The sequence below is a fragment of the Solanum dulcamara genome, chromosome 5, assembly GCF_947179165.1.
Source record: "Solanum dulcamara chromosome 5, daSolDulc1.2, whole genome shotgun sequence".
NCBI lineage: Eukaryota > Viridiplantae > Streptophyta > Magnoliopsida > Solanales > Solanaceae > Solanum > Solanum dulcamara.
The window spans coordinates 76,269,635-76,330,582 of NC_077241.1; the positions used below are offsets into that span (position 1 = coordinate 76,269,635).

At 31.9% G+C, this 60,948-nt stretch overlaps 4 protein-coding genes and 1 long non-coding RNA gene across 5 annotated transcripts; 2 read left to right on the forward strand and 3 right to left on the reverse strand.

Annotated features, from left to right (window-relative positions):
- Positions 1–16,529: 16,529 nt before the first annotated feature.
- On the reverse strand, positions 16,530–21,608 carry LOC129889928 (ATP-dependent Clp protease ATP-binding subunit CLPT2, chloroplastic-like). The gene is made up of 5 exons (XM_055965404.1): positions 21,286–21,608; positions 21,050–21,088; positions 20,789–20,898; positions 19,592–19,771; positions 16,530–16,767 (listed from the first exon to the last, which is right to left on the reverse strand). Exons 1-5 carry the CDS (start codon positions 21,516–21,518, stop codon positions 16,610–16,612), a joined length of 720 nt encoding a protein of 239 aa, XP_055821379.1. The 5' UTR covers positions 21,519–21,608; the 3' UTR covers positions 16,530–16,609.
- Positions 21,609–22,609: 1,001 nt separating this feature from the next.
- Positions 22,610–27,084, reverse strand: LOC129889929 (uncharacterized). Its single transcript, XM_055965406.1, has 4 exons — positions 26,436–27,084; positions 25,565–25,801; positions 25,253–25,470; positions 22,610–23,260 (listed from the first exon to the last, which is right to left on the reverse strand). The coding sequence occupies exons 1-4, from the start codon at positions 26,733–26,735 to the stop codon at positions 23,080–23,082; spliced, it is 936 nt and encodes a 311-aa protein (XP_055821381.1). The 5' UTR covers positions 26,736–27,084; the 3' UTR covers positions 22,610–23,079.
- A 6,405-nt stretch (positions 27,085–33,489) lies between these two features.
- LOC129889930 (uncharacterized) lies at positions 33,490–39,512 on the forward strand. The gene is made up of 5 exons (XM_055965407.1): positions 33,490–33,882; positions 34,745–34,823; positions 38,007–38,075; positions 38,942–39,106; positions 39,193–39,512. The coding sequence occupies exons 1-4, from the start codon at positions 33,569–33,571 to the stop codon at positions 39,032–39,034; spliced, it is 555 nt and encodes a 184-aa protein (XP_055821382.1). The 5' UTR covers positions 33,490–33,568; the 3' UTR covers positions 39,035–39,106; positions 39,193–39,512.
- Positions 39,513–42,052: 2,540 nt separating this feature from the next.
- LOC129888553 (uncharacterized) lies at positions 42,053–43,115 on the reverse strand. Its single transcript, XR_008766680.1, has 2 exons — positions 42,813–43,115; positions 42,053–42,452 (listed from the first exon to the last, which is right to left on the reverse strand). It is a non-coding gene; the product is annotated as an uncharacterized LOC129888553 (long non-coding RNA).
- Positions 43,116–59,993: 16,878 nt separating this feature from the next.
- On the forward strand, positions 59,994–60,735 carry LOC129889931 (zinc finger A20 and AN1 domain-containing stress-associated protein 1). The gene has a single exon (XM_055965408.1). It carries the CDS (start codon positions 60,061–60,063, stop codon positions 60,547–60,549), a length of 489 nt encoding a protein of 162 aa, XP_055821383.1. The 5' UTR covers positions 59,994–60,060; the 3' UTR covers positions 60,550–60,735.
- Positions 60,736–60,948: the final 213 nt, after the last annotated feature.

Consider the following 60,948-nt stretch of genomic DNA (forward strand, 5'->3'; position numbering starts at 1 on the left):
TTGATGAACTTAAATGTTTTTTTCTTTTCAAATTATCTGAACTCTTATTGATTCAACCAACACATAACATTGTTGTTTACCCTTAAACTGGTATAGTTAATTATATAGACGTTGCTTAAGGACATGCGATTGAGATGAACAAAACACGCAATTTGCATATTGGAACTTGTTTAATCAGTATAAACAAGACAAAAGAAATACTCACAACTATGAAATTGAATTTAAATAATAAAGCAAATGAATAGAATGAGCTTGAGACCTGAAGCTAATAGCTAAATTACAGGATAAGGTTGATCCTATTGATGTTTGTACGAACTTTGAATAACAGAGTTTAAGAACAAGAAACAAGAGTGTATTGCTAGTTTACTTCACTTACATAACGACTGATCTAGGAAGGCTTCGATAACATGATTTTGGCTTGACTGTCTTTGACTACGGAACCTTTGTGAACATGATTTCACTCATCGATCATGCTTCAAAGACAATATTTGGTGTATCCCTACGGTATCGTGTATGACCTATTCTTTATGACACATATCGCTTCCTGATACGTCCACGTGTCATGCTTAATTTTCAACTCTTACAGTTATATTAAAAAATTATCATCATAGTTATACTGTGATTGCACAGTTTATATATTTTATGAGTCACCATAAATAAACTTTGGTATATAACGTGCGCCTCACCGCTCCACATTCTATAAATAGCTATATAAAGTTAGGTTTTGCATATTGTGTCCATGACACCCAATACCTAACTACGAAAATAGCAGTGACAGTATTTATTCAATAAAATAAAGAATAAACAGCTCCCATTTACTTCTTCTCTTTGTATAGTTGAAATAGTACCAAGGTCTCAATTCATTTCACTGCATAAATCACGTGATATGAAGATTTTCATGTCCTTCAAGATATCCAAAATTTTTATGTATAATATATATTTAATTTAAAATTTAATTATTATGATGTACTCTGCTATTTTCTTATATTATGAGATTTCAAGAGTGAATTTAGATGTCAATCCTAATTAACCAATTCAATAAAAGAATGAATAGATGAATTCAACGAAAGACAAAAATTGAATGAAGAAACATTTTTCTAAATGGGAATTGTGCCTATCTTTTTATTTAGCAATATTTGCGTTGCTTAACGGGAATAAAATGAGTCAAGAAAACACGCAAATTCTAAAATGTATATATCTAACTCTATCAACACATACTTTTTGCACACCAATATAAAGTTTGATCTGCAAAGTATTGAATTATGTCGAACTCGTTGATATTATGTTGGATCTTTATTTAAAAATATTTGAAATGGAAATTGCAAGCTGTTTATTTACTAGCAATATTCAATTGGACATGGCGTACAACATCACGAGCATTACTTGACATATGTTCGTGGAAGCACACTCTTTAATTTACTCAAGTTGTAGGAATTAATGTATAATATTATGATTTTTTTTTTCTCAGTCATGTATTGTAGCACGACGTCTTTAATTAAAATTACACAATTCACTGATTAATCACTATTAAAAACCCTGTTATCCAAGTAGTTGGTGGGATACGTTCAATAATACTAGTGGATATACTAGCATAAACTATATATAGTCTAATTTTTTTAAATACACGTTATTTCATGACCAAATGGATATAGTTTGACTAGTACAATTTTCATTTGAGAGAATAAAATAATTATATTGAAATTTAAAATTAAAAAACGTTGGTGGAATGTATCAATTGAAGCGGGAGATAATATATCTTGATATTCTCGATTTTATTTTATTCAAATCATTATTTCAGATCAATTGAAAAGGCAAGAAATTCTAATTCTGCTTTTATTTTTCTTTCCTTTAGGAAGATACATGAGTAAAACAATCAATCTATTTATATTAGATGACCTAACGGAATTGTATATTGTTGAGTCTAATGAAATTCATAGATTTAGGAAGAAGACTATCAATAATTGATTTTTTGAAATTATATTTTGATTTTAAATATAATATATAAGAACCGGTTCTACAAAGAGTATAAACTCCCTTTTTTTAATCGATATGGATTTAATGCAGCTCAAATTTCAATTCAAAAAATAGAGAAGTTATTAATAAGAAGTATTTTGTTTTTGATGGACACTAAGCAGCACGACACATAATCGAATTATTCACTATACTCTTCTATCTTTCTTTACTTATTTATGTTTCACTTAACACACCTGAAAAAATAATAAACAAAAGGTGATTTTACTATATAATTCTATTAATTATAAGTCATTTGAATATAAGAAAAATAATAATATTTAATAATAAAGGTAAAATAGATTTAAAATGATAAATTATTTTTTAATTTTTTAAAAATTAAATAACTATTTTTAGTATATTAGATAAGTAAAAATGTAGAGAGTAACTAATAACAACTCTATAACATCCCTATTCATGTCAATGAAATCTTTGTGGGTTTGAGTAAAGAAATTAAAAGTCTCCAACTAAATCTATCAAATCTTATCGATTGAGTTAGCTTTAAGTGATGGAAAAATATTTAAAATGGGACATTTTCCCACTATTGCTCTTAATGGAAATAAATAAAGGGAAAAAGAAAAACAAGAAAACACCAGTCTAAAAAAATATTAAACAACTAATTGATGGGTCCCACTTTGTTCCGACAATCACGTGCATGCTCATACAGAAAACACGTTCCCTAATTGGCGCCATTTACTCGGACGTGCCACGTTAACGCCGTTAATAATTTAATCCGACAGACAAAAATCAAATTTTTTTTTTTTCCTTTTCATCTTGTAGTTCTTTGAATTCCAAATAAATACATTAACAAGAAATATTGATCTCTAACTAATAAAAATAGCAAGATCCTAGTTGGTTCAAATGGTTTAATTTAAAAAGTCTTAATTAAACATGATGTTTAGTTTGAATACTTACCTAATCCTAAAAAAGATTTTACCTAATTTGATACTCCTATTAATTAAAATTAATAGAGAAAGAATGTTCAAATGATTGTGATTAGCGATGGAGAAAGAATTTTCACTAAGATTTTTTTTTATTATATATACATATAATATTTTGATGAAGAGGATTTCCTAAACTCTTTTCCGCTCATCTATCTCCACCTCTGACTAAAAATATACATAAATCATCATATTTCAACTTGCATTATAGTTTGCATGTTGATTTTTTCATTAATGAGAATATATTATGAAGATCTTCTCTTCAGGTGCTTCATCCATTTAATTTTATATATAATGATGTTCGATTTCACACAATTTCATAAATAAATAAAAAACTTTTATACGTTGTGAAATAACACAAAGTCTCTCCTTACCTGTAATATCAGCATATCTCAGGTAAATAACAATTTTACTTTACAACTAAAAAATAACATAAAGAATTTGTGGTCCTAAAAATAGAGAAGTGTAAGTGGTTAATATGAGAAGACTAATCTAATTAGACAGCGGTGATCACGAGATTATTATTATAGGTATTCAAATCATATGGTTAAATTTGTTATAATAATATTTTATTATAACGTTTCAATTTTTAATATTAACAATAATTATATATTATAGCGATATGTTCTTTATAAAATTATCTTCTCTATAATAGTTATACTTAGATATCGTGTAATAATATTTTAAAATATCAGCAATCAAATTACTAGACAAATATTGTCACTAATAACAAAGTTTTATCTTAATTTTGTTTGGGCCATTGATTATTGCTAATTATATCTAATCATATCAATATGAATTGTGGTGCAGTAATGGACTATTTCATTCTTAATCAAATATCTCGAGTTTGAATTCTGAGTATGAGAAAATTATGTTAAAAGCATCAATATTAAATGGATCCTGCAATACACGATTTTGATTTAATCGAGATTCATTGAGATATCATGATATAGAGTGGGAAAAAAAATTAAATTGTTATATCGAATCATGATGTTGCCACCTCATCGGCAGTTTTACTTTGAACTCATCGACGTGGACAACAACCACTGGGAGCTTTATTAGTAACGGCGCAGCAACGGAAGTTACAAAGACAATTGCGGCAGTTAACTATTTATTTTGCCGGCTTTAATTCCAAGTATGGCGGGAAAGAGGTGGCATAATGTTCCCGCCAAATAGGACGGTGGGGACAAAGTATGTGGAATTGGGACCCACTAAGATTTTGACGTGGATATCACGTTTTGGACGGCAAAAAAGATGGAATTTTACCAGAGTGTAAAAAGAGGCCAAAGAATAAATTCTATTGGAATAAAGATGCAAAATATATGTTAGGTAGCTTAATTTAATAATAATATATTTTGTATAATTCTATAAGTAGAATTAGAACAGGATTGTATGCGCAAAGTTTATTACTAACTTTGTAAATAGAAAAACTTTTTTTGATAAATTTTTAGATTAAAAAATAAATTAAAATACAATTGTAAAAAAAAAAATAATACTAAAATAGCAAGACATAAAAGAAATGAAGCAACATATAAAGTGAATACTAAATAATACTTAGAAGCAGAGGAGGAGAGGAGGCTACCTCTACCTCTCCCACATGAAGTGACATAATATTCGGCTACTTATTTATTAATTTTTTATTTAGGATTGGCCTTGATAAATTAAAATTGTGTTATATCATATTTAAACAATAAGTTGATTTACATATTATTTTTTTGGATAAGCACTTTTATTTTAATTTGTTTGTTTTATTATTTGTATTATATTAAAAAAAATTAGATAATTATTTAATTTTAATTTTTTATATTACAATTTTTAATTTTTTAAATTTTTAAATCAAATTCAGATAATTAAATTAAAAGGAAGAAAGTAACTTAAATCTCATACACTAGTGAAAAAAGCAGGCCCATAATGATGACAAGTGGCTTTTGGTAAAGATGAAAGGGTAAGGTACGAGGTGGATATGTGGGGGAAGTAGAACAGTCGACACGTGGATTCCAGCTCACACTCTGGATTTTTTTGGTTGCCTTTTTTCTGGATATTTTGAGAACCCCGCATTTCTCTATCTTTTTTCCTTTTTTTTTTCTTTTTCTTTTTGACTGTTTAAACTCCTGGCGCCAAACTTTAATTTGGAGCTGTTTCTCATCTTAAAAATAAAAATAAAAATGTCGTAATTAAGTTTAAACTTTAAATTTTACTAAACTGTTTAAAAACAAAAGAGTGGATCATTTATATGTAAATATTAAGCGTGGATAAATTTTTGCCCGCCCTATATCTTGATCTAGAGGTCGTAGATCACAAATACTTTTTTATTTAATTTATTTGTCTTATTTTTTTTATTTGTCTAAAAAAATATTTATTTTTTTAATTTTAACTCTATATAACGTTATCACAAAATTAGGAAGCATTTTAATATATTTTACATATTTATTTCAAATAAAAATCAGACAAACATATTGAAACACAGGGGCGGAGCCATATTGAGGCTAGGGGGTTTCATCCGAACTCTCTTTGGCAAAAAATTATACTATTTATATATGATTAAAATATTTTTTATGTATAAATAATAGATGTCGAACCTCCTTCGATCAGTTTATCTGTCTACTTCTTCAAATTTTAAATCTCTTTATTAGAAATTCTGGCTCCGATACTATTGGAACGGAAACAAATTATAAATTTGAAAAGAAACTACAGGGTCAAAATGTAGAAATGGGGTTCTTTTTGGGAGTTGGAGGGGCAAAATAGAAAACAGCGGCGCCGTGCATTTCACTTGAACATGTCTCCATTTATCGTGACTCAAAAACATGCTTAGCATAATTAATCTCACTTCATTTGACTTAATCCAATCTCTCTTACCCTATTCTTCAGATAATATTGCATTATTCGTCATGCAACCATGGTCCCACACTCCCACTATAGTCCTAAGCTATCTGTGACAATTTAAAATAATCACATTTGTGAGTGTTTTGATATTCGTATTGGGATTGATTTGATTTACAGATTGTAGGATTCAATTTTGAAAGAGATATTCTTCACAAGATTTTTCATAAATAATTTTCTTTTATAAATATTGATAATACTTCATTCGTTCATTTTTACTTACGCACTTTAAATTTTATATGCTATTTCAAAAATAATGATTAATATAAGTATTATACTCATATTAATTGATGTATAGTTTTACATTTTGGAAAATGATTCGGAGAATAAGTAATTAATGTTAAAGATAAAACATGAAAAAAGTGAAAAATTTATTTTTGAAATACTAGACAAATAAAAATGAACGAAAAGAGTATAAAATTATTTACATAACTAGTATATCAACAAGATACCCTTCACCTTCAACCTTAAAATTGATGAGTTCGAGTTACCAACACCTACGGAGGGATTTAATTATTATTTTTACTGTTTTACCAATTCCTTAATAAAATTTATTTTAAAATTTATCTATAATTACTTTATAAGTTTCTGTATATAATATTTTACATCATCGTCTGTAGAATTTAAATTCTTACGTATAAAAGAAGGTTCCACTTGGAAGATTTCCAAATCATAGAAAGTAATAGAAAATACTTTCCCTAATCGTACACGATTAAGTTTCTTTTGTTTATTAGGTTAGTTAATCACCCCTATAGTCAAAAGTATTAGCACGTGAAGGTGTTAGTCCACTAATTAATTTATTATTATCAGTATGAAAAGAACCAAAATACACCATCAGAATATTCTATTTGAGTCTCTTGAAGGACTCATTAAAATTATGGGTTCCAGTTGTATCGAATTGCAAAGTGGCAACCATTATATGTACCATATCATAAAGCCTTACTATAAAGTTTTTTTTTTTTTTTACGTGGGATTATATAAGTGGCTAAGAAAACGTACTAAATTAGCAAAAGGTACAAAATATGGTTGTTTTTTTAAAACTTTGACTTGGCTTTCAAGAATAGAAGAGAGGTGGCATACGAACTTACTTGTTGGTGATCTAATTGGGTAAATATTGGTGACACAATTAAAGTCACTCTTTCGTTAACAAGTTCTATTTGACCATTGTGAGCTATGATGATATGGTTGGTATTCCTCAATCTGTAATTAAAGATTTTATGTTCGAGCGCTAAGAATGAAAGAAATTTTATTGAGAATATCGCCCTCATAAGTGAGCCATACGAATTTCGATTTATCAGGCGTCAATATGAGTACTAGACAAACTGACAATAAACAGAGAAAACAAATGAATATTCTATTTGTGAATCTGAATTCGTGTCAGAAAATTTCATATTGGAGGATAAATGTTCCCTAACAAAGACAAATTTGTACCTAGAGAAACTCGAATAACCTATGGATTATGGGTACTTGCAAAAAATGTACTATAATTTGGAGCATGTTGCATGGAGGTGGAACTACATTAATACATGAAGGGGTTAGATTGAATTTCTTTTGTTAATCGATAGGTAAAAAAAAATTTAAAATTAATAAATATTAAAATTATTGAGTCTACTCAGCGTCAATAAAATTTCTAGTATAGAGGTACAAGTTATTTGAAAATTTGCTTCAAGTTCACAAATTTGAATGTTAGGTGTAGCAATTTTAGCATCTTTTTAAAATTCCTGACTAGCTCCCATCATTTATAGTTTGGTTGGTAGTGTTAATTGTCACTAACTCGTTATTGTGAAGATTGGTTAAATTTTTAAAAAATAATATTTATTATACGTTGATTTTTCTTGTCTTTTGTGGCTTTATTTTTAAAAAATATTTTTCTGACAATTTCATAGATAACGCACTTAAACAAGTGAAAAATTCATCATATTTTAATGATTTTGGAAATTCATGACATGTCATGAATTCAAAAAATGGGTACTTTTAATTATAAGTCTAAAAGATGATAATTTTTGAATTACCCAAAAGATAGCCGATCTGTATTAGTCGTTATAATATTTTTTACAATATAATACTCGAGTCAACTTAAGCAGACGGCCGTCAACTAGTAGTTAGTTATAGTTGCAGGTAGGCTAAGCTCATTCTAATTGCTCAGAGGCTATTATGTTAACAGCCTTGGAAATTAATGACTAATTAAACAACTAACGTCTAAATAAACTCTATGAAAAAACAATTTAAATCACGCGGCTATAAATCATACTAATAAATATGACGTTAAGCATTGCATTTCAATTTGCTACTCTAGGAATTGATGGGGGAAAAATATTGGGCAATAGCTCAATTAATAATTAATTCATTCCTTACTCCATCGATCTCAAAATAAGTGTTATTTTAATTAATTTATTTCACATTCATTAAAAAAGTTGTAAGATATAATTTACTAAATTATATCTATTTATAACTCCATAGATGTTTCTTGAGAATTGATGAATATAAAAATATAATGGGCAACAATTATTTTTTTTGTCTTGAGTTTCTGAAAGGACACTTATTTGAGACAATTACTTCCTTTGTTTCATTTTACTTGTCCTATATATTAAAAATAGAGTTTTATTTTACTTGTTTATTTAGAAAATTAATAAAGTTTTTTTTTCATACTACCACTACAACAAAAACAACAATAAATATGCACATTAATAATAGTGCTAATACCTTTTGTCAACATTACTTAATTATTATTAGATCTAATATCGTTATAGGCTTTAGCGACATTCACAAAGTGCTAAAATGTAATTGTCATTAGTAATCATCTCTAAAAATAAATATTTAGCGGCAATAACTATATAAAGTAATAATAGCCAAATTTAGAAATTCAAAATATTACTAATAAGGTTAATTTATTAAAATACATTTCTAATCAATTTTTTTTAAGAGATGTGTCAGCTCAACGTGGACCATGTAATATGAAATATAGCGAGTATAATGCATGAGTAATTCGTGGTGAAATCAATACCTTTCGTTTCAGGGAAGTCCAATTTAAGACCAACATAACTTTTGCATTACTTAACAATTCATAAATGACGAAATCAATATTTTGTTATATATAAGTTGTCCAATTTTTTCCTGCTTTCAAAGGAGGAATTAAAAGCTCAATAGATTAAACTTCAATGCATATGAGTAAGTTTGTTGTTAGTTAGTGTTGGTAGCACTGAAAATTTTCAGTAGAGAAGTTACCCTTATATAATTAATCAAATGTCTATACTAAAACAAGTAGTAGCTGAGTATTAATATGGATTCAGTCGATCTCAATATTATTGATACGTAACATATATATATATATGTAAGAACCTTAACGGCCAAAATTAACTCTTCCTTATAATATATTCATTTTCTTCAAATTCTAAATCCACCTACGTATCGAGTTGTTCGTGTGGTGTGTTCAATGCCAAGTAGTGTTCTCTTTTGCCATTCAAAACAATACATTTACAGAGAAATTTATAGCCAATTTGCGTCAGTATATACAGATTGTAGCTGAATCCTTCATGAATAGTGATGAATATTTATTACTAATCAATGATATGATGCTCTGAATTAATTCTTTGAGCAAGTTAATTCACGTGGAAGGAAAGCCACAAGTAATAATTATTAATGGAAAAATTAATAGGGCTGGAACGAAGTTTTTTTTTTTTTGGATGGGTTGGTTAATTTATTATGGCTCATTAATTCGTGGAAAAAATAAAGCCTTTAATTTCTTTTTAGAGAAATTGTCGCCTTCCAATTACTATTAAACTAGGAATTTGGCCGCGCTTCGCGCGAGCATTATAATGTTATTTGATCGGTAAAAATGATCTTATTTCAATATCTTAGTGAGTTTTATCAAGTATAGTGGATTTATGTTTCAAATTCATTTTAGCGATCACAAGGCATGTAATCCACATTGTAAAAGTTGTAAGGTCTGCCATCAATTAAGCATCCATAAACATATATAATATCGTTGGATGCAACAATTCAAAACTTGGTTACTATAATATGCAGGGCATTCTGAGCTAGTCTAAATGACAGATAAGGCATGATCATCACAAGAATTACATGGATGATTGTTTATGTAGAGCTCACTCGTTTGGCAGAAGCAAACATAAAATTAATAAATGGAATAAATATTGTCTTCTCTTCCACTCCGTATTCTCTGGTAGGGCCATATATTTTAAATCTTATCCTTGTGTTCATCCAGGCTGTAGAATTGGGTTTCTATGAAACACTTGTTTTGAACAATTAGTCGCGATTATCCTCTTGACTACAGCTTGAGAGGATCAAGCGCTAATGATCGATCAAGCAACTTGAAGATGGAGTATATCATAAATATATTGGAAGCTTAGCTAATATATGCAGCTGATCATGATTTGTTGTAAAGAACGGCTTATTGGACAGTGATACGTAGGCAGTCTCTGACCAAGATAGTAATAAATATGATTAGGTCCAACTAACTCTTTTAGTTCAATTTTTTTTATACATGTAGTGTTAATATTTTCTATATCTTAATAAAGATCATTCTAATGCAAGTATGTTATGCTTATTCTTGAGCTATAAAAAGGAATATGTTTTGTCTCCAATAGTGTATGGCTTAATTTCTTAAAACTGTTTCTCTGTTTATAATTGGGTAGTACTTAATTATTTTTCCAGTCATTTGGTATGAAGATATGCATTTAGGAATTAAGTTTGCATTTTGGTTTTCAATTCTCTGATCTTGAGCTCGCTGCTAGCACTCTTCCTGTTATTTTCTCAGACTCAAAGATGCATGTATATATATATCATTGGCGCTCTATCTTGAATATTTTCTACTAACATGCTGTCTATTTAAGTTTGGACGGCAAAGCTGATGTACTTATTTCAATATCCCAGTGAGTCTTATCAAGTATAGAGGACTTATCTTCCAAATTCATTAGCGATGAAGAAGCACATAATCCATATTGTAAAAGATGTAACAGCGTCAGAATCAGTTACTCTTTCACTATAAAGTCGCATATTTTGTTTCAGCTCATAAATTGTTAAAAATTTCCACAAATATGAGGAGTTGAGCGATGCATCTACAATATCAGCTCGTGTCCCTTTTGGAATTACAGGTAGGATCTGATGAAAATTACCACCAAATACGATTGTTAGACCTCCAAATAGTTTGTCACATATTTCACATGGAGGATATCTCTGAAGGTCCTGTCTAAGGCTTCAAAACAAAATTTATTTGCCATTGGTGCTTCATCCCAAATGGTTAAAGAAGTTTTTAGGAGTAGTTCAGCTAACTGACTGCCCTGTCTTATTTCACTAGTTGATTTTACACTGACGTCCAAAGGAATATGAAATCGTGAATGTGCTGTCCTACCATTTGGTAATAACAAAGCTTCTATTCCAGAAGTAGAAACCGTAAGAACTATTTTTGATTGTGATCTCAACTTGGAAATTATTGTATTCCCTAGAAATGTCTTTCCGGTACCACCATGTCCATTTATAAAAAATAAACAGCCTTCTTCATTTACAACTAATGCTATTATTGCATCATAAGCTATTTTTTGGCAATCATTTAAGAGTTCGAATGATTTATCATGCACTTTCTTTAAAGATTCTTTGTCATATTCTAGTTTCTCATTGATTAGACGATTCCCTGTGTCATTCATCAAAGTCGAATCTGGAAGTGGCATTCCCTATATGTCTTTCAAACTTTTTTCCATATTTAGAAGTATGCTTTCAATCTCTAATAATGTATATGATTGAAGTTGTTTTTTACTTAACTGTAAATCTTTCAATTGAAACCTCTTTCATTGTAATGATGTTATATCTTCTGATAAAATTTCATAGTTGGTCCTCCAAAATTTGGTTTAATCAGACACTTGACAGTGAATTAGTACGTCACAAAGAGATTTCTCAGCTTATTTCCTGATGCCCAACATGCAGCTTCAACCAAGCAGTCATTCCACTCTTTATCATCCCCCAATAATCCTAATGCTTAGCATGCCTCCTTATAAGTATTGTACCGGACTCTATTAATTGTTCTTATGCTTTCAAAGAAAGTACTATCTTTGAGAAAATTAAATAGCATTCTCATGTAAAATCATTCTCCACTTGCTGGGTGTGTGAAGGGACTTTTCCCTTTTTCGTTTGGTCCATCTTTTGCCAGTTGCATCTCAGACCCAACGCGTTGGAAAATCTGAATATGCCAGTTCTCGCGCATCATTGTATTTTTTGTTTGCCTCAAACCATTCCGTGAATTTTGTTTTTACTATATTGAGTCTGCCTAGTATGTTTTCAGGACGGCTTTCTTCTTCGAATACTATGGTGTTTTCTCCCAATAAATGAAATTGCAAACGCTCAATTGATGGCTCTCTATAATGTATGTCAAATTTAAAGATCATCCAACAAGCTTCTGTAGCTGATATGTATCTGCAATCTAGATATCTTTTGATCTCATCACGTTCTTCAACAATATCTGTACATTCTATATTGACGGTTGCTTTATCAGATTCCTTATTGACGTATTTAAATAGGTACTTCACTGATCTTGAGTAATTGCGTAACTTGACATTTATATGTGCATCAAATTTCTGTTATAAGGGACGACATATCTGTTGTCTAAAAAGACATTATTTTTATTGACTTTGGTACCGTGTTTCTTCTCTTATAAATAGAAAATTCATCTGCATCAAAAGTTGTTTGATTGTTGAACTTCTTTGGAAAATGTTTGCTGCACTTTCCTTGCTTCATACATAGACATTCCGGATTGAGGTCTCCACAAGGTCCATGCATCATGTGGTTCTTGACCGCATTATAACTATCAGGATCGACTTCCCTATCAGATATTTCAGCTATTATAATTGTGTCGATATGATCTATGGATGGACTTTTTAATGTGGGATGCAGGAACAGTAGTATATCTGCATGAGGCAGTCCTCTTTTCTGAAACTCAATAGTGTATAAACCTACAAAAATGATGGTATAATGTGCTGGTTAGGACGCAGAAGGAATAATCATTTATTAATTATTTTACTAAAATGTAAAGGCTTGAATTACTAAGTGCTGCATTCCGTTAGTATGTATAAGTTTGAACTTACATGCGATTATTTTTCTAAAGGGTTGTTGCTTTTTCAGATCTTGCATTAGTTGAAATAATTTAATCTGTAAGACTTTGCACGATGTCTAGCCGGTTATCATCGCCACATTGGCCTATTAAGTGGATCATTTCATTTATTTCTTGCCACTTTGGATTGCATGTGAAAGTGAGGAACAAATTTGGATATCCAGCCCACCTACAAATTGTCATTGCATCTTGATAATTTTGTGCCCTATATTGAGGTCCCCCGATGTGAGATGAAGGCAAGATAACAGTTTTTCCTATCAGTGAGCAATCTGAATCACCACGGAGAATGGCATCCATTAATCCAGAGTAAAGATTAGCTCTGAGCCTTTTTTGATTATTTTGAACATAACGAAATCTTTCTTCCTCTATTGCCATGTAACCGTCAATAATGTATTGTTGTAATAGTCTACCATCTAGTAAAAGAGTGTGCCCCTCGTTAAGTCTTTGTTGTATTCTGAAGAAATACAACTCTCTCATTGATAACTTTGCTGCTTGTAAGTTTTGTTCATCACATCTGCCAAATTAATTTCAAGTCTGTATCCATCTTCACCAAATGGGTGTATTAGTGGATATGTCGTAGACATGAAACTGGGGTGTAGATCTGTTCTTCTTTGAAGTCCATTTTTTCGATGTTCTACAACAACATCTCACTGGAAGTTTTCCTCTGTAAGATCACCAACGATTAATCCCGCTACTTCAGAAGTTGTGGGTATATTATATTGTCGACCATCTCTTGTCCTGTTAGAGAGAAGGCGTAGGCAAAATGCAGATTCAGGATGCTCTTTATATCTATCCCCAGCCATTAGTAATGATTTTACAAAAATATTATGTTCGTCTAACATTTCAGATAATCCATGTACAATTTTGGGATCAAGGTCTCCTTGCAGTAGGCAATTCATTCTGTTATTTATCTCATATTCAGTATCATATACATATAGCTGAGCAAATTGAGGGTTTTTTCTATTTTCAGGTAATAAAAATCCTATGCGATGATAATTCTGACCGCTCATCCTGAAAACGTATGGCCTCTTTGAGCGATTGATAGATCCATCAACTCGACCTCCCATGGATGTAAATGCAAATATTGAGTTATAAGTCCTGATATTTTTTTTGGAAATTTATACCTAGATGTCCAAATTCGGTACCCAAAAGATACTTGAGATAAGGTGGTGGTTATCTCAATAACAATAGTTGTACACGGCCTCCTTCCATATAAAAAAAGAGAATATCGATTTTGTTGATTGTACTATTTTTGTTGTCCGTTCTTCATACCATAAAAGGGCACCACAATATTCGTATGTGTACTTAAGGGGCCGAAATTTCAAGTTATTGTGTAATGGCCTGTCAAATTCAAAGATTTAAATATAAACATAAGCATATTATAGGTTGTTAATGATCTATTTGTTTGGTTTGACATATCTATAATAAGGCGAAGTTTAGAATTTAGTTAAGAGATAAATCGAAATGCATATTAACATACCATTTTGATGAGTCTGAAGATGCCTGGCTGATAAGTTTGACATTTTCGTCAACTTTGTGAATTTATTCACAAAACGTATAAGCTGTTTTATTTTTTTTAAGGATGATTCTTGTATTGTTTTTCTATTAAAGCAACCTTTCTCTTCAATCTGGAATACTTGCATCTAGTATTTTTGAGCGAACCTATTTCCCCTCCCAATCTTATTCATTTACACTTTCCCCACAAATCAATAACACCTCATTCCTATTAAGTGCCTAGGCAAACCCCATATCTTTCTCCAACTCATATTTAAATTCATGATACAAATTTGATAATTTAGGTAGCTTAAGGGCAACATCAAATTCACACATCACACTCAATTCAATTTGTTTGTATATTTATTCCTACTCCACTTCAATTATCCATGGTATACTGTATCAACAATTGTATTTGGATGTAGCCAAAAAGATCTAACTTTAATATATTCTATTCATTCAAAACAAATCTAACAGGTTCAATGGAATTGCTATCAGCTATTGTTAAATAATACAGTGGGTCAGTGAATGTTTGGTTGGAAATTAACTTCCTACAGCAACTTCTACCAGAATTAGCTCGGCAGGAATGGATGCTAAAAATAAACTTCCACAGAAATGCATCAACAGGCCAGTGTAGTTGAAATCCATCACAATGTCACTCATCAAACTGAATTCTGAATGTCAGCATATATTTTAATTTATTAAAATATTCTTCTCCTTGGTGATCTGGATATTATCCTCCATGGCTGATAATATTTTAGACATTTATGGATAACAGGAAAAAGGTTTTGTAGCAGCTCTTGTGGCTCAAGAGAAATTCTCAGAACCAAGAAAAGTCATTTTTATTTGTCCATTATTTTTAAAAAAAATCGCTTTTATTTGTTACTTTTAACATATCAAAAAAATTATTTTTTTTTTATATTTTACCCTTATTAATAATTATTTATTCCTCAAGTCATTGTTGACCTTATACTAAACACCACCAATTACTATGGTATTATGGTAAGTTGAGGACATCCAATAAAATTGAAACTTATACAAGTATAACAGAAAGCAAAGTAAAAAAAATTATGAACTAAACTTAGAACTAAAAAATAAACAAAAGGGGACATGTGATTGTTACAACAATATGGTACTGTAAGATCTACCAACAAAATTGTTTTGTCATGGGGCAAAGAAATTAGACATGGTAGGTGGTAGCACATGTCAAGATTTATATGTCCCCAAATTCTAGAAATGAGTCCTCACCCTTCTTGGTCTGAATAGAAGTAAACATTTAGAATAAGAAAAAAAAGAAGCAAATCAGTATGGTTAGATTTATATGTTGATTTTAATTTATTTAGTAGAATAAATAACTTCCAAAGATGTGATGGTCCAAACTTTAGTGGGGTACAATATTTTCTTACTAAGTGAAATTCTCACCAAAAATTCTTTGATCTCAAGATTCCATTTTAGAGACTTAAGTATTTCAAGAACAATTAATAGGGAAGTGGATCTTGTTGCTACAACAATAAATTGGAACAGTAAATGCTACTAACAAAAATTGTTGGGTATTTTGCAGTTAACTATCTTCCTTAGTTTGCAGTGAGTTGGGAGTAGTAGAGCAACATTGAATTTGTTAGTTATTTTTAGGTGAAATTAGGCAGGCTCATTTATTCCCATTATTCAATTTTCATTCTCATTTTGACTTTGTAGAAATAGCCACATTTTGGATCTTTCTTTTTTGAAAAATTAACCTTTTTTTTTTTTGAAAATGATACATAACAGAATTTAGCCTGTAAAAGGATTGAATTGTATCCAAACAACAGGAGCTTCAAAAAAGTAATAAGAGAGCGCCCCCTATTTTATCTCCCTTAAAGTCCTTTATGAATTTCGAATCGAGAGACTAGTAGTACTAGTGGAATGACCCAACTTGACCTACTCGGCCCAATTTTTAGCAATTAGGATTGAAGGACTTGAATCTTAATAAAGATATCATTAACCCCATTAAACAAGCAACATATAGGTGTTGATCATACTCAAAGCCCTCTGAGTAGGATGCATCCTCCAAAAATGAAAGAAATCAAGTACGAAAAGAAAGAACAAAATCGCGACAAATGACCAATCTGATTGCAAATTTGGAACCTCAGTTTAGGTTTAAGGAATACATTAAAGCAAAATCATCCTCTTAATCATCCACAAATCCAGGATCTGAAATTACATTCTCCAATTCTTTAGCTTTTTCGTCATTGAAGCCCATTGCAGCCAATACCTTATAACCTGGTGATCCTTGTTGAGACCACACTCCAAGGAGCACATGAGTAGTTGTAATCTCCCCATTGTCACCTGCATTTCCATTAATACCGGTAATCAAGAACATTTTCGTTCTCTTCTCCCCAAACAAATAAACCAGGTGATCTTGAAGTGAAAATGCTTTTCATCACATGGTTACATTTGACCATATGAATAACAAATTTTCTCTCTTTGCTATTCCAGGGAGAGACACTAGGTGTTTTGAAGATAAAAGGAACGTTATTCAAAAGATCAAGATGAGTAGCATATAAGAAGTGCTTAATTACAAGAAACAATTATTGGACAGAGATTCAGATGTTATAAAACTTTTAATCATGAGCTAGCTTTTGAATTGAGTTACGCTCACGGGTCATATCTTCACAAAACTAATCCGTTTATTAAAAGAAAATCCATTTATTTTATGTGAAACAACAACATACCTAGCGAAATCCCACAAGTGAGGTCTGGGGAATATACGCAGACGTTACCATTTCCTTGTGGAGGTAGAGAGATAATGAAAATATGAAGTAACAGCAGAAAACTAAGTTGATAGATCTAAATTTTGAGTAGCTATATGAATTTGAAGAATTGAAACTTTGAAAGTTGCATTAGAAAATATCAATTGAATTCTTTAAGACTATGTTGCTTGGACTCTTCAAATATGTTGACAGGTGCGTGTCGGATCCTTCAAAAGTAGTGCATTTTTAAAGGATTTGACATGAGTGAGGCATCATTTTTGGAGAATCTAAGCAAACATAGGTTTGAGATATCTCTAAACAGAAAGTGATAAACTATGATGGCGATTTTTCCTCTCATGAGCTAGCTTTTAAAACCATGCTAGATTTTAACTTTGATTGTAGACTAAGAAAGTTCTGTTTTGGATTTGGACCAAGTTAGCCACAACATAAGTAGATGGTTCAGAGGAACCATCCAAGCCTAGGAAGTAACAACAACATACCCAGTGAAATCCTACAAGTGAGGTCTGAAAAGGATAAGATGTACACAGACTTTACCACTACCTCATGGAGATAGAGAGGCAATTTCAGAAAGATTCTCGGCTCAAAAGTCACAGCCTCAAGTAAGAGAGAAAAACAATATATATAGCATAATGGCAAAAAACGAAAAGCGATGCAAATTTTACAAGACAAGAACAATAACGATAACAAAGTAATGTGATAATCAAAGACAATAACAACACAACTATAATGGCACGCCTAGACCTACGACCAACCCTAAACTAACACAAGGCAAGACACCATTCCATTCCTACTAGTCTTCCACTCTAATCCGCGACCTCCAGTCCTTTCGATCTAAGGTCATGTCCTTGGTGATATGAAGTAGCGCCATATCTTGTATCATCACCTCTCCCCAATATTTTTTCGGTCTACCCCTACCCCTCTGCATAACCCCAAATCCAACCGCTCGCACCTCTTAACTGGGGCTTCGACACCCCTCCTCTACACATGCCCAAACCATCTCAGTCTCGCTTTTCTCATCTTATCTGCCACAGAGGCCACTTCCACCTTCTCCTGGATAACCTCATTTCTGATCTTATCACTCCTAGTGTGTCTACACATTCATCTCAGCATACTCATCTTCTGAACATCAGAGTTCTTTACTGGCCAGCACTCCACTCCATATTACAACGTCAGTCTAACCACCATTCTGTAGAACTTACCTTTAAGTTTACGTGGTACCTTTTTATCACATAGGACTCCAGAGTCAAGCCTCTATTTCATCCATGTTGCCCCAATGCGATGCGTGATATCATCGTCGATGTCCCCACTACTCTAAATGATGGAACCAAGATATTTAAAGATTTCTGTCTTGGAGGTAGGTTGAGTGGCAAGCCTCACTTCCATACCCTCTTCATCCATCGCAACACTGAATTCGCACTCCACGTATTCTGTTATAATTTTGCTCAATCTGAATCCTTTGGACTCCAGAGTTTGTCTCCAAACCTCTAACCTATCATTAACTCTGTTCCCAATCTCATCAATCAAAACTATGTCATCCGCAAATAACATACACCGTAGAACCTCCTCCTGAATAGACCGTGTCAGCTCATCTATCACCAAGGCAAAAAGAAAAAGACTCAGCACAGATCTCTGATGTAGTCCCATCTCAATTGAAAAATGCTCTGAGTCACCTCCCACCGTCCTAATTCGAATCTTGGCTCCAGCATACATGTCCTTTATCGCCCTAATATACAACATCAGAACACCTTTAGCCTCCAGACACCTCCAGAGAACATCTCTCGGAACTTTGTCATAAGCCTTTTCAAGACAATGAACACCATATGAAGATCCCTTTTTCTTTCTCTAAATTTCTCCACCAATCTCCGCATAAGATGGATTGCTTCAGTAGTCGACCACTCCGACATGAATCCGAACTGATTCTCTGAGATTGACACTCCTCTTCTCACCCTCATCTCCACCAATCTCTCCCATATCTTCATAGTGTGGCTTAGCAATTTGATACCCCTGTAATTATTACAATTCTGGATATCACTCTTGTTCTTGTACAATGGAACCATAGCCCAGGAAGTAGCCATCTGAATTTAATTGGCTGATGCAATTCATGACCATGTATGACCACGGTCCACGGCCATGCATGGACAAGTTAGTGGTATATTTGGCTAAGTGACTGTTATAATCCTAAAACCGGTACAATTAAGCAAACACTTGAATTTCAAATTTGCTTCTGCAAGCACCTTCATGCTAGTAGATCTTGTGAAGTCAAAGATCATTCCTCCGCATGATTCATTAAAATATTTTCCGTGGTTCAAACAGGAATTTAAGAGATACTTGTGAAGGCAGAGATGCATCAATACAACAAACATGTGTATGTGTAAAATTGAGTGAGATTATATACATACCGGATTTGAGTTTTTCATCAAGGGCCCAATCAAGAGCCTTTTGCGCATCTTCAGTCAAAGGAGGTTCCTTGGGACTGAAATAGTAGAAGTCCCCTTTTCCAAGTATTTTGACAGTTTCTTCACGTACTTTTAAGAGAGTAATACTGTTTGCCCGTAAATATTTAGAAGCAAAATTCGTCCCTGCAATGCCGGAAGGAAATAAGTGCTCTAACATGACTTACTTCAAGTAGCAGAACCAGTATTCATGGAAGCTATTTCACCAAAATGATTAAAGCAGCTTAAATCACAGGGAAAGTGTAAGTTGGAGATATAAACAGAGTCTACATACAAGGTCTTTAGTATGCCAACATACTATTGAATGACCTGTTCTAAAAGTAACTCTCTCTTTTCTTCTTTTATCTCTCAAATTAATACAGATATGCAGTCATAATCTAATACTTTCTGTCTATATCTGAATGATGTTCTTGGTGCAGAGAGTTCCTAATACATATAAGCTAAAATCAACAGAATGACATTTCCCATCAACTTACAAGTGTTGTGTACCAACTTCTGTGTGCCACGTTGTTCCAAAACATAACCTAAAATGCAGAGAATATCTTTCCAATGAAGTTGCAGCAATCTTGTCTTCTACTGTTTCATGTGCCGGTCAATTTTCTTTAGGCTCCTCAAAAGAGCAACTAACATCAGAAGCCACAACACATATAGTTCACTCCAAGAGCCTCTCAACCTCGCCTAATTCTTTTCACGTATTGAACAACTTTGTATATATCACAATGTTTTATAGCAATGTAAAATGGCTTTGGTAACTACATAATGTTAGGTAAGTTCGGTAAGTTGCCAGGTTTGACAAGAGTAATCTTATTCAAATCTCAATGAAAAAGAACAAGGATTAGATGGACGGACACAACTGCACAGGAGTTACTAAAGTAAAGGTGTTCTAAATATGTGAACGTGAAACAACTCTTCTCATTCATATCTCTAGCAAAAACTCCATTGTTATGCCACATTCTAACATTAAAGAATGAGCACACCAAGAAACTATCTTCTGTCTATTGTTTATTCAAGTGCTAGTTTGAGTTATTAGCATCACGAGTAACAAAGCAATAAGAGTTCCTTCCCGCTTGCATGATCAAACAGCGTATCTCTAGCAAAATAACAAATATTTTCTTAGTAAAGTTTCAAAAAAAAATAACAGACCTTCAATCAAAATCCCCATGATAAGAGCTTCTGTTCCAGTAGTAGGATATTTAAGTTTTCTTGCTTCCAGTTCAGCCATGGTAAATGATTTTATCGCCTTCGCCGACCATCTAAAATTTCACTCACCGAATTCAAGATACCTCAAAACACATTGAAATACCAACTAATAAACAACAACAAATCAAACAACAACTAATATCCCAAAACTTTCCTCCTCCTTTTCTGGTTCAATAAAACAAGTAATAAAAGGAAAACACTCACTTAGGAATCTTCTCTATAGGTACTGCAGGCTCCGGCTTTCTGCAATAACAGAATGATACAAAGCTGTCATCTTTATAGCTTACAGGCTAAAATTTCGATTGACCCAGAAATAATACAATCAATCTTTCCCAAAACAATTGGCATCAACTATATGAGTTCTCTATGTCCATAAAAAACAACTTAAAAAATGGAAATGTTTCTGCAAGGATAAATAAGGGGCAAGTGTAAGAACTGACCCACGGGGAAGGATGAAGGCGACAGCGGCTCTAATGGGGCACTGTTTTGAAAAAAATTGTTTGAAATTCTTGGACTGAAGAGAGAAATTGACTGGAGTACCAAGTAATTGACACTGCAGATTTTTCGGTTCCAATGCGTTTTTTGTCCGGAGAGATGAATTGGGTCCTCTGTAATTCAGCTGGTTGATGCTCTTAGAAGTTGCTGTCATTGTAGAGAGAGCTTGAACAGCCATTTTTGCCCCCAAGACTCTGCTCCAATTTGAGAAAATGGGTTGAAAGTTTGGACCTTTCTGGTTTGGGACGATGATGAGAAGATGATAAGAAACGATGACGTTAGCCTTATGGGCTTGAGATCCAATACTTTATGGGCCCAACTTGCTTTAAGCCCACAAGAAACATGAAATTCTAAGGTGCACCGCAATCTGAAATGTGACTTTTCTTTAGTGAAATTTCTTCTTTTAGTTGATGATACATATTTTTTTATAAAGGAAATTACGCGAATAAATAAAAATATACTAATTAATTAATTAACATAATTATAATTTAGCTAATTTATAATTTATCACTAATATTTAGCTTTAGTTATGATTTGAATTTGTATAATTCGAATGTTTGTATAATTCAAAATTTGTATAATATAATTTGTATAATTTTTGTATAATGTAATTGTATATAATATAATTTGTATAACTGTTTAATATCAGATGTTTGTGTTTGTATAAATTTGTTATTTTAAGTTTATACAAAAATAACTCAATTATACCCATAAATTATACAAACGAGAAACTTAAACTATAGCAGCAGTCCGTAAATATGCAAGCTATAGCTAAGGATACTAATTAAGTTTATTATAATAGTTATTTGCAAAATTTCTCCTATTTTATAATCAACTTTAACCTAACTTCCATAGTTGAACTAATTCTTTCCTCTTTTTTTGGTTTCCCACCTGTTTGCGGAGTGCGCACTAATTCTATTAATGGGCCCTGCAGTGTGCACTGGAAAACCAAAAAAAAAAAGAATTAGCTCAACGTAAAGAAGTTAGGTTAAAGTTAATTATAAAATAGGAGAAATTTCAACAAATATTGGTGTTGAACTAATTCTATTAATCCAAACATATGCTCAACGTAAAGAAGTTAGGTTAAAGTTAATTATAAAATAGGAGAAATTTCAACAAATATTGGTGTTGAACTAATTCTATTAATCCAAACATATGCTCGTTAATCTATTTTATTTGTTTTTAACTCTATGTGGCTAGCTAACGTTTTATAGCTGGTTGATATGTTAGTTGTAGCGCGCCTTCCCTCCTCCCCTCACTTTAGAAAGATTTTTCAGCATTTTCTTAAGAGAAATTTAGAAGTACTCATTTCTACTGAAAATAGCAATGTTTAATCAAAGCATATGTCTTTTGTCACACCCAAGCACTCATTCTTCAAATACTCTGCCCTAATTCAGTTTTACCCATAATTGGGTTATTCAATTATATATACAATGATGGTCTCAACAATATGAGACAGAGCCTTGAATGAGTGATTGCTCCCTCTGTGTATGCCAGCTATGTTAGTTTCCTTGCTTTGCACTTCCTTGCAGTTGTACGCGATCTGTGCAGCTAATAAAACCAAAAGTGACAAATAATTGTCCATTGATCTCTGCTATAAGTGTGATGTGCAGATAATATCCTACGCAGCAATAAAGATTCTCGATGGATGCAAATGACCTTCTCGGTCATCAAAGAATCTGAGATCCCCGTTCCCTTCATTTCTTTCACCTGTCCAGACACAATAACAAAGCAGAAGCTCATTGTAGCAACAACTCCTCATCTCTCTGTAGTTGTTTGAGCCGTCTTTTTGCATATACAGTGATCATCACAGTTGTAACAAAAGTGAAACTAAAGCCAAGAACATTAAGAATAATCTGTGGAGCTGATAAAAAACGTTGCTCTTGAGAAGCATTTGCAAGAGTCTTTATCAGGATGCCACTGCACAGAAAGTTGGAAGTAAAAGTATTCAGCAAGTGGAAGTTTTTCTTAATCAGTAAACAACAGATACTATTAATAGAATAAAACCAGACAAGAGGAAGTTTTAATAATGAAAAGTAAACATTTGTCAGAGTGTAGCAGGCAGCATATACCAAATGAAACCCTCCTAAAACTAGTACAAAGATTGCTTTGTGTTCAGTTTGCATTCTCCATGGAGAATGAAATATGCAATCCTTCCCATCCAACTGCACTCCTGCCACAACGGCCCTCCAAAACAATGGTGCAAAAGGAACCAAAACCCGAATAATAACAGACAAGCAGAGTACTAAACATGAAAGGCAATAAAACTTGTGCAATCAGAAATATGGAATAGTATCAACAACCCTAAATAAGAAAAATCAGGAGAAAGACACAAATCGATTGCTCTTTCTTTTTACTTTCCTAAAAGCATGCAATCATGGACTACAATTACCTTTAAAGGATTTAACTAGTATAAACAGAAATTCATCATTATTTAATAGAATAGGTCAGCCAAATTATTTCCAGTCACAAGTTACTTCTCTGCCTTCCCACTTTAAGTACGTAACTAGTGCAAATATGTTGGTCGAAATGAAGAACCATTATTGTTAATGTGAGTCCTCGACTCCTTTCATATAACTATTTGTGAAGAGTTTAATGGGTTTTGATTTCACTATCAAGTGTTTAAATTAGACTTATAAACTTTAGCTTCGGCCATAGAGCACAAATTTTATTACTATACTATATTTTACTATCAATTTGACCTCCACAATAACTTATCTTGAAAGATAAGTGATAACTTAATGATTTATGCCTGTCTCCAGGTGGTGAGCATAAACTATTGTGTTCATGTTTGATACATAAAAGCTTGAACATTGTCCACAATTAGTTAATTCTGCATCAGAGAAATACAACAGTAAGAGCATGAACACTTACTTAGCTGAAAGAATGAAACCTTAGTGTAGCAGCACAAAATACTGAGTCCCCCCAACAGAGATAATATAATAGGACAAGGAAGCAAGAAGAAATAGTTTTTTCTGCTGTTGAGAATAAGGTTTTGTCAAATATCCTGCAATGACCTTCACTTATAGAGAGAATATCAACTAAGTCGGGAAAAAAAATGTCCGTTGTGCGTCTAAGATCAAAATTATAGGCAACCACAAGCATGGCAAGGGAAAAAAGGGAAAGGTGAGCTAAAAAAGTTTTCCACCAGCATTGAACAAAGTTATGCTGACACATCAACCAAATTGCTATTTCTGTACCTCAAAACACCTCAAACATTAACCAGGATCATAACATAACTTGGAGAAGAACAATTAACATTTATATCCACATGTATATTATCCCTTTCTCAATTGGCTAGCTGTGAGGAGGTGATCTTAACGGCTGAGAATTTGAAAAAGAGGAAGATTACACATGTCAGCCAGTGCGTCAGGAGTAAAAGCTCGGGAGAAGATGTGAGCCACCTACTGCTAAGTTGCTGGAAAGTGACTCGCTTCTGATGGGAAACACTGTTATGGTTTGGTCGAGTTATAGTGCCAGGCACGGTTAAAGAAGCCATGTTCAGATGGATAGTTAAAAGATGGAAGAGAAGAAGTAGGACGTGGGATGTTGCTCTCATAGCACTTAAGTGGACCATGGGGAGAAATATGAAAGCTTTTGATGGAATAGAGAAGAATTTTACTCATTGAGGAGTAGATTATTACCTACTATCTTTTTTGGCACACCCACAAACAACGTACTTGGTGTAATCCCACAAATGGGGTCAGGGGAGGGTAGAGTGTAATCCCACAAAGGTTGCTTTTAATCTTTATAAACCAGAGGTGTGAGGAGAGGGAGGGATGCAGACATGGAGGAATGGAATGCAGGACCCTGCCCACCACTAATAGATAATTCATCAACAGATATTGCTGACACACGAAATACATCCAGCAAGTCAATTTTCATACACAAGAAATGAAAGAGAATTCTTACGTGTAAATTGTAACAAATATTTCTGGAACCATGCCTATGAGTGTCCCCAGCAAATAAGGACCATACTTGACACCAGTTGCCATTGCACAGTAATTGAAGACTATGTACGGAAAAGGGGAAATCCTGATTAATGTAACAGCTCGGGCCTGATTAAACCAATTCCCTTCACCAGCTAGTCTTATAACAGAAGCATTCTTGGGGTTTCTTTCTATCAAGCTCTACAGGAGAAAAAAAAGACATTAAATTTATTTGAGTCAGTAACCAAAATGAAAAACAGTGCAATCAGCTGGTGAAAAGTAATCAAGTACGTACTTGGATTCTGTGATGGAAAAGATGACCTATGAAATAAGGAAGAGATACACCAATAGGAACTGCTGCAATGATAAGTAGAAAACCATAACCATATCCGAATGTCATCCCAGCTACCCACATGGAGGGAGTGGACGGTAAAAGCAGGGTGGGGAATAGTGCCACAGAAGCATAAACTAGAACTGCTAGTACTGGAGTACTGAATGTCCTGGTCTCCCAATTCAGTATTGGAATAATCTCCTGAAATAGGAAAAACAACAGTCAGAGATTGATATGATTCAGAATCATAAAAACGTGGTGATCTTCATTACAACAAGTGTCGAAAAATTAGAATCACCAGAGAGAAATAACAAAATAGTATGATGAATGGTGTTAACAGCCAATCCATTAATGAACTACCCTTAGTACTCCATAAGCATCCCGCCATATTCAGGTCAATTTCATCCCAACGCTAAATGAATGGGTTAACTCTGTGACTCCTAAAATAATTAAGTTAGCAGCATTGAGCTCAGCTGCAGCTTTACAACAATTCTTCCACCTGAAGTACTAAATTTAGTAAGTACTCAAAATCCAAGTCACCTCACAAAGTCAGCAAATACTAATGGGATCGGTTCAGACTTCCTCCATAAGCAGGCCCTTAACAGAATAAAGACTAGTTGTTGATGAAAGACATAACACATTACAGTCTCCAGTTTAGCTGAAGCATCAATAAAATCACACTCAACTTATGAATCTCCTATCCCTTAAACTAATAGATTCAGAGAGGTTGAAAAGTATGAATCAATGCACTTATAGAGCAAGCAAAAAAGCTAAAACAGAGTGCTCTCTCTGAAAGAATTCCACAAGAAAACACAAATATCACGCTCAAACTGACCTTATCCATGAAAAAGGGTCCAACCCATTTGAGAAAAACAGCAGCCAACACTCCCACAAAAGCAAGGACAAGTACCAGCTTAGCCCACCACCAAAGAGACCAACATCTGCTATTACCTCCATATCTAAGCTCTGAAGATGAAGCACTCATACAACCCGCAACAAAACCTTTATTATCCTCCAAATCATCTCCACCTAATTTCACATAATCACCCTTCAGATCTTCCCTCGCCAACCCTAACAACGGCGATGGAACCACCACCACTACCCCTTCCTCCTCATCGCTCCCAGCAAAAGTCATCACCACAAAATCAGCAAATCCAATTCCAAATTATCAAAATCCAAAAAAAAAAACAGATGGGTTTTCGTTTTCCCTAATTAACCAAGAATTTGATTACAAATTCCAATCAAAATCCAAAACCCAGATGGGGTTTTCCCAAAATTAACCGTTAAACGTATTTAATAGCTGAACCCCTTTATGGAAAAAAGTAATTTAAGCCCTAATAAAGGGGGTAATGGGGAAGAATTGAACAATTCTGTCTACAGACACATTACATACAAAGATTAAACAAATAAATTGGATGCTGATGAGTGAATGATGAAGAAGAGAAAATGGTAGATGAGAAGAGAAGCAATCAATAATGTACTAGTAACGAAAACACAGAGAAAATAAAATGAAAAAAAAAAGGGTTTAATATACTCTAATCAACCGATATTTTTATTTTATTATTTTACAACAACCGATATTTTTGTATAACTCTGTTAAAGAATTGCATAATGCCCACTCCATCAGTCAGCTTTCGGCCGTTCTTTCAATGAAATGACTATATTCTCCCTAACCAAATTTTTTATTTGTGTTTCTAAAACAGAATATATTTACAATCTCTTAACTTTGTCGAGTAAATTAACATTCGAATTATAACCTATTTCAATTCAACAGCACATGTGATAATATATTTGTATTTAAATACTTTTAACTCAAATTTTAGAATCGTCAAAATTGGGCGATTTCTTGAATTTATTAGTAACTTTATATTAGATGCATTAATTGTGATCTATTTTAATTGAGCAGCATGAATACATAATAACGTATTTTTATTTAGATATTTCTTGCTTTAAATTTGAAAAAATTTATGTGAATATTTTCAAATATTTATCACAATAATAATTTATATTCAATATAATTCTACTAATAAAATCTAAAATAAGCTTATTTTGATGGAGGCTGATATATTATTTTATGGGAAACTTACATAGATATATTATATTAGAAAAATATTTATCATTTATAGCAATAATATTTTTATTTTTACTGAACAGTTATAATAAAGTTCTAATACATGTTACAAAAAAACAATTTATAAAACACCTATAATACAAATTTTATTGATAGGTAATACATTTGTCACACACTTTAATACAATTATAATACATTATGTTGATTTTTTATTAAGCAAACATAATATATTTTTGGAACACTTATAATACATTTATATTACATTCATAATTCACTTTTAATAAATAATACAGATTTATCATAATATTGTTATGTATAATAATAAATATAAAAATATCATTAAAATCAATAATTATTTATTAAAAAATACTCTTTTAAGTAATTTTTTCTTATTTTATCTAAAAGCTCAAGATAATCTGCAATCACTATAATTTCTACCACAGTCTCTCCCTTTTGAGTGAGCAATTTGTGCGCACTCGATAAATTCCTAACTGTGCGATAGCCAGCAAATCACACATAGGATGTAAACCAGATTAGGCAAGCCCTATGTGAAAGGTTCATCTTAGAAAGCATTGAGGAGGATCGACTCCAAGTCATCCGTATGAGTGACTATTCTCTATTTAAATCGATTGAGTCATTTCAAATAATGAGATTGATATATTACAATAGCATAAATAGACAAATCTAGTACAATAGATTTTTATCTAATTTTACTAGTAATTACAAAGAAAATCTCAACAAAAATGTAGTACTTAGATTGGAATTTACTCACGTAATAAATTCCTCATGTTATTTGTCTGAATTGGACTTCACTTTCCTCGTAATTGTTACTGTATTATATTTACTACTATGAGGCATTTCACATGAACTCGTGAAAGGGACAAGACTGTCATTTGATTTACTTCTTTTGACTACCGCTAGTTTGGTACTCCTTTTTTTTACTCAAAAAAATATCATTTGATGGTAGACCCCACCAACTTGTTAATATAATATATTCGTATAATCCTAAAAATGTTCCCTTATAATCACTTGCTTTAAGCCACACTTCATTACGACGTCGTATAATATACCGATACGACACGTATGAGGTAACGTAATGCCGCGTAGTCTGCGATATAGGACACGTGGCATAATGTCGATCGTTTATGCGTGACAGTGAGGTTACAAGTGTGGTTAACGGGAAGTTTGGGTTTGGGCTTTATTGTAGTGGGCCCCGAGGTGGACCCATCGGGCTTTCTTAAAAGGTAAATCACTTCTGTTTTTTTTCTTTTTGTCGTGACGTCACCGCTACGACTGGAATTTCTCTCTTATTTTATTTTATTTTTTATGTTTTTTTATCGTTATTTGATATTTATGTTGAAAATGACTTATTTAGATTGGTATGAGTAAGACCCGCTCGGAAAAGGCATTTTATACTAATAATTTTTTATATTCAGAATTTAAATTAAGATCTTTAATTAAGAAAAATAAATTTTATCTATTGTATTACATCCATTGGCTTGCGCAGTTTCCTATTTTGGAATACAGCAGAAAAGTGAAAGAGTTTTGATTGGATTTGCGTGAAGTTTACTGGAAATTGTGTTTATATCTTATAAGATCGAATGAGAGATTGACACGTATGGAAGAGTTGAATTTGGTGGGCCAGAGAGACAGAAAAGCATATAGCTTAAACATGTGAGGAATGATTAAGCAATTTAATAAGATTGTAATATACATTAATTAATCCTAATAAAGTATCGAATGAATTCTGTCTTACTTGCTTCTTTTTTTTTTATTATTGTATTGTATTGTATTTTAAAGACATAAACGAAGTTGAAGGATTTTCGTTTAAATTTGAGGATAAGAAAATTACCTTCATCCAATAGATTTGTGCTTAAATTAATAACATGTTTTGCCTTAAATCAAATATCTTTGCTCTTTTCTTTTGATTTTTTGATGTATATCTTCGTCTTTTCTCATATATCATCAGTCGTAATAATTGAAAATAGCAGGATAATCAAAATTCTTAATAAAAAAGAAATCGTTCAAATAAATAATTTTTCAATAACTTTAGAATAGATTAAACCTTTGAATTAGCGATCTTACAAAATTGATCATGGAGGTTAAGTACTTAATCTATTAAGATTTATTTGTTGTTGTTGTTTTAGTTTATTATAAAAAGAAAGACATGATATTTAATAAGGTTTACAATCTAATACTTAAGTTAGTTGTTTAAGATAAGACTCAAATAGCATTTTAATTCAAAATTATAAGATTTAATTTTTATTTATTTTTAAAAGTTATTGGCTCGATCAAACTAATACATATAAGATGAAAAATAAGGAGTACAATTAAAGATGAATGAATTATTATACTTATTGGTCAACTTATTGATATTTGACATAAAAAGGCTGGATGAATTATTGGTGACAATTATGGAAAGGAAAAAATATGTTTGGAAGAGAATAATCTATCAATAACAGACACTTTAAATTATTATTGTGTAAAAAAGAGAATAAATGACAACAAAAGGAGTTGTCTATTTATATTTGTATTTGCTTTTCTCCCTCTTTCTTGGCAAATCAACTCAAGGAAACATGAGAAGACTTGATATTAAAAGTCTTGGATCAATAGATTTTTAAGTAGCTTGGTTCATGAGATAAGGTCAGTCAAATATAACGTGATAAAATTTGAGATTGAATTTATATTTTATTTGATTAAAAGTATAAATTTATTTATTTACTCTAAATAACTTATTTTACTCCAATTTAAGTATTATTTTATTCCGCCTTTTAGGTGGGATAAATTAATTCAAAAATTATATTTTCAAGACTATAATTCTAAAATAACTTAATCCACGATCCAAACGACCCCAACTCTACTTTGGAATTTTTTTTAGCTACTTTTATAAAAGAAAATATAAGTGTGAATAATTGAACTTGAAGTTATTTTTTAAAAAAAAGACCTTTTTTTGGGTGCAAAAGTAGGTCAAAAAAATTTGGTAAGCACTTTCAAATATTTAAATTCATTTTTATTATGTCTAGTATTCTTTTTGTCGTTATAATTTTTATATTTGACAACACTTTTTCTGATACTTTAGGCCTCATTTGTTTGCACTTAATGATATCTGAATTTAAATGTTTATACATTAAATTATTAAGTGCATTTATTTTTATTTAGATTTTAAGCACTTAATAAGTCTAAATAAGTCTTAATCATTAAGATTTAGAACAAAGTTTTAATATCATTAAGAGGTAAACTTATGTAGATGATATTCACCATTATTCTATCCACAATCACCAACCACCACTAATAACCACCTCTGCCATCACCACCATCATTGTCAACCATCATTACTGTCGTCTATCACAAATCACCTATGTCATCACAACCACCACATTTGATAACTACTACTATTAGTTGTTACCACACTTGCCATCTCCATCACCACTATCAACCATTATCACCACTATAATCAATTCCTACTACTAACAAACTCCGCCATCACAAATAGCAACGCTGCCAACTATCATCATACACTCTTCAATCACCATCGCCTCCTCCACTATTACTATCCGTCACTACCATCACTGTGGCCAATTTCTACTACAAACCACCTCCATCATTATAACTAGCACCGCTGCCAACTATCGCAAACACATCACTAATTACCACACATTCTTCAGCTACCACGATCAATATCGTCAATTATTTATATCAACCAATTATTGCCACCATTATGATAGTCACCACTATACTAACTACCTCTACCATTACAACTATCACCATCATTATTACTAGTCACTAACAACAACTATTACCATCACCACCACCACTACAAACTATCTCCATCATCACTAGCAAGTATAAGTGTTTCTCTTTAAAATTAAATAATGATTTTATTTTATTAATTCTTTTTAATATTTAATCAATTTTTATTTAAATTGTATACTCATTATATATATATAAATAGATTATGTATATTCAAATGTTGAAAAACAAACAGTTTTAATCATTCAGCATTCAGATCTAGAGACAATATCTTAATCATTCAAATGTGCATTAAGATTCAGACATTTAAATCTTAATGAAAATAAATCAGTCCTTAGTTATATACGTACATTTTTCCCTTCACAATCCACGTTAAATCTAAAAACTTAAGCTTACTAAGTAGGCGTTTGGACATGCGATATAAAATCATGAGATGAAATCAGCGTTTGAACATACGATTTCACACTGATTTCATCTCATGATTTCATATCATGTGATGAAATTCCAAATTCTTAAAAAATCATGATTTGGGAATTTTCAAATACAAAAATTGACGCACAATTTTATATTTTATAAAAACTACCCTACATTTATATCTACTTATCATTTGTTTCATATGTAAAAAAAATATTAATTCCTATTTTACCATTTAATTCACCAAATTTATTATTTTTTATCAAATTTATTTACCAATCAAATTTTTTACTACTTCATTCAAATCAATGTTTAATAAAAAATAATTTGATGTATTCTTTATTTGTTAGGATTGTGTTGGTGCGATTGATGAAACATATATAGAAGGGAAGGTTCCTAAAGTACTGCAACAAGAATATCGTAATCGCAAAGCAAGAACATCACAAAATGTCTTATGTGCTTGTGATTTTGATATGCGATTTACCTTCATTGCTGCTGGTTGAGAAGGTATTGCACGTGATAGTAAAGTGTTTGAGAATGCACTTGTTGAGCCAACGTCACAATTTCCATTTCCATCACATGGTAACTTTAAATTACATCCTTACTAATTTCAATCATTTAGAAAACTCATCACTTAGAATAAGTATTATTTGTTTACACAATGCTATCTTATTTGTTGGTAGATAAATATTATGTTGTTCATGCTGATTTTTGAAACACGAAAGAATTTTTAGCTCCATACGAAGGAGTACGCCATCATTTGCAAGATTACCGAGGAAGTGACAGAGAGCCTTAGAACGCCAATGAATTGTTTAACTATAGGCATTAATCTCCGCGCAATGTGATTGAGCAAACTTTTGAAGCTTGGAAAAATAGATTCAGAATACTGATACAAGGCATGAACCATTATGATATTGACACACAAGTGACAATTGTCATAGCTTGTGCAGTGTTACATAATTTCTTGCGATAATTTCAAAGGAGTGATGAAATATTTACGGCCCATAAACATGAAGATGTAGTTACTGATGATATTGACCAACAAATGGCTCAAAGTAGCAATGTTGGTTCGTCTTCTCAATCATATGATCGAAAAATATAAGTTCAACATGAGGAGATTGTTTGTACTATGTGGGAGGATTATAGTAAAGACTAGTACACTACAACTTATGTTTAATTCTATTTATTGTTGAATTAATTAAGATTTGATCAATAAAAGCTGTATTTTTTTAAGAATAGTTTTCTGATAGCATATTATGCGATTTTATAAATTTTTGTTTATTTGGTAAGATTGAATAAAGAATTGAGACAATTTTAATAGTTATATATAACTTATGGATTTTTTATGTTAATGAGAAAATATACAACATAAAAAATTCAAATTACATGTCCAAACAAAATTTCAACTTCATCTCATAATTTCATGTCATGATTTCATATCGCATGGCCAAACAGATCTATTAATGGAGTACTTGAAATACCACAAATATAAGAGATTATTTTTGCTATTTTCTCATCATTCAAACATCAATTCCTCACTTTCATAAAATTATGTTTGCAAAAATTAAAAATTGTCTAGAATTGAATTTTACTAACAATTACAAAATACTTAAATGTTTCACTTCAAGATAATAACACTATTAAATAAATTCACAATTACAAATAATTTCTTGATTTATGACTTATCTATACCATCTTCAGCTCTCCTTCACCTGTAACTCCAACAACCAGCTATGGCAGTTCCTACACTAATCTCTATCCCAAAACTGCCCCTTTTCCCCCAAACAAACCGAACCCAATTTCTCCTCTCTGCAAAGAGAAGATCCCAATTTTCATCACCCATTGAAAGCTGCTCATCTCAGAACTTGAAAAATGCAGCTACAATTTTGGGGGTCACTGGAATTGCTTTGACCACATTAATGGTGGGAACTGAAACAGCGTCTGCTTCAGAAATAGCTATAATGGGTTCTTCTTTCCAATTCAATGAACCCTCTAATGCTCTCTCTTTACCCACTTGGGCTATTCATGTTTCCAGCGTTGTTGAATGGTATTTACTCTGCAATACACCATTGTTTCTACTTCCTTTTTCAATTTATTTAGCACGAGTAGTAGAAAGATTGCAACTTTTGGGTGTTTGGTATGAAGGAAAACGTTTACACAGAAAAACTTATCTAGAATACAAATTGGTTTTATTACTTATATAAGCAGAAAATATTAGATAAATATTTTTTTTATACATAATTTAGAAAGGTTTGGAGCAGGAGAATTAAGGAGGAACGCTAGTAAGTAGCCGGATGTTGTTGAACCTTTTGTGGGAGAGGTAGGAGGATAACCTCCTTTTCTCCTTGTTAGTAGCATTATTTAGTAGTTGCGTAGTGTCTTATTTTTCAAAGTGTATTACTATTCGTTGCTTCATTTGTTTTGTATCTTGCTATTTTTGTTGTTATATTTTTCTTGCAATCCTGCTTCAAAAACTTTTCTTTGAGCGCCGGCTATCAGAAACAACCTCTCTAGGCCTCCACAAGCCCCACTTGTGAGGTTGCACTGGGTTTGTTGTTGTCGTTTATATAATCTAGGAAAACAACCAAACACTATGGGGGTGGGGTAAGTGGTGTGGGGTGGTGAGTTGATAGCTATGGAGAGGGGGCTGAGGGGTGGGGTGAGGGGTGTTTGGAGGTCGGAGGGTGGGGAGGAGACAATTAGTGTGGAATGCTAAACTTATTTTCTTAGAGAAAATATTTTCCTAAAATTTTGACCAATCATACATGGAAAAATTGAAAAATGTTTTCTCTTCCCTACCAGGTACACCCTTAGAATGGATAGAAAAGAAAAAGAGTGCCAAATAAATTATGACCAGAGGGTATGATTTTTTTCTTAATGAAATGACTCACTAATCCTTTGTTTATAAGGGTTACTGCAATGGCTCTGGTTTGGCAATATGGTGAGAAATCTGGAAATGCTTCTTGGAAGGGACTCTCTTGGGGCATGGTGAGTAATGTTATTTTTTAGAGTTTTTCTAATTTGGTGCACACTGATTCATTAACATGCATAAAGTCTTAATTTTTGGTTAAACTTTGTGCTTTATGCTCTGAAATGTTGCGAATTTACAATTAATAGGCCAATGAGGGCACCTCAAAAGTTAGACCAAAGTGTTGTAACCAATAGAGTCATAGGTTCAACTCTCACCAGCAAAATTTCTGGCTTTTCTCCAATTTATGTTGCTTATTTCTCCCCCTAGATGTGGTTACTGTAAAAAAATACTATTTGTGAGTTATTGTTATAATTGTCAATGGCATACATGTATGCGTTGATCTTCATGTGTTTGTCTCAATATACACAGAACTATAATTTGTAAAGACATATAACAGATGGTGGGTAACAGATCATGTTTGTTATATTGGATCATCTTTATCCGGAGTGTAGAATGAAATGGCAGGTTAGATATGAGGCCTTGTGTACTTTCCTGTGATAACGATTGGATGAGTTGAAAACAAGTATCAAGTACATGCATTGCATGAGATGTAATTCCAGTAAAAGTTAGCCTCCAAGCTTGTTCTTCCTCTTATGTCTCTGATGGAAATGGCTGTTCAGGTTGACTCAGTTAGCCGTTAAAACTTCAACCCTTCCCTTATCATTTGTTTTTGAGATGGAACCGGAAAACCTAGAGGCACAACATATTCAAGAACTTTCAACAATAACTGAGCTTTCATATTGTAATTCAAATACCTTTAGATATGTCTTGGGAAGTGGTAGGGAGAAGTTTAGTTGATTATGATATTACCCATGGAGCATCCGTAATTCTTCCACAATCCTCTGTGGATACTTGGCGCTTCTTCTTGATGTTTGACCTCTTTCTCTTAATTGGCCTCCTCCAGTTTGTTCTTTCTGTAACAGGTGGAACACTGTTCAGTCATTTTTTTTATTTCGTTAGCAAGCAACACTAGGATAGTAAAAAGGAACCTGTTTCAATCTATAATATGCATCAGCAAATCTGAACATTGTGAAAACAATAATATGAACCGGAGGAGGTATATGTATGGGAAAGGGAACTTTTACCAGCTGCATATATATGCATTCGTCCCTTCCATCTCTCAAGTCTTATAATTTAATCTGAATGCCTTGTCCATTAGCCGTTTCTATGTTAGGCTGTTGTTGACACCAAAAGCACTTCACTCTAAAATCCCACAATCAATAAAATGATACATATCTATCTCAGCATTATGCAGATGTTGTTTCCTAAAAGTCAAGTGGAGACGTATATCAGTACAATGTAGTTGTTGGGTCTAAAGAAAGTCTGTGGGAGCAGAGATATGTTGGTTAAGAGAGGTAGGTCTTTGAGGAAAATGGGAAGGATTTGGGGTTCATTGAGTTGAAGAAAGAGTCATAGGAAGGGGTGGCTTTTGAGATGCTCACTCTTTTTGCTCCATACTTACTGAAACTTCTTGTGGTCCGGCCCTTCACCGGACCCTGTGCATAGCGGGAGCTTAGTGCACCGGGCTGCCATTTTTTACTTACTGAAACTTCTTGTATGTTTGTCAAAACACCATAACTGTTACTATTGCCCTATAGATTTTAACATAATTAAAGGGGCTAGGCAAGGCCATTGATGCACTGTTTGACCAACTAATTGAGCTTGTGGAAATAAAAGCTCTTCTATAGTGAAGTTGTTGCAATGAGAAGGTTTATCACATATTTTCTGTCTTTTGATGATCAATATATTTGTCTCAGCATGACTAGTATGTTTTGAACTGAGAAATCAGGTTATATTAAATGTTTGCATCTCAACTACTTGGTAGACTCTCAAACTGGATTGGGCTGCCAGATTCCCGTCCTAAATTAAAGGTTAAATGTGCTCGATCATACTTATGTTACCTTATCAAAAAAAAAAAAAGAATGTGCTCGATCATTCTCTGGCAAAAACAGGAAATTAAGCTTCTCTTTCTGCTTCTAAGTTAGAGGCTAAATGTGCTTGCTAGGTCATGCTCTAGTGAAAGAAGGAAAGTAAGCTTCTCTTTCCACAAACTTCTATCCTTTTCATTAAGAACTACTTTCTCAAACTTGCTTAACCATACCGTTTAACATGACATTTGTCAAGTAGGAACAACTTTTGAGGAATCAAAGTTAGCCTTTTCATTCTTTCTTTTTATGATTTCTTGGAACCGTCATCTTAATCGATGTTGAAAGCAACTGGGATAATAGGTTATGAACATATACAGAGTACATTGGAAGTTAAAGATATTTCTAAGCATGGGAGGTGGTTACATGGAACCCCAGACTGTGTCTTGATGCATGTCAGTTTCTTTAGAAAAATTTAGAGTTTTCTTTAAAGTAATTAGGCAACCAATGCAGCACAGACCAATTGTTAAAAAATGAAGTCCTCGTAGTTGTTTAGTGAGGTAGTCTCGCAGTCAATCATGTTATATGTCATGAAAAGGTGTCAATTATATGAAAACTCTTGAAACTTACATTCCCATGTATCTAATAAAAAATTGAATAAAAGAATAGAAACATACCTATAAAGCAGTTTAATGCACAAAGGATGGATGACTTATTTTAACTTCCAAAGTACACTGTGTGATGGGAATTGATAATTACTGATGATCCTCCCAGTGCTTCCAACAGCTCCGTGTTTGTACTCTAAATTTTAAAGGAATCAATTGTCATAACTGATTTTTTTTTATCAGATAAAAAGTAGAAGTTTCATTAAGTTTGCATCCAGTGGATGCTGGAAACGTCAGTGAGCAAAAAGAAGCTGGGCTCCTTTACGGTGAACTTCCTTAATCGTCATAATTTACATGTGACTGCTATTGTTTAAGTAATGGGAAAGTGCTCTAAAACCAATACATCTCATATACCCTTTGTCAATTACCTAACAGTTTAATAGTTTAAGCTTTTAGAGTTTAGATGAGGTGGTCAGATGATTCAACACTTTTATCCGTTTCCTCTTTTGGGAGAAATGATTCAACACTTTTATCCGTTTCCTCATTTGGGAGAAATGAAATGAGATCTAGGCTCTGGAGGTTCCAGAGTGTTGGTTAAAAGGTAACCACATTTATTGGTACGGGTTTCTCTTCGTTTTCCCTGTGTGTTCTTCTCGAGCATATATTATCTTCCTTTTTGTACCATCTTATTGGTTCTTTAGCAGCTTGTGTGTACCACTTTTTGGTCTAGGTGCCTCTGTTAGGTGGAGCGTTTTGTGCCTGCACATGGCATTTCTTTTACAACTCCGAGTCCCTTGAGGTAAGTAACAATTCTTATATTTCCTCTAAAGTAGGAATTTCTACCATATGAGATGAATATTATGAGGTGAAAAAAAAGTAAAAACTCATATATGATCAACTACTAAAACTTTCAAGAAATTCAATGATAACCTCATAACTACTACGCCCCCCTCCCCCCCCCCCCCCCCCGGGCTTAGTCAAGTGACAAAGGTTGAGGGCCTTGTGACTTATGTCACAGGACTAAGCCTCATATTTAAGTGGAGAAGGATAGAGGGGCGGACCTATGAGCCCCGAGTTTCGAAGGATGCGGTTTCTCTGTCATAAAATAAAAAAAAAATGAAACTACTTGCCAGCTCTCCGTTTCTATTTGCTTGCTTTAGCCTTTACACATCTATGATTTTATTTTTTTTGGGGTGGGGGGGGGGGGGGGTGGGGGGTGGAGGGATATCTGTCCTCATATAGAGACATTTTTTAAGTGAACCTGAATTTAGACTATTGGTTACACACACCTGTGACAATTGATGTAATACGAAGGGTTGCGATAAACTTGAAAACTAACCACCAACTAATCTGAATAATTGTTTGGGGAAAAAAAACAGTGGAAGCAACGGCTTAATGCTTCAAAGACTTTGTTGATTTCGCCTTCCCACTTTCACACATTTGATGGAAATAGTAGAATACAATTCTTCTTTTCATAATTTAACCGACTTCAATATATTTACAAGAGCTGATCGTTAAAACCATAAGGCAATACACATGCGGTTTGTCCTTGTTTATATTCATTTTTCCCATTTGAAGGATTTCCCAATTCCCAGTACTCTTATTAGACAATTCTTATCTTGTTTTATGATTTTAAATGACATGCATTTGATGCATGAGTTTCAGGTATTAGTGGCTCTACAAGCAGCTTTGACAGTTCTTGGTAATGCCACAATGTGCATCGCTGCATTCCGTATATACAGATCACAGGAGCAATAAAGGAATTATTGATCATTGAGTTTGGTTTACTTCCTCAAATTTCATCACTCACTCAGTTTCCTTATCTACATGGTATTTCATTTGATTTCTTGCCGTCTCTTCTCATGTTTGCATTAAACAGAAACTTTATTCATTGAAAATGCTAATTGATTTTGCAGAAGAAGAAACATTATATGTCAAACACTGTAATATATCGTACATAGTTGACATAAAGTATGTAGAATGAGATGAAGTGTCCATTCCATGGTAGGAAGTAAAAAGCTTTTAGCAAGAAAACCAGTGTGGATCAAGCCTTGACTTTAGCTTTTCCAGTTGCATTGATGTACATATTTAAACAACTCCTTTTAGACATCTTACGATGGCAATTATTGACTTTCTAGGAACTGTTGTTGTCAAATATCATATCTGGAATCTTTAACACTCTTCTTGTTTGTGTACTGTATTATTTGTCTAATAATCTACTTGACTAGTTTCTTAATCATTGCTCTGTTGCTGATATATGGCAAACTGCTAGCTGCCTGAAGTTTGGTTGTATGAATATAACAACATAGTGATTGTCATTTGTCTTGATCCTAGATCGTATGGCATTGAAAGACTATCAATCAATTAATCACCTATACCTCAATCTCAATTTAGTAGGGTTTGGTTGTATGAATCCCTCTGTATCTATCCCATTTTGCATGGCACTTCGCATGTAAAACTGCAGAAATATAAAAGACAAACTGAAGCTAACTTTTGTGAATATTTGTCAAGATCAACTTTGGGGATGCATGTTGCCCTACCAATTTACAAATTATTTTGTTTGATGGTGATATAAGTTGGGCTTAATGGGAGAAGTTAGGATTCATATAGCGGATCCCAGCTTATTTGGGACTGAGGTGTAGTTGTTGTCGCCTACTAATTTACAAATTCATAATATATGTGTCCCTATGTTGTGGAGTCAACTGGTCTTAATTTTTTTTTAATATAGAAACCTTTTATGTAAGAGAGAATCCTAAGCACAAGTTTTGGTCAATGCATAGGGATGTGCTCTACCTTTAATAATACCTTGAGGCCCAAAGTTAATTGAGTAATTTCAAATGGTATTATGATTTCACAGTCCATTTTGTTGACCTTGTACATAACTTTTTAGAGGCCAGTGTTACCTCTATAGAGTTAAAGTTTTGCCTACTAATAGTGTAAGAAATATTTATACAGTCAGGTGCATTTATATGGTAAGCAACATGTTATAATCTGTTAAATTACACTCGGATTAGTATGGCAACTGTAACATATGTTCGATCTCACAGCCACACAGACGTATACTATTACGCTCATGAGCAAAATTTTAGCTTAACCCTACCTTTTGATATATGTAACTTAAAATCATTTTCTATAAACGGTCTTTTCCTTCTTTTTGCTCTTCATGCTTTACAGAGGAAAAGTCAGTAGATAAAGATCCATCAAGAACCAAACAATAACAAAAAACTCAGTGTAATCCCACAAGTGGGGTCTATATGTACGGAGGCTTTCCCCTACCACAACCCTCCTCCTTTATTTGGGTTTGAAACCGACAATGTGAGCGAGTTCACGCAAGTGAAATTAAAAGATCTATCAAGAACACCCTCCTCTACATTACCTAAAAAGAAAAAAGCTACCCAGTCCGAGTTTTTACTTTTATTGCAAATGTGAATATTTATCTTTGTAATTTGAATTTGATGAATTATTCTTTTTGATATCTTCCATAAAAGCGGAGTTTTGAAGTAAATGAAGGATTAATTAAATTAAATAAACCTAATGATTCCACAGAGAAACAGACAATCTCGAGCCAACAGCCCTGACTTTTGAGAAAGTGTTTTTTTTTTTTCCTTATGATTTAGTTACCTTCACGTGTAAAGAAGCTTCACACAACTTCTTCTTCTTTTTGGAAAAAGAAAAAGGTTGTTTTTGTTTAGAATTATGCAATAATACATTATCCTAAAGTACATTTATGAGGTCTAAACTAAGACTAATCTACTATTTTTACTGTTAATTACTTTACTTGTTAGAGCATTTCTTCCCCATCTTTTTATGTATACTCAAATGAGTAAATTAGCATCCAAACTAGTTATTTATGATGTCCCCGATAAAGGTCAGGTTAGGCAAACTCTTATGTTGACAAGCTATAAAGATGAGGTGTATATGATACTTTAAGCGAATTCGAATAAAAGAAGAAAATTAAAGAGTTTTATATAAGGTACAATATAAATTCATATGATGTGCTTATTTTTGGTCCGAAAGACAATTGGTGCGGGGTAGATTTAAAGTGGACAGTACCATGAACTTGAGTCGTAACAATATCATTTAAATTGTTTTTAATTTGTATGTAAATCTAAAATTATTTTAATTTTTCCTTTTAGTACAAGATCGAACGTTTCTCATCTCGTAGCACTTACACCTACCAACACTTCATTTTTATTTTTTTGGGGTTACTTTTCCTCATCTTTATTACTTACGAGCTCATTCCCAAAAACATTTGAGATGTAAAAGTTTGTCCTAATTCTTCTTTTTTTAGCATCTAAAGGACCAAACACACATGCTAGTATAAAGTTTGTCAGATTTAGTGTCATCAAACTAGATTTTATTTTAGAAGTTTCACATGATATTCATCTGCTGCTTTATGGACTTGATGTACTAAAAAGAACAGTTGCTTTTTCCATGGAAACAGTCCTAGAAAGTACATTCAAATCAAGAAGAACAAGCAATTAAGAATCAGACAGAAGCATTTCTTTCATGATACCACATTGTGATTGAGCCATGAACATGAAATCTTTTACCTCCAATATATTATATTTGAATTATTTTTAAAACTATATTACAGTAAAATATGGAGTAACACTATAAACTTGATATAACATCACAATAATTAAATGATCATCGAAAAGTTAATAATTATAGTAAATTTATGAATATTCATAAGCAAGGAAAATGAAAGTGCATATTTTAATTAATTACATGTTAAATATGCTTAGTCAGATAAGACAAGGATTAAAATCAAAATTTACCGATAAAGGACCAAATTAGCCCTTATAACAATGTAAAATGAAAGTAATTTATGAAGAACAAGTAGCAGATATTGTAGCTTGAATAAGACATGTACACATACAAAATTAAATACATTATTTTTCATCCACACTTTTCTCTCATAATTAAAAAAAAAAAAAGTTATTTTGTCAATTTAGGAGTGGGTGGATGGGGGGTCTCTTTGGTAGAGACTCTATCAAACTTAGAAAATTTCTTTTGAAATTCAGACATCAAAACAATATTTTCTTGATGGAGGAGACTTGCTTTCTTTCTCAATTTCTCATTTTCCTCTAAAATACTCATATTTTCCATGTAAAGCTTCAAGTTTCTCATTTCCATATCCACCTTAGTTTCTTTTCCCTCACTTCTTTTCCTCCTGCAGAAATAAAAAAATATAATCCAATTAAACTAAGATGAAACAAAATGAAAATACTTTAAAGATGTTGAGACATATAGTATAATTATATTAAATAAATTTAAAATATGCTCTTTCGAGTTGTGCAAGTTTTTAGATGAGTTAGTCAATTATACATACTTTAACATGGTATCTAAACAAAAAAGATATTTCATATTCAAATCTCAAGGTGATGACCAAAAGAATTAGGTTCAAAAGAGGCTTGAGATATAATATAATTAACTACTAATACTAATTAAGAAAACGTGCACTTTGTTTTATAATTTAAGCTATAAAATATAGTGAAGAACAAAAGAGCATGAATATTATTTTGGTATTTACCTTGCAAGCCTATGAAGTTGAACTCGAGAGATCTTTGGTCTTTGTTTTTTCTGCATAGAAAAATAAAGAGGACGTGATGAATTACTCCATTCTGTAGAACTTATACACATTTTGTTCACTTTGAAGTTTTTCTTTTTTCTTGTGAAGAAGAAGAGAGGAATACTGGTGAAATTTGTTTATGAAGATTTTGAGTGGACGTAATATGAAGGGTGGTGAGATCCTATAAATAGGTGGAATTGTTGTTTTCAATATGTGTGATAATAAGCATTATTTCCCATCTGGTGTCATGCCTTTTTTTTTATATATATATTTCATCATCCCAATTTATACTATCTAATTTGAATGAACATAAAAAAAATTATATTTATAATTAAAATAAGTCATTAATATTTGTGTGACGATAAATCATTTTATTAAAAATAAAATAAGATATTTAAAAGTTAAATCACTAGTAAATATAATAATATATCTTTTTTTTTCAAAACTATCTTAAAAAAACAAATCGTATAAACTTGAGACAAATCAAACAACTAATTATGAGAAAGAAAAAAGAGGGAGGGGGGTTATAATTTTTCAAGTATAGTAATGATGACTAGAGTACTCATGATTACAAATAGCAGCAAACCCATCTATTTCCATGAAGAAAAAGCCTTAGAAGAGGAATATGTTTCTCTGCCTTATTAATAACTTGAAAGGCGGATTAGTGATCAATAAAGTAATATTAAATAATTTTAATTTTAAATTTAAATTTCAGCGAAAATGAAAATGTTAAAGTTCAAATTTCAGCAGGGCATTAAACCAAGGTTTTGATATATAAAACTACTTATTATAAAATTAATTAATGTTCGTACAAATTGATCTGATAGTGATGTATTTATGAAGAGGTCATATTTGTACCTATGGACAAAATATATCTCTTCAAAGAAATTTCAGTATTTGTCATTTTTCAGGTTACTTGAGAAGTTACCTAAATATACCAATGTTCACCTTCTATTCCTATTACTTAATTATTCACTATTCACTATTCACCTACATATCCATGCTTATGAATGCACATTAGTTTTGGTCCAACCTAATAGGAAGATGCCATATAGTATACTATTCAGATAGTATAAGGTCTATTTAAAGAAAAAATATTCCTTAACTACTTAAAAAAAAATTATTCTCACCGTTTGAACTCGAGATCTTTAGTTAAAGAGTAAATAAATTAGCTCATTTGATATATCTTTTGCTTATGTTAATGAACATTTAGATATAAGGCAGCGGGAGATTGATGATGATGTCACACATTGTATTGGGACAGGGCGGATGAAATAAAGGCTCGCTTTCGGTGTGCTATGTGACAAAAAGGTGCCACCACAACTTAAGGGCAAGTTCTACAAAGTGGTGGTTAGACCTGCTATGTTATATGGGGCGGAGTGTTGGCTAGTTAAGGTCTCTCACGTTCAAAAGATGAAAGTAGCCGAGATGAGAATGTTGAGATGAATGTGTGGGCATACCAGGAGCGACATGATTAGAAATGAGGCTATTCGAGACAAGGTAGGAGTGGCCTCGGTGGAAGACATGATGCGGGAAATGCGACTGAGATGGTTTGGGCATGTGAAGAGAAGAGACACAGATGCCCCAGTGCGGAGGTGTGAGAGGTTGGCCATGGATAGTTTCAAGAGAGGTAGGGGTAGGCCGAAGAAATATTGGGGAGAGGTGATTAGACAGGACATGACGCAGTTACAGCTTACCGAGGACATGACCTTAGATAGGAGGGTGTGGAGGTCCCATATTAGGGTAGAAGGCTAGTACATAGTCTCGTTATTCTTCTGTATTAGTAGGCGCATTAGTGCACTATAATTTTTTGTGCTCTGACTTCTGTTATTATTGTAATCATTTAAAATTTATTAAATATAAATTTATAGAATGATTCAATTTATATTAAATTCAAGATATATTAGTCCAAATAAATATTTTGGATTAATAAAATTGGGTCAATTATTTAAGTCCAATAAATGTGGATTTAATTAAAAATTCAAATCCATTGATTTGGACTATAAAGATGACCCCACTTTGTTAAGCCCGATATAATCTCATCCTAGAGGCCCATTTTCATGCCACGTGTCAAAGTTATGTGGCAATTCAAGTCAAATTAAATAAGCCACTAGAATTATGCCATGTGCCAAAGTTATGTGGCGATCCAAGTCAAACTAAATAAGCCACTAGAATTATGTCATGCGCCAAAGTTAGGCGGCACTCCAAGTCAAATTAAATAAGCCACTAAAATCATGCCACATGTCAAAGTTATGTGGCAAACTAAGTCAAATTAAATGAGCCACTAGAATAATGTCACGCGTATATGTGACATGTTCTGACCAATCAAATTAAAGATCTTCACCAAAGAAATCTGATCGGTCAATTCAAACCAACCAATCAAATCGCACCCTCATACCACGCCCTACAACTATAAATAGGGGTTCTCATTATTCTCAGAAGGTTTTTTTTCAAGAACAAGAAGCAAGAAGAGAGCTCGTGGATCAAAGACCGCAAATTCTCTACAAAGCTACAAAGTTCAAGTAATCAAATTCAAGTTCAAGTTCAAGATCAAGATCGAAGAAAAAATAACAAGAAGTTTAAGATCAAGTTACTTGTTCACATTTATTATTCGTCATAACAATACAAGTGTTCGTGACGAATAATTCAAACCCAAATTTGAAGACGAAGATTCAAGATCAAACTATTAAAGCCCTTGACTCTAAATCAAATTCAAGTTCAACATATTACATATTATTTAAAGAATCAGAGGATTATTATTTGAAGAATCAGAGGATTGTTTACAATTATCTTTCTATTACTTTTTGTACTTTGATTACTCGATTTTATCTGTGTCGCTTTCATTATTTGCGTTATTCGTTATTTGTTTTCACATAACGCTTTGAATTTTTTAGCCTTATCTGACCTCTTTTTATGCTTCTTTTGAGCTGAGGGTCTCTCGGAACCAGCCGTCCTACCTTGGTAGGAGTAAGATTTGTGTACACTTTACCCTCCCCAGATCCCACGTTATAGAATTTCACTGAGTTGTTGTTATTGTTGTTGTTGTTGATATAAGAATTTGCAGTGAAGGGATCTTGTCCATCTCACTCAATATATCTTTTGTTTAGGGATTCGAACTAGGATATCACCTTTTGTGTCATTGCCAAGTCATGAAGTAAATTACTCTGATGCTAAGGGTGTGTTTGATACAGAAAGAAAATATATATTTTTTTAAATTTTTCATGTTTTATTGGATAGAAATTTTGAAAAATATTTTTTCTTTAAAAAAGTTAGTCACTTCAAAATAAGAAAAAAGAACTTCCTTAATAAAATTAGGAAAAGAAAGTTTTATAAGTGATATTGTATGTTTATTATCCTTTCCACCCACCCAACTACCCCTTGATCATTCCACCCCCGAGGCCCCACTCCTCACCCCCTTTCATTTCTATAGTATTTTTACTAATATATATAAATATTCTTGCGATAATATTATTTTTGCTTACTTATCAAATATTAGAAAATAAGTAAGAAACCAACTTGTTTTTCAAGATAATATTTTCTAGAAAAATATGAAAAATATTCTTCATACCAAAGTGTATAAAAGTTGCAACTCTGCTATGGTAATTTATTTTTTTAATTTAAAAGTCAATTGACTATTGAAAATAATATTTCTATCCTATAAAAATAAAAATAAGATATACATATGTTTTATTCATTTTTAACATATTTTATTTATAAGATTATAGTAAATATATTATTGTTATTGTTGTTTCAAGTGTATAAGAGCACTGAGAGAGCATTTTCCATACAATAAAGATTAGCAACATAGCTGTTGATAATTTTGTCTCTTGTTGACAACATTTATATATGTCAGCATGTGGATAATTAATAAGATGTATAGTTCTTTAATATTTCACCTGTATGTCACCTACTGTTTAGTACTTACAGTAATTGGGTAGGAAATAGTCCATGTTCTGAAACCGTTTTGTAACTAAATAAAGTGCGAATTATTTAAAATTTATAAATTTATAAATTTTTCAACTTACTCAAAATTCATTTTAGTTATTACAATCGTAATTAAATAATTGTTTTAATAAATTTATAATATAAATACAAAATTCAAATAAAAATTCTCGAATTTATCTGAATTCGTATTTAATATTGTGTTCGAGCTTATTCATGTGACCATGAATTGAATAGCTTTGCTCAAATTCTGTATAATTATTAAAATATCAATAAATTATTTAATTATAAATTTAATTATTATATAATATATTAATTTTAAAATATTATAAAAATTCATAAATTTCAAATACTCTAACCACTTCTATGGCTTTCAATTATTATGATGATGAAGTTATCGACTATTGGTGCAGTACTCAATTGATTATGAACGTTTAGCATGTGAAGGTAAGTAATATAGAAATGAAAAAGAGGGCCAGTTGGTATTTAATATTATACTCTTCTGTCTATTTTACTCTTCCATGCAATTGAGTACCCCTTTTTGGAATTATTCCAAATAATATCTTGTGCAGGAAAAAAAAACAGACAAAAAATAATTATAGTAGTAATAATAACTAATTACTACTAGCATCGATTGATCTAGGGTGTAGCGAGGATTCATCGGAATTTTTTCGACAATAAATTATAATGTAGGTCAGATATTTTAATTTTTTTTATGATATATTGAATTCTCTATATATAAAATTAGAGATTGATTCATTTATTAAAAATTATGAAACTGTCATTGACTGCGCTAGTATACTACCATTATTATTATTACTTACACGTAGCTATAGTCAGATGGTGGGGTATTTTGCTTTGCTGGATTCTTAACTATTTGAGACCTTTCCTTATTACCACAGCACTTTAATTACGTACGTTGAATAATTCGAGTACAATGATCAATGATCGTATATATATTGAATCAATAAACGTAATATTCCTTCAACTTTGAAATTAATCATCTTTTAACTATATTTCAAACCTAGATTATATTCTTAAAATATTATTCTTATCAGAAAATATTCTTTAAGTATGTAAAAATTAACAACTTTTATTCTTCTGCTAAAATTTATCATGAAACTAACAGACCCCACAAAAATTAAGTCACTCTTTCGAATTTATTATTCTGAGATACACCAAAAATATTATCTTGAACTTTTGTCGGCAATTAAGTTTAGCCTTATGTAAAATCTTTTAAATTAACAATTTTTTTCATTTATTTTTCTTGTTATTTAATATTAAAAAACTTGTTAGTTGAAATATGTTTTTTTCTCAATTGAATCTCTGTTAAAAGCAGTGTTTTGGAGACTTCCACTTCTAATAATGGATAATGAAACTTGGATGCGAGACATAATCAGAATTTTGATCGCCTCAATATTAGATTACCCCAAAAGATTATTGATCTAACTACAATTTGTCTTTGAAAAAGGTGAAAATAATTGAGCTCCGACTTCTTTCCGTCGGTAAATGAGAAGAAGATCAAATTGTGTATCCTCACACCTTTCTAATATTTTTTGTTTCAGCAAGCATCGGTGTCCAAGATTTTTAATATTTTTTTCTTCAAGAGCTTTTTACAGCAGGTAATGAAATTATGCAGGAAAATTTTTGTCGATAGTCATGTGAACTGCACATGTTTTTTTTAGGATCCCTTAGTTTTTTGACAATAAAGAACAGAAGGATGAAAATTGTTAACTTTCAAATACTTAAAGGATGTTTTGTGTCAAAAAAAGATATTTTAAGGATGTAATTTAAATTTGAGATATAATTTATAGATGCTTTTGGCCAAAAACTCATATCTTATATATACTACACAATTTTTCAGTTGACTGTATTTAAATTTATTTATATTCTCGGATCAATCTATTTTGCGATCGAACTCTTGCTCCTACAAAGTACTGTAAGAGAGATTTGGATTAAATTATTATTTTTTTGTCAATATGATATATATTCGATACATTGTTTCGTATTGACGTTCTGTTATCTGGTAGCGATACATTCTTACTTGCAGGTCTTGATAGACAGGTACACAAGTATCCTCAGTAGTATAGTCGAGTTGTCAAATTCTGAGGTTTGTTGGTGGGTAGGTCGAAGCCCTGTCCCAGACATGTATATTACTCTTAAAGGCTTGCGGACTTTGGATTATATAGAGGTGTATTGCCGATTATTTTGACCTTGTTGTTTTGCCCTTTTAGCACAACGATCAGTCGGCCTTGATCGTATAAAAATATATGTGTTCAGTTTATATGTTTCTAGATATCGTGGTTGCTGATGGCCCGCATAGCGAATTTTTCCGCAAATACTTTCGTCCAATCTTTGTACGTAATGCCAAAAATAAGGACTAATTATATTGGAATCAGTCATTATGGGCAGCTTAGTTGATTAATAATAATTAAACACGTGTGCATGCATTTAGTTAATAATTAACCATAGAATCTTAAGTCACAAAGTAGGATTAACTGAATGTCAATTTCAACACTAGGGGCCTCTATGTTAGCTCCCTTTAACCTTTATTAGATAACTTTAATTTATTGTAGGGGTATTTCAATGGAAACCATTATAAAATCTATTGCTAATTTGAAACTTTTGCTTTTATCTTGGACCCTTGGAGGTGAAGAAGGTGGCATTTATTCAACACTTAAAGAAAACATTTTTCCAACTTGTCTTCATCATAATTCATTATAATATGTTTGAACACAAATATCAAAGAGTCAAATTCAATCTTGAGCACCTTTTTTTTTGTTTGAAACCCCATCTTATTAGGTATCTACCAATATTTTCTCATCTATATTTGATGGCAATGTTTTATGATTTCAAATTGTGCAAAAAAAATAATTAAAAAATTACAACAATTTGTACTATTAAGTTTATAGAGAGATGAAATAGACTTGAGACATATGAGACATTGTAGTTAACAGGTCTATATGTACATGATGGTGTACTCAAAACAATGACATGCACTAAAAAATTTAAATTTTTTTTGGTAGTTTATAATTTGCCTAAATTCATGGAATGAAAAAATATCTTACTTCCCCTTTTTTAGTATGGGCCACAAAGAAATGGATAAGTTGGCTCAATTTTTATTTTTTTTACTTTGTAGTACTTGAATCTCATAATTTATCTTAAATCTTCCTATAGTCTACATTAAAGTATGAATTAATACTGTCTTTATATGAAGAACTAAAACGATCATATTATATTTAATGTGTTCTCATGAAAAAGAGGTATATATTCAGACTATTATAGAGTTTAAAAATGATTATAATAATTAAATCGAATCGAATTAATTTGAAGAATCGAACGCCCATCTTTTCACTGAAAAAAGTATTGAGACAAAGTGCATATGTAAGCAAATAATGCTATTTTGAATTGTAGCACAGAGCCACTCAAACCTTCACTTATTCTTTCTTTTACTACTACAACTACACCACTATACGGCTATGTATATTATGAGAGCTAATTGGACTATAGTATATATATTTTTGTCTATAGATCAATTGAGATCTCTCTATATGTGTATATATATGTTGTACTAGTCAACTAAGAAATTAACCTCCCTACTTTTTCCATATTGTTCTTCTCCATTCTCAAGTACTGTCTGTCCAAGTTGATCAATTTTGTACACCAATTATATGATGGCCTTACCTTCACATGCATCCACAATCATGTTACACCATACATTTATATTGTAGGGTTATTTCTAGGTCCATTTCAATGCCACACTCCTGGCCTCCCTTTCCTACCAATAGGAGTAGTGTAAAATTTTCACGGAATATCTTATTTGAACATTGCTATTTATATATATTTATATTTTTTAAAATTCAGCTTATTCTGTCCACTTTAGAATAATTTTTGATATGCAGTGTATGAAGTTAATGTGGCTAAAGTTCAATATATACATGTGTCTAAAGTTCAAACAAAATGACTAAATTTCAGTCATATTGGGTATGAAAGTCAATCATATGTAGCTTTAAAATGATTAAATTTGAGTTATATTGTGCATGAAAGTCAATCATATGTAATTTCAGACACCGAAGATCTAAAGTTATTTCGAAGTGAATAAATTTGTATTTTACGCACTGCGAGTATGGCATAATCAAATGATGGATCCAAAATTGGGAATCTAGGCTGAATTTGGACGGATTAAAGTGGATTGAATCAATTAATGGGTTATCGCCTGAAGTTGACAAAATTAACTTGGGCTAAAATGAGTTGGATCAAGAAGAGCTAAATAATGGATCATAACTCAATCCTTCCTAATCACACCAATTGTTGATTTCTTTGTTTGTTGATCGTATAATGTACTTAAGTACCAAATAAAACTAATAATAAACTTTTTTTTATTAGATTTCCATGAATTAATATGTATTACATATTTAGTTCAAATCAATCCAATTTTTAGATGGGTTAACATAAGTATGTTTGGTTAATAAATGAGCGATAATGAGTTATTTTGGCTGCATATTTAGGCCAAATCAACCTGATATTTTAGATGGATTGATCATTAAGCGAGTCAAAATGAATTGAGTTAATAAACGTGCGCATTATAACCCGCTCAAGTTTAAACGAATTGATTTAATTGTTCATATTTTCATGGACCAATAATAACACCATTTTAAACCGTAGCTACCTATTCCTTCAAGAAATTTACTTGTGTTTTTCAGGTTCTACTGATTTCGATGACATTTCACCTAACAATATTGTTCCCACATTCCCCTTGCATATAAAGCTACTTCTAATTTGTATCAAAAATGCTGGGTTGAATTTTCAGATCATTTAAATAATAATTATTATCTTAAAAAGTTACATTTTTTTCTGATTTAATATTTCTTGAACAAAGTTATGTGACTTTTTGATATAATAACTCTTAGTTAAGTGACTCACCATCTCAGAAATCAACTCCGAAAATGTTAACATTAAATAGGTGCAGAGCAGTCGATTGCAATCCGCACTTGGTTACTACTTCTTCATTATCAACATCATATATATAACTAGGCACTTCCCCACTAATTATATATCTTTTTCGTAATGTCAACATTGATATTCAGAATAACTATTCAATATGTAAATTATTACTATATATGTGTATACCATACAAGTAATAATGAATTTTGAATTATAGTTCAGTTGCACTATTTTCATGTACAAATATACGTGGACACCTACCGCACTTTGTGCGTCACACAATTATTCTCTTTATTTTCATTTTTATTTGAAATTGGTTCTTTTAATGTGGTGTGATTATAAGACAATCATCATATGTTACAATTGGAAATGAATACACCGTAATGGACTTGGGTCTCTTTAAAGAGAGCAAGATATTTGCATCTCAATTTGAATATAGATATATTCATTTTTTGTTTATGGCATAATACATAAACGTACCTTTTAACTTGGCATCATCTAACATTGTATGTCCTCCAACTTTGGGTATGCACAAGTGCAGGGGCGGAGCTACAGGGGTGCGAGGGGTGGCAACCGAACCCCCTTCGTCGGAAAATTGCACTATATATATACTGCGAATTTTTTTATTCATGTACAAATATTTTTTTGCATCCCCATAACAAATGGAGATTGTGGATCAGTGGATAAGGCGCTTGTAATTGAGCCCGTGGTCGCGGATTTGATTCTCGGCAATGACACATTTTTTTACTTTTTTCATCCAGTCCCTTATTTTTTAATTTTCTTGAACCCCCTTATCAAATATTCTGGTTCCGCCCCTGCACAAGTGGATATTTAAACTTTACAAAGTTGAACAAATATACACATGTGATCTACATGACGTTCTACCTTGCAATTTGTATCTTACGTGAAAATTTGCATCCTACATTTATCATGTCATGTAGAACATATGCATGTGTCTATTTATTAAATTTTATATCAGAGACAATATTGTCGGAAATGTAGTTACCAAGGACGATTTTTTCACGACTTTTAAAACTATTAACAAAATCTAATGGCTTAAAAGGGATATTTGCGTAAATCAACCCAAGTTGATGTTCTCTTGTCAACCACCTAGTTGACCCCATTTAATTGAAAGCATTAACTTAATTAATTAGCGATATATAATTAGAAAGATTAAACACATATTTTTAAAACGAAATCTGCATCCATTGAATTAAAATCTTAGATTTGCAGCTGTTTAATTAACAATATATAGACTATAGTTAATCATCTATTTGGATTCCAAAGTAAACTACCAAAAAGAAAATGTGACTTTGAAAAAAATAGGAAATTATAGAAAAACAAAATAATAGAAAACATATTTGGCATATAATTACTATACTTAAAAAATTAAATAGGGCAAGAAAATAGAATTTATATGAATTATAATTTTGGGGGGAATTTACATAAATCCCACTAATTTTGGAGCTAATTGAGTAGATACACTCTAGTTTGCGATATAACAATATATTTGTGCGTCTAGATACATTCAAATACGTTCTAGACACATTGTATCTAAGTGGATTCACATGTATCTGGTATACATAACAAATCTCACTTGTCTCCCTCGCCTCTCTCCCCATCTCGTTCATCACTCTTGCATTCAGTGGCGGGCCCACCTTATGCCGAGGGGGTTCATCCGAACCCCCTTCGATGGAAAATTATACTATTTATGCATGGTTAAAATAATTTTTTATGTATATAAAGTAGATGTCGAACCCCCTTCGACTATCTCGTGTGTCTACTTATTTAAATTTTGAACACCCTTATTTAAAATTCTGGGTCCGTCACTGTTCGCATGTATCTAGTATCTCAAATATATGTGAATCACGTTAGATATATACAAATACATATATATATATATATATATATATATATATATATATATATATATTGTGTATCTAATGTGATTCGCATGTATCTGTGGATACATACAAATCTCGCTCACCTCTCTTCCAATTTTAGTGTATTTAGTAGCAAAAACACATGCATCTAGTAGGAAACTCATAAGTAACAATAGTAAATATGATAGTGAAGTATGTGTAATTACATGGTTTTTCCTAATTTTTTTCGTGCATTTTTTTTAGTTCTCCATACAGATAATACTCTAGCGGGCCGAAGCAGTTTAGGCTGGGCCCAACGAAATGAAAAGTCCAAGAAGCATTAACACTCAACTAGCCCAATTATTTGAGTTCTGTCACTGCTAACTTTGGCTATTTTGTTAAATTTTAGTCACTGCTAACTGTAGCTATTTTGTCAAATGTTAGGCACATCAGTAAAGACTACATAGCATCTCAACTGGTAAGCTTAGATAATTACTTTGCTATGAGACATATTATATTGAATTTCTAACGTTTTTTTCTTCTATTACTATTTTGATTTGCTTCACTTAAACTGGTATCTCATGTATCTGGTATTTTAGATACATGTAAATCATGCCAAATACATATAAATATATGTATCTACTATGCATCTAATGTGATTCGCATGTATCTGGGATACATACAAATCTCGCTCACTTTTCTTCCAATTTTAGTGTATTTGGTAACAAAAATACACGCATCTAGTTGGAAACTCATAAGTAATAATAGTAAATATTGTTGGTGATTGATTTGAAAAAAAAAAGGAAAAAATTTAGTCAAAAATGTCAAGTGAAAATAGCTTTTGTTAGCTATTTAAGGAGCTTAGCTCCATTGTTTGTAGGTACACCAAAAATACAAATGTATAAAATATATGGTATAGTATTTTTTTACCTTTGAGAGATTTAGGGAAGGTTCTCTTGGAGATCTCTTGGGTAAAGTATTTTAGGTATTTGGGTGTGTGAGAAAAATATTGTGCATTATATGGTTGTAACAATTTTTCATGTAGTGAATATTTTTCTGGGTGGTCCATGATTTTTCCCGCATTGGGTTTCCACGTTAAATCTTGTGTTGTTATTCTCTTTAAATTTCTCTATTATTATTTTCTGTTTAAAGACGATTTTAGTATACTCTGTGGTTACAGTTTTGTCTGATCTTCCACATAAAAAAGATGAATTAGAATTATTGAGCCTTGGGTGTGGAATCATTCTTTTGAAATTTTAGTATGCTCTGTGGTTGCAGCTTTGTCTGATCTTCCACATCAGAAAAAAAACTGAATTAGAATTATTATTTTTAAGCAGAAGCTTCGTCCTGGTGGAGTAGCAAGTGGAGTCTGATTCCGGTGGAGTTGCTTTGGGGTACTTGTATTTTTGGTAATAGTGGAATAAGTACAATATAAAGAGGTTCTAGTTAAGGAAAAATTTGGTACTTAAGTGTATCCATTGTGATCCACCTCTTTCCTAGGAACTAATTTAGTAGGTACTTTTTCATTTCTATTATCTATTTATTAATATTGTTAAGCATGTGGGGATAAGATTTGAGAAGTTTGGTTAGAGAATGAGTTTTGGAGCTGGTTACGTGAGAAAATAAAGTCAAAGCTGATAAAAAATTATCCGCAAGTGTTGTCAAAATCTTATATGCATTAGTTAAGAGAAGAAGAAGCTTAAATAGTGGTTCTCAAACTATGGCAGTTGTGATTTAGGACATGTATGATTGCGGTGGAGATGTAGCTTTGAGACTTTTGTCTTTTTCTGTTAACGCAAGGAGGGATCAAAAGAGGTGGTCAAAGATTCAAGTCTGGTCAAATGGTAAAAATAAAATTAAGGATTTGACTAGTGAAATTTTAGAATCTTTGTGGACTAGAAATTTTGATCAACAGCTAGTAAATTCAGACAAAGTAGGATTGTAAGGAGCGGTTCATCAAACGCTCCGACAGTACGCTGGAATAGATATCCTTATGACATGTTGTAATTCTTTGAGGTTTGTCATGATAGAGAATGGTATAATTCTAGCGTGTACAAATTTGCAAATGTTCATTGATTGATAGGTGATGCCAAGGTGTGTGGTAGAAAGAATGTCGATGGCTAATGGACTCTCAAGAAATCAACAAGAGGTTGCACAATAAGTTATTAGCAGATTTTTTCGACAAATATGATAGTGAAGTATGTATAATTACAAGGTTTTTCCTAAATTTTTTTCGTGCAAGTTTTTAGTTCTCCATACAGATAATACTCTAGCGGGCCAAAACAGCTTAGGCTGGGCCCAACGAAATGAAAAGTCCAAGAAGCATTAACACTCAACTAGCCCAATTATTTGAGTCTGTCACTGTTAACTTTGGCTATTTTGTTAAATTTTAGTCACTGCTAAGTGCTAACTTTAGCTATTTTGTCAAATTTTAGGCACATCAGTAAAGACTAGATAGCATCTCAACTGGTAAGCTTAGATAAGTACTTTGCTACGAGACATGTTATATTGAATTTCTAAGTTTTTCACTATCGTTCTTTTTTTCTATTATTATTTTGATTTGCTTCACTTAAATTGAGGCTCTTTTGAAAGTAACTTCAATCGGCATATGTTTTATCCTTCCTAGATCACACTTTATGTAATTTCACTGAGTATGTTATTGTGGTTTTGTTTAACATTTATTTAAATGATAAATGTCTAAAATCATTAAAAGAAATCAAAATTTTCATACCACAACTGATGTGAGGCAAAATTAATACTCATGCACGTCTCTAGGTCTGTCATGAATTGAAACATCGACATTATACTACGGACATTGAATCTAAGGCGATCTGAAAAATTAGATAATGGGTGAAGACTGTTCGAAACAAAGAATGAATTCCTATTTCACAACTAATTTTGTGAGATAAGTTCAAGAAACATTGAGGATAATACAAGTGAAACAATTTCAAATCTATGATAAGCAAACTACAGCGATTTACTCATACAATCAAGACTAAAGAAGAAAATTGCATCCTAAAATTTGAAACTTTGTGTTGTCATTGTTCACACTTTGGCTACGGCTAATTTGCAACATGGCATTTAGAAGGGGAAATTTCACAAATAACTAGTATAAATATCTTAATTATAATCATTAGCTACAGTTTGCTTCTTTACGGACTGTAGTTGTAGTTTAATCTGATTCGCTTGTATAATTTGTGGGTTTGTATGATTCGCGAATGAATTTGTATAATTGAGTTATTTTTGTATAAACTCGAAATAACGAATTTATACAAACACAAACATATTAACTTTAAACAGTTCTATAAATTATATTATACAAAATTACATTATACAAAAGTTAAACAAATTATATTATACATATTTCGAATTATATAAACATGTGAATTATACAAATCCGAATCATAATTAACGCTAAATGTTAGTGGCGAATTGTAAAATATCTAAATTATAATTTTATTAACTAATTAACTAGTATATATGTGTTTATTCGCATAATTTTTCTTGTTCAAAAACAATGCATTTTTTGTTTTATATACTCCACGGTGGATCGCATATGCGATTTGATTAATGAGACTAATTTTATTTTAAGAAATTGACCATATGTTAACATTTTTAAGTCAACCATTGGAAAAAATAACATTCATCATGTACAATGGGTGTATGGTATTTTAATGTGGTAAATACTTAACGGAAATTGACTATTTAAAAGAAATATTTTCTTTAAACGGATTAAAATAAATAAATTGAAATAGGGTTTTGTTCACACTTCCATTATCAAGGAATCTTGTTATCCCACACATGTATAATAACAAAAGGGAACTAAAAATAGTATATGTGATCAGAAATCTTTTTTTCTATTATGTGATTGTGTTCTGTCAGCATATCTATGGTTTCACTTTAAAGCTTGTTTTGGATGGTTATTACCTACGGTATGTTATAATGTTTCGTTAGTTTAAATATATTACTTATTTTAATTATAATTTAAATTTATTATATCATATTATTAAATTTATTATCAGATAATAATAAAAAAGATTTATTTTATAAAACTATTGATTTGCTATAATTGCACGTTATTTCATATTTTTTTAATTTTGTCTTTATATATTATTTAATAATTTTATTTATCTTTTTAAAGTATCTTTATCCTGTATCTTACATGTTTTTGTAGATTTATTCTTCAAATTAGTGTAGTATGACATTATGTAATAATAGAAACAATACAACTATCTAATAATTATATTTATTAATACAATATACTATAATATAATATAATACAATACAATAAAAAATACTCTTTCGTTCATTTTGTGTGATTATAAATTAAGTGTCAAAAACATACCTAAATTATCTTTCTTTTTTGAATGTCATACCTGAACTATTGAGAGTGTGAGTTTCATACCTAAACTATCACTTCTTAGTTTGAGAAACACACCTCTCTTTTATTCTATTCTCACCATGGTGTGTGTGCTACATTTTCTATTTTATTTTAAAAAATTTGTCACATCACACTCCACATAGAGAAAATATTCTACCTAGAAAAAATTAAATAAATTATTAAAATTAGTTAAAATTAAATATTAAAGTATTACTATCTCATCCTCAAAAAATATATAAAATAAAATATAAAATATTTTTATTACCCACTTCACCACTTTTTCTCACCATACTCCCCCCCGCCCCCCGCCCCCAATTTTTTTGTTTTATTTTTATTTTCTAAATTTCTTTTATAAAAGTTTTTTTAAAAAAATCTCACTTCATCTTCCACCTCCTCCTTCAAATAATAATTTAGATATTATTTTTATATATATTTTTTAAAAAAATTCTATTCCGCCATACCTAACCCTCCGCTTTCAATTTTTTTCTCGTTTTGTGTTAGATTCATACACATGAGTGAGAAAAAATATTTTAATTTTTTTAAAAAAATAACTTTTTTTAAAAAATAATTTCATTTTAAAAAAATAAATTCATTTTTTTGAAAAAATAATTTCTTTTTTGGTATAGAAATACTTTAGTTTTAACTTTTAACTAATATTAATAGTTTATTTAATTTTTATCAATATAGAATATTTTAGCGATGTGGCAAAAAAAATTCAAAAAATAGAGAAAGTAGAGAGGTGTGTTTCTCAAACTGATAAGTAATAATTTAGGTACGAAACTCACACTCCGAATAGTTTAGATATAAAACTCAAAAAAATAAATAATTTAAATATATTTTTGACACTTATAAATATTTTAAAATTAATTTGTTACTAAATATTAAAATATATCATTTCTTTTATTGACCGACTAAAAAGATAAATAAGTTATATAAATTGTGAGGGAGCAAGTGACAACCATCCAAAGTGATCAGAAACATAGTGTTATGGTGACAAAGATAAATCATGTTTTCTACTGAATGGAAAATCAAGCGGCCCCTAGTTTACGGTGTGCGGGGCGTGGGCAATTAGGCAAATACCAAAACCACGGCTAGTTCTGTCGTACAAAACAAGGCACCCACCCTCTTTATTTAACCTAACAATAATCTCCTAACAACTTTTCCTTAAAGCGGTGAATTGGTTATCCTCTTTTCTTCATACTAGGTTCTCCACCAAATCAGAGTTAAAAAAAAGAAGAAGAAGCAGCTTGTTTAACAAGTTCACAATACAGGTTAGTCTCTTTATTTTTTAAGTTAAAAGATGTCACATAAAAATGAATTGAAAAAAATATTATATACATTAAAGTCGAATCAAATATTTGCCGGCACTTGCATAAACTGTATTGCAAGGATCCAATACAGTTTTCCTCTGAGTTAGATAAGCACAGATGAAGTAGCGTTGAATTATATTTTGTCACTTATATGGGGTCCTTTTCAACTCCAAAAATATCTAATTAAATTTTCTTTTAAAAAAATGCTAATAGTATTATTAAATAAAAATATTTATTTTTTTGAAGATGGATTAATAAGTAAAGTGTGTCAATAAATGTAAAACAACTTCGAAAAAAAAAATACTTTCTAGGTAAAGTTCCAGAAGCTGGTAGAATCATCTATTTAAGATTCTTCTAGAAGGGCTACGGGATCATTTGTTTTTCAGTTCTTCCTTTTTAAGTCCAAGAAAAAGTCAAGTTGAACCTCACTTTTTTAGGATTATTCATACGCGCATCTGAGGACATTTCCGTCTTTTCACATTACATTCAGAAATTTCGCCTCCTTTTTCTATTGTAACTAGTTCTCCTTAGGTGACCAGGACGTGTGAACCGAGCTTATACCGTGTCCTTTATTTCCAATAATACCCTTAACATTACCATAATTTGACCACGTCTCGCGGGTAAACATGTCATTACACTTAACCCGACCGTCATAGAAAACCCCACAACTCTCTATATAATACCTTCACCTCTAATATTGCGTTTTTCATAATCAACTTTTTTTTTTCTTTCTGCTAATCAATTCGATTTTTTGAATCTGAAGAACAATTATGGGTTCTGAAGGAAACAAATTTAACGACGGAACTAGCTTCCCGCCGGCAGATCCAATTCTATGTTCAAACGGTTGCGGATTTTTCGGCACGGCGGCGATGATGGGACTTTGCTCAAAGTGTTACCGAGACATTAAGATGAAGGAAGATCATGCTGCGATGGCTAAAGTAGCGATGGAGAAGCTTGTTATAACTAGACCTCAAGTTGAATCGATCGGAAAAGTTAGCTGTTGTTCGTCGCCGGCGCCGGCGCCGATTGTTGAAACGGCGGTTGCGGCGGAGATCGTCGGGAGTCAGCCAAATCGGTGTTTGAGCTGTAGGAAGAAAGTTGGGGTTGTGGGATTTAAGTGCAGATGTGGTAGTACCTTCTGTGGGACCCATAGATACCCAGAGCAACATGATTGTACCTTTAATTTTAAAGCTAAGGGGAAAGAAGAGATTGCTAAGGCTAATCCTGTGATTAAGGCGGATAAAATCGAGAGGTTTTGAGCTGCTAATCCAAAATTAAGTTTGGGTTTAGAAGTTATTTTTTTTCTCTTTTATTTGGTTGGGTTATATTAGATTATTGAAGGTGTTGTGGAGGACAGGCTGGATGGGGTGGTAGGTTGGTTTGGGTATTTATGAATGTATAAAATATATTTTCTATTTATTTAAGTATATAGTTTGCTTCCAATAGCTCAATGATTGATTGGTTTTTTATTCACAATGTCTCATTATAAGTCCTTCAGATGGCTCATCGATCTCTCCTCAACGTGTGAGTTGAGTCCGTTGCATAGAATTTGTATAACGCGTTTTATATTTCTATTGTGATGAATTTGTCTAATGCGTTTTATAATTCTATTGTGATTTGCAGGGTTTATTCTTGCGCACGATCAGAAAGTGTTGACC

Coding starts and splice junctions, on each gene's coding strand:
- LOC129889928 (XM_055965404.1), bottom strand. CDS start 21,518: ATGGCTGTTCAAGCTCTCTCTACAATGACAGCAACTTCTAAGAGCATC. Junction 21,089..21,285: donor GCCTTCATCCTTCCCCGTGG/GTCAGTTCTTAC, acceptor CTGTTATTGCAG/AAAGCCGGAGCCTGCAGTAC. Junction 20,899..21,049: donor CCTATAGAGAAGATTCCTAA/GTGAGTGTTTTC, acceptor GTGAAATTTTAG/ATGGTCGGCGAAGGCGATAA.
- LOC129889929 (XM_055965406.1), bottom strand. CDS start 26,735: ATGACTTTTGCTGGGAGCGATGAGGAGGAAGGGGTAGTGGTGGTGGTT. Junction 25,471..25,564: donor TTTTCCATCACAGAATCCAA/GTACGTACTTGA, acceptor TTTCTCCTGTAG/AGCTTGATAGAAAGAAACCC. Junction 23,261..25,252: donor ATATTTGTTACAATTTACAC/GTAAGAATTCTC, acceptor CTTTCTGTGCAG/TGGCATCCTGATAAAGACTC.
- LOC129889930 (XM_055965407.1), top strand. CDS start 33,569: ATGGCAGTTCCTACACTAATCTCTATCCCAAAACTGCCCCTTTTCCCC. Junction 34,824..38,006: donor AGGGACTCTCTTGGGGCATG/GTGAGTAATGTT, acceptor TTTTTGGTCTAG/GTGCCTCTGTTAGGTGGAGC. Junction 38,076..38,941: donor ACAACTCCGAGTCCCTTGAG/GTAAGTAACAAT, acceptor CATGAGTTTCAG/GTATTAGTGGCTCTACAAGC.
- LOC129889931 (XM_055965408.1), top strand. CDS start 60,061: ATGGGTTCTGAAGGAAACAAATTTAACGACGGAACTAGCTTCCCGCCG.